At 37.8% G+C, this 72,089-nt stretch overlaps 5 protein-coding genes across 6 annotated transcripts in view; 3 read left to right on the forward strand and 2 right to left on the reverse strand.

The window, feature by feature from the left end:
- The first annotated feature begins 9,577 nt into the window (after nt 1-9,577).
- LOC121863533 lies at nt 9,578-12,338 on the forward strand. The gene is made up of 6 exons (XM_042362226.1): nt 9,578-9,690; nt 10,185-10,350; nt 10,579-10,820; nt 11,016-11,198; nt 11,748-11,978; nt 12,138-12,338. The coding sequence occupies exons 4-6, from the start codon at nt 11,112-11,114 to the stop codon at nt 12,336-12,338; spliced, it is 519 nt and encodes a 172-aa protein (XP_042218160.1). The 5' UTR covers nt 9,578-9,690; nt 10,185-10,350; nt 10,579-10,820; nt 11,016-11,111.
- Nucleotides 12,339-17,276: 4,938 nt separating this feature from the next.
- Nucleotides 17,277-26,197, forward strand: LOC121863765 (HORMA domain-containing protein 1-like). The gene is made up of 6 exons (XM_042362543.1): nt 17,277-17,362; nt 18,268-18,384; nt 19,332-19,460; nt 20,184-20,317; nt 23,523-23,659; nt 25,985-26,197. The coding sequence occupies exons 1-6, from the start codon at nt 17,318-17,320 to the stop codon at nt 26,071-26,073; spliced, it is 651 nt and encodes a 216-aa protein (XP_042218477.1). The 5' UTR covers nt 17,277-17,317; the 3' UTR covers nt 26,074-26,197.
- A 1,261-nt stretch (nt 26,198-27,458) lies between these two features.
- LOC121861792 lies at nt 27,459-45,318 on the forward strand. The gene is made up of 10 exons (XM_042359712.1): nt 27,459-27,553; nt 29,781-29,904; nt 30,029-30,328; nt 31,220-31,359; nt 33,219-33,329; nt 35,172-35,338; nt 35,927-36,041; nt 40,109-40,540; nt 41,991-42,107; nt 43,578-45,318. Exons 2-10 carry the CDS (start codon nt 29,844-29,846, stop codon nt 43,671-43,673), a joined length of 1,539 nt encoding a protein of 512 aa, XP_042215646.1. The 5' UTR covers nt 27,459-27,553; nt 29,781-29,843; the 3' UTR covers nt 43,674-45,318.
- Nucleotides 45,319-49,527: 4,209 nt separating this feature from the next.
- Nucleotides 49,528-63,764, reverse strand: LOC121861798 (syntaxin-16-like). The gene is made up of 6 exons (XM_042359725.1): nt 63,587-63,764; nt 61,557-61,802; nt 60,967-61,126; nt 60,524-60,629; nt 58,750-58,894; nt 49,528-54,313 (listed from the first exon to the last, which is right to left on the reverse strand). Exons 1-6 carry the CDS (start codon nt 63,668-63,670, stop codon nt 54,131-54,133), a joined length of 924 nt encoding a protein of 307 aa, XP_042215659.1. The 5' UTR covers nt 63,671-63,764; the 3' UTR covers nt 49,528-54,130.
- A 2,636-nt stretch (nt 63,765-66,400) lies between these two features.
- LOC121861810 (akirin-2-like) overlaps nt 66,401-72,089 on the reverse strand; it is an 8,244-nt gene continuing 2,555 nt past the window's right edge. For both annotated transcript variants that reach the window (XM_042359730.1, XM_042359729.1), the window contains exons 2-5: nt 72,011-72,089; nt 71,273-71,532; nt 68,588-68,750; nt 66,401-68,105 (exon numbers count right to left, since the gene is read on the reverse strand). The exon at nt 72,011-72,089 is cut by the window's right edge and continues 125 nt beyond it. In XM_042359730.1, the coding sequence (XP_042215664.1) occupies nt 68,095-68,105; nt 68,588-68,750; nt 71,273-71,532; nt 72,011-72,089 (513 nt within the window). In that variant the 3' untranslated portion in view covers nt 66,401-68,094. The remainder of the gene's footprint in view (nt 68,106-68,587; nt 68,751-71,272; nt 71,533-72,010) is intronic.

The raw sequence follows: 72,089 nt of genomic DNA on the forward strand, positions 1-72,089 counted from the left end.
GGCCTATAACTGTGTGGCTTAATAATACCCTTGACTGATCACGGCCAAACAAACATTACCGAACCACCAACTGACTGTGAAAAAGACTGTAGGTAAAGCTGGAATCAATACTGCGGTTGTTAGCGTGACGACCATGAAAACAAACTGAATCGATCAATGCGCATACACACTTAATCTGCAAAAATTTCACTCAAGTTCTAAAATAACACTCAAAGTGGATCAATACCTCTCCATGCTTATATCTTACCTTAGTATTAGTATAGTAGTAGTAATGTGTAAGTGTTTAACTCTAAAAATAATCTCAGCCGCGAACGGTGTAGGCTGTCACTCATGAAACGCACCTAAGCTAAAAATTGAAAGCTGAATCATGTATATATGCTCTTTATGTCTACTTCCCCAGTCTCCTCAACGAAAAGAATCACAGTGTCTGTCAAACATATTCCTGGAACTGTGGACAATTCTCAAGACTTAAATAATAATCAATAGCCTCGTCAGGTCCTTAGAGATCAATGAATAGCAGCAGCCAGAGTCCGTCACGACACACTAGGCTACGCTACTGTACTACATCACCACTCATATTTTTCGTTATAATTTTTTTTAAAGTTATTCCGTATAGTTATTTTACACTATGACACACACTTCTCTGACCTATATACACAATTAACCAACATTTATAAAATCCAATACCTACTTGAACTGTCTGATTTCGTCACCACACTCAGAACGACAGAAGATTATTATTAGTAAGAAGGTAAACATACAACACCTGATCAATAAAAGGCAAGAACCACAACACAAACAACCTTGGCCACAGATGAAATAAAACACAACTAACATAGGTAATAGGAATGAAACCGGTACCCCTTGATGAAAAGGAAAGTGCACCAACGACTGATGATGCTTAACTACATAATTACTAGACACGCTTCGTGACGTAACGTAGTAAACAAATAAAATACCACATAGCTAACACTTTGCATCTTCTTTCCGCTTAATTCATCTCTCTTAAGCCGTTTGCTTAGGCTTGAGCGGTTAAGCGACCCCCCCCCTCCTCATGTTCTTAGCTCCGTCCATTTGTGCTTAAAAGTAAACAGAAGGATCACCTGAAATTACGTACCAATTAATATCACCTTAAGATCAACCTCCCTAACCACTTAAGTTGCAATAGGGTGGTTAATCTTCCCGTGTACTTCCAGGCGATAGATATAGGTCAGGTCAGTTCACAAATTATCTACAAGTGACAGATGAGACACAAATGCCATGATAATTGCTAAGCCAAGTCACTAAAATGAGTTACAATATATCTCAAACGACCGCATCGACGTAAGGCAGACAGTTCATATCTGCGTTCCTAGTTTAAGATAAATGGTGAAGAAGAAACACGTAGTCCCAACGGCAAATACACCAGTTTTGGGGGCGTCGCGGGAAAGGTCAGCTGCAAAGGCGATGGCAGAAGGTCAATGGAAACAATGATTAATCGAGGAAAAGGTCACCCGAATCTGCCATAAGGTCAAGGAAAAGGTCAGACTAAGAAATACCATTAATACAAATATATTCGTGCACATTATAAACACACATCATGTATATGCCGTATATACATAGAATACGAATAAGCCAGTCATCGGTCATACACCTCAGTCAGACATCATTGGGAAGAATAAAGACATTTTTCCCACGGGGCTACTAATTGTGTTTCACGACTGTGGTCACAACGCTTAAGAAATTCACAGAGGCGTCAAGAATGTAATTGGCGGAGGTGCGTGGCGCTCCCTGATATGCACTTTGCCAGGGAATCTTTCACCGCAATCAAGTTGAAGGTTGAGGGAACGCGCTTGGTTTTGGAACGGTTGGGGAGGGGGGGAGTGGTTGTGACGTGGGCGGGATGGTGAGAGAGGACGGGAGGAAGGGAGGGAGGAAGGAAAGGGAGAAAGGAAGGAAGGGAAGGATAATAAAACTGGTGGAACGGACAACGGTTAAGAGCTGAAAAGAGGAATGGGGAGGGAAGGACGAAACATTTGAACTCGTGTAATTTAACAAAAGATTGGGGGGAATGCAGCACGATGGAAGGTAAATGGAACCAATAACAAAAACGAGAGCACGAAAGACGAAAGGGAGAGAGAGAGAGGAACAGGTTTGAATGAGGCAAATAAAGACTGAGAAACGATTATACGTGAAAGGCTGGGAAGATTAGCATATCATCAACAAAAGACTAGGAATAAATTAATAGTAAGAAGGCCACAACGCAGAAGTGGAAGCAGAACCACCTAAAGGAGACAAAATTTACCATAAAAACCCAAGCTACTGAACTGAGAGGGTTGTACAGTAGCACAATGACGAAAGTACATTACATCGACTTTAGAAACAACTGCCTCTACAATGACCAAATTTATCCTGAAAAAAAAAAAAAAATACTGTATACTAGGTTAGGATGAAATACTGTCAAGGCCTAATAAATGGCATTATCAAAATATAATTCGTTGTCGGTTTGGTTTCGTTTTAAGATATATTATACCTAAGCGATATAGTACTCATCACCTCACATAACTAGATCCAGCCAAGGTAAATAATCCCTACTACGTGATGATGATGATGGTTCTGTTAAGGCTATTTCAACAAGGGAATATTTCTCGAACTGTTGTGAGGTTGAAGCACGTCAAATTCTACGGGAACTTCACTTTCGATCCATTCCCTCTTGCGTGTTAGTGTCCCTGCAACAAGTCACTGTCAACATTAAATTCTAACAAAATTCAACCTGAACGAATCTAATATTGTTAATGAAACTTAAGGAAACCCGAGATGATGTGACTTTAGCCATTTTTTTTTTGAGTATTCCGTCCACTTTATCAAACCTTGGCGATGGATTTTGTCCGGTGTGTAGGGAAACTGCTGGGGTGAATCTTATCCGTACATCCAGCCCCTCAAGTCACACTAACCTCCAATACCAATAAGCCAAACAAGCGACATGACATCAACCTCCTGTTACCACGTATGGTCGTCACAACACTGGCGCTCAAACTATAAACAACAGTCCCTCTCATCTCACACTACACCAAAACGATCACCTTCCTACTACAGTACTAAAAATACCTGTAGTGTGAAGAGCTGTGGTCATTACCGTTTATCTAACAGCAGGCCGGCTTCTTATACGCTGACCACCTGTAGTCTGTTGCACATTACCGGCGAGAGTATTATATTTTCCGTCACTGGATCAGTTAAACTACAAGTACTGCATAATCAAGTAACAAATGTTCTATAATAAAACCGTCTGCTGTAAATAATTAACCTTAAATTAACTTAACTTGCACAGTTACTTATGGTAGATCTGATTTGGTTTCTGTACAGCAATCTTTGTTTTTCCTTCACAAGTTCTGGTTAGGTAGTCACCCAAAAAAGTCCTGTCGCGAACCAAGATTCAAACTCGTGAACCCGAAGCAGTAGACACTGATGCATTATTCTGTCCATAAATGCTTCGGATTCAAGAGTCTGAATCTCGGGGTTCATGGTTCGCGACAAGAGTTTTGGGGTGACTGTACATTCACTACCGGCTAACTGCTGCTACTGTACTGTTGTGTCAGCTCTGGTCAATATGAGACAGGGACACGCAAGATGTTTCGAGTGACATCCATGTGTGTTTGATAATGTAAAAAATAAAGATTTATAAAATGCCTCAGTTGGTATTTTAAGGAAGAATTATAGTATAAACGAACCATCCTTACGGTCACTAATTGTCTAAGGGTTGTCAACAAGACCATTGTGTTGACATCGTGGCTACTTGAATGAATCAAACAAAGACCAGAAAACACTGAACCGTTTCAGATTTCAACCTCACAAGACTCGGTTTTCTCTTCACTCAACATATTTGTAAAATGTTCTTTATTCTAAATACAGGACTATAATGTAGTGAACGTTGGGAGGGAGTAACAGGCATAAGGCAGTAACCAGAACACATGCAACAAGCCAGGCAGAGCACATGTAGGTTGCGCCTGTCAACAAACAGCTGATCAAGGGAGTGACGGATCAATATGCTCAATGCTAGGGAGAGGCTAGGTTGTGGCAGCGTCGTGGGTACCAGCAACGTTCTACACGAGGGTACAGTAGGCCTACCTTGGTTGCCAGTGGGCATGAAGGTGTCCTCGTGAACGAATCCATCCTTGTGCAGAATAACATGTTTTAGGCTGGTAGAAAGGCTCACTTTTAATCTATCCTCGTCTCTAAGGCCGAAAAAACACTGAATGGATGTGTAACACAGAGCCCATGCTTGTTCCTCCGATACTGGGGCACCAAAGGCAAACAGAATATTTTCAAGACTTATGCACTTCGCGAGGGTCGAGCGCACATCCAGTGGACGAGCGCTGCGACATCCTCTTCACTCACGAACACACAGAGCACTGACTACCTCGCGCATATTACACCATTGTGCGCACCAGCCCACCTTTATAGAAAACGTTACCCTTTGTGGAGTAACCCTGGTAAATTACTCTTCTTTTCAACCGTGAAGAAACTGTTTGTGAATATTGAATCTGTATTGTTTATATAAGTTTGAGTCTCTTAATTTAGGTCTAATTTAGGCCATTTTATTAAACCCAAAACAATAACATGTATAGATACGTGAATATAACAGGGTAGGCCTAAACCGCAATTTGATACAGGTAGATAATCAGTACAAGAAGACTGGTATCATCCAGATACCAGTCCACAACCAATCCCTAGGAATATGTAAGGATTTATGACATCATCTTATACATATAGAAGAAGTATTATTTCAACAAAACATTTTTATGAATTTGATATGACTGATTTGATAGTGTGGATTACAATGAATAGAATTATACGTAAAATCTGTAAATTGTAGCGATTTTGATATAATCTGAATCAACCATTAATAACGCATATTTAATAAAAATATTAAATAAAACTGTTTAAATTCATTCACAGTAAGAAAATGCAATAAGCACTTGTAAGAAATATACAAAAAAATCGATTTTCATCCTAACAGTGATACTACTATACCCAGGGAATAGGTCACCTTCTTGAACTTTATATTTACCGAGACTAAACCTATGATCAGAATAATGTTGATCTTCACACAGCTAGCCTAAAACAGGAGACAAGAAATGAGTCAAATTACGTATAAGGATCTATAACTCCAGGCCCTCCAAGCTGAAGTAAATGTATGTAATTCTTATAATCAAGCTGGGGACCCTTGATATATATAGCCTTCCATGTACTGTTATTTATATAAGAAATGTAAGTAAGCTTTATAGAACAGTTTTGATGGGAAATATATTTACATTGACGATTAATGTAAAAACTCGTACGTCTTATGGTAACTCTAAGGGAAGAATTAGCTAGACTTACTATAAAATTATCACAGTGAGTAATTTATATCATAGTACTTTGGGGTCCGTATCTCAGGCAGTTCACTACGTTTAAGGGAATTCAAAACTGAAATTAAATCTTTATATTACTGTACTCACATATTATTTTTAATAATTATTGTACAGTTGCTGCTCTAGATGCTTTATTCAGAGTACAGTTTACGGAATACAACTAAAATTATACCACTAAAGGAATAGATTCATGTGATGCGCTCAACAAACCGCTGCACACTGTAAACCACTGAACGGAACAAATCTATCACAGTAATGAGTAAGACGCGGCAGATTCAGAACATTTGAATCGTTTGCCCTCCTGCTAATGGCATCTAAATATTCCCTTCCTCCTTCAATCACTTCATTAACCCCTTGCAAGTCTTTTCCTGTTATTGTATCGAGGCCGGAACTCAGGAGGTGAAAAACGGATCCTCATTCCATTCCTTGTCACTATTAAACTCACAGCCATAACAGATGTGTTCCTCTGTGGTGCTCTCCTTCACATACATTAACAACAACAAGACCACGGTGCGATATCTCTCTCTGGTTTATACTTGTCGCTTTCACACTAACTCTTCATACCTTGCGAATTGCCATGTCATTCCTCACACTACATACTGTTTACAAGTTAGAGAAGCGTGCTTGTCATATGTCCTTATACAGATAGCGTATCAAATGTTTTATTCTCATACTTTCACTTCCTGTTTATCGTCATTATCGTCTTTTTCTTTTATTCTTTATTATTCCTTCAATCTTTCATCCTCCGTCTGTTTAAATTTTTCGTTGTACTTGTTTCTTCACTGTTCGTCAACCCAGACAATAAACCACAACTACGGCTCAGAATTTCGAATGTTCTTACGATATATTTCCCTCTCTAACTGGATATATTAGAACTTATTATACTAGGTCCCATAAACCACGGCATGGAAATATATTTATTGATGTTTCTACGCTAAATTCACTTCGGCTACGACATAGGTAATTCTCTAAAGTTCGTATGTTAAAACCTGACTCTTTAAACCATCATCCAAAAGGGTTAAACCATCGTCTTCAAAAACTAAATAATCTTTTTACCAGAATGTCTTTATGCAAATTCGACACAGTATCTTCCTTCATATCTTAGTTATCAGGTTAAGTCAGCGTGTCAGATATATTCTCACGTCTTGGAGTGAATTCAACGTACACGGGTCTGAGAATTCATCTTTGCTGTGTAATTTAAATGAGCCTCCACTTATATACATTCACAAATCTGTTAGGGAGAAATTTAATCCACGAATTTTTATGAAGATTTGGTAGTGATAAAATCTCTTAACGTTTTCTATGGAGGAGTTCAATTTAATAAGATCAAAAGTCAATGATATTTTTGTTCTTAGGTATACACTACGCTGTACTTAAAATCGTTTGAAATAGCGTAAATATAAACTAAATAGAGCAAACTAATACGGTATATATAATCTTTGTCTCATAATCGCGACTGTTTATTGACTTCCTTGACGAGCGGATACTGAGCCAGAGCGCACGTATCCCCTTGAAAATTTAACCTTATACCGAAGAATCAAGAGGATAAAACATAACAAGTTTGATGCTCTCTTTTTTTTTATCTATATAGAAGATCGGAACATCATTCAGTCTTCTATTGATGCTAGTAAACATCATATGGCTCTCGGGGTTCTTATTGTATAGAATGTAGGAACAGCTGAAGATTAAGCATCCCAGCATAATATTTCACCTGATGATTGGAACACTTTAAAGCTAATTCCTATAGGAGTTAGGTTTGGTTAGGAAAGGTTAGCAGATACAAACAAACAAGCAGAAAAGACACAAACACGCAAACGGAAAAACACAGAGGAGACACAAACATGCAAATAGAAGATACAAGCAAGTAGAGAAGACAAATAAACAAACGGAGAAGATACAAAAACAAACAAATAGAACAACCACAAGCAGACGGAGAAAACAAATAATCCAAGCACAAACAAAACAAACGGAATAGAAACAAACAGACGGACACAAAGAAAGCTACCCCCTTGCGCGTCATAATCAAGCCTTTCCTCCTCCTCCTCGCCGTCTCTTCCGTCGTCATATCACAGTAAGACGAATACATTTATACGGCAACTCGCTCCTGGCATAGTTGATGACCCCAGGTGTGTGTGTGTGTGTGTGTGATATGTGCGGGTGTGTAAGGTGTGTGTGTGTGTGTGTGTATGTGCGTGTGTGTATGCTTGTACCTCATGTACCGCCTCTCACACTACACACCTGAAAACTTGTAAATATTGCCTGATTACCACAAGTAAATAATACGAAGAGAGGAGGAGGGAGATGCCGCGTGCTGCTGGTGATGGAGGGTGGTGGGGAGGGAGGTGACCAGTCCTTGCAGGTGTTCAGGGAGCTAGTGCGGTGTTCTCTCTCTCTCTCTCTGACTAATACTTAAAACCAGCCCTAACAAGCGACCTACACACACTCCTCTGACAAGTGTGATTCAGACAACACCCACACACACTCCGATTACAATACCCTCTCCTCGGTTGTTTCTCCACATCGCCACCAGGATGCGTATCTCGCCTTCGGTCGTTGTCATGGTAACGGTCTTCGTCGGTCAGTTAGTCATGGCGGTCGCTCAGGTGATCTCCGTGGGCGAGGATAACCAGATGAAGGGCGTGGGCGTGGTGGTAAGGGAGGTAGTGGAGCTGTACCTGTCTGCGTGTTACCTGGTGGTGGTAGACGCCTCTAATGGTTCCAGCACCTACAGCGATATTCTCAGGTGTTTGTGTGTTGTGTGTGTGTGTTATCTGTGTGTGTGTGTGTGTGTGTGTGTGTGTGTGTGTGTGTGTGTGTGTGTGTGTGTGTGTGTGTGTGTAAATATTCTACAAGCATCAAGTTATTTTCTCTCTAGTCCTGCTCCTTGATAGACCTTTAAATGTTCTCGAAGTGTTTTTTGTATTTGACAAAACAAAAACTAAAGAAACTTCCCTCAGATAATATTGAAAGAAAGAATAACAAAACAAAGTGAAAGAGGGTGAGTGATGGATGTGAATGAGTAGTGTGTTGTAAGATACTAACATCTCATCACCCTTCGTCAGGTCCCTGGCAGGAGTATACAAAGGTATTCTGGTAATGGACACTGGGACACATACCTTCTCCTCTTCCTCATCCCCTCCTGCTGTAGATTCCTTCTCACCTCTCCTGGAGTTTCTGAAGGAGGGAGACGCTAAGTTATCGTGCCGTGCCCTCATCTTCGACTTAACCTCCGCCACCAGCCCCCACCAGGCTCTTGAGTAAGTACTGTAGTAGTAATCATGTTTCAAGGATCAGCCGGTAAGTGACGTGCATTTGTAATACAAAAAAGAAGAAAAAACTACAAAATAATGTTTCCTCCATAGTGGGATAATTATAACACTAAAACAATGCAGACGTTAACAGCTGTCGTATTTGAGTAAGAATTCTAAACTTCAATCGGGGTTCGAACCAGCGTCACGGGGTATCAAAAGTTAAGAAACTTCGCCAGGGTGTTGTTGCGCTTGCCGGCACCTCACATAAAAACAACTGATGGTAGAAAGCGGGAGAGCGTTTGTGTGAAGGTGTGTCATTGTACGGTGTGGAGGGGGACGTCAAGTGTGTTGGTTGGCTCTTGCTAGTAAAGAACGACTGTGAACGATCATGTGACATTTCCATTAACGCCAGGCGCTTTTGATTGCTTGTGCTGGCGCTGTTTATTGTAAGAGATATTTCGTAATAACCAATATGGTGGCACAGGTTGGTGACGGCGACGCAGCTGGAGGAGTGGCCAGAGAACATGGTGGTGGGGGTAGGGTCCAACACATTAGCCAAGACCTTCCTGGAGCACCCCGCCCTACGCAACACAGTCCACACACTCTACCTCGCCCCCCACCACCCTCCCCGAACCACCACTACTGCAGGGACGAAGGGTTGTCTTGTGTTAAATCATAATTCTAACACCAATATGTTAACTCTCATAAATAACGGGACATATATTTATAAATTTAATAACGGGAAAATAATATATATATAATTTTAATGAGATATTTAACTTATCAACTAAACTTTATCCACAATACTTATAAAACTAAGTAAGTAAGTAAATAAGTAAGTAGGTAAATAAATAAGTAAGTAAGTAAGTAAATAAGTAAGTAGGTAAGTAAATAAGTAATACATTTCTACTGTACCCCGACAGACGCGAGGCTAGAGGTGGCGGTACACACACGTTGTCACTTCTGCCACCAGGGGAACTCCAAGACCCTCGAGCTGGACCGCTGGAGCCCCCACACTGGCTTTCACGCCCACGCCCATCTCTTCCCTGGTGAGTCTCTATCCTGGTGAGTCTGCTAGTGATGAGTCTCTTCTGGTGAGTCTCTACCCTGGTGAGTTTCTACCCTGGTGAGTTTCTACCCTGGTGAGTTTCTACCCTGGTGAGTTTCTACCTGGTGAGTTTCTACCTGGTGAGTTTCTCCTGGTGATTCTCTTCTGGTGAGTCTCTTCTGGTGAGTCTCTTCCCTGGTGAGTCTCCCTTCACTCAAACTCTCCTACGTTAAATTATTTTCCCGTTTACTGGGTATAAGAAAATTTATTTTTTGTCGTATCTTTGGTTAAGTTCAAACTAATTTAGGATTTAACAAGAATTTTGGGCTTTACATGTACCGTTGTTATGTATGTATGTAGATGGAATAGATGGACAGACAGACAGACAGACACACACACATTATTTAAAACATCTTCTAATTCGTAACACCATCAAGCATATCTAAAAAATAAAATAAACTAATAAATACATCATATCCCCTTCTCCCCCAACAGATCAGTTCCGGGATTGCATGGGCCACAAGTTCCAGGTTGTGTCAATGGACTGGTTCCCCTTCCTTAAGTTCCATCGAGATAGTGACGCCCCGGCCACTACAGTCACTCCTGTCGACTCACTCGACCTCAGGATGCTCCAAGCCCTCGCCCGGGTCTTAAATTTTACGTGAGTTTAGGTTAGGTTAGATTAGGTTAGGTTAGGTCTTGTTTAGTCAGGTTTGATTAGGTTAGGTAAGGTTAGATTGGGTTAGGTTGGGTTAGATTAGATTGAGTTAGATTAGATTAGGTCCGGTTGGGTTAGATTAAGTTATGATAGGTTAGGTTATAGACGCTCTGAACATAGAACAGTGACTGATGTTCATGGTGCTGCGCCCTCCTCCCTCCCCTCCGCCAGGTATGAGATCCGTGTGCCGTGGGACAACCAGTGGGGGATGAGACAGGAGGGCGGCAACTGGACAGGGACAGTGGGGACCCTCCAGCACCATCAGGCAGACTTCTCCATGCTCCTCAACTGGTCCCAGGAGAGGCGTCTCGTCATCGACTTTTCCAGGATCTACGCCGCCGAGCCCCTCGTTATGGTCACCTCCAAGCCCCGGCCTCTACCTCGCTATCTGTCCATCGTCAGTCCTTTCACAGGTACCCGGATCCCCCCGTCTCTCCCTCTCAGTCCCAGGGTAACCAGATCCCACGGAAAACAAATCGGAACACTTCAATAACAACATGGAGACGTGGTTGTTTAAGCCGTAATTTGCACTGCACTATTTCATGTATACAGCCAGGACAGTATTCATTATCTACGCTATTTACACTTATTTTGTTTATGCCGAACAGGAGAGGTGTGGTGTGGGGTGCTGGTGATGGTTGTGTGTGGCGGCGTGGTGTACTGGGGGCTGCAGAAGGCCAGGAGTCACTTAGGCCGAGAAGAACATGAGCCTCGGGTCCTCCCTCTTCTACACCACCGGGCTGCTGCTACAGGACTCGCCCTTCAAGCTTCCCACCGCTATTACTAACCAGGTGACCACAGTGTCTCTCTCTTCGTTAAAGCTTATGAGACAGTTTACAGTTTAAGTCAGACTGGTGTTCATTTACCATAAATTTAAATCTTTGGTGAATTTTCTACCCAACCGCCAGGAGGGGTTTGGAAACTTTGCTTCATCCCATAAGTGTTCTAATGTTCTCGTGGTATTACACGTTTTACATCATCATCATTTTCATCATCAACGTTTTGCGGCCATTCACCACGCTTGTACTTTCATAACACCTGTTCTCAAAACTTTGTGTACATACAACACTTGTTTACTTCTTGACTGGGTGTTCTTTGGGGTCTCTTGGGTGTATTTAATGATGAGAACGGCAGCCATCATCAGTAAGTTGCAGGGTTTAAGTCTCCGTGATCGTCTACATTAGGTTAAGTTATATTAAGCTATAAGTGAAATCAGTTTCACAGACAGACACAATATTCCTGGCCACTAACATGTAGAATAATGGCGACCTGCAGTAATAGGTCACAACTTGCACACCACAGACTTTTAATTTATATTGGGGGCCTCCGGGTGTGTTCAGATGTTGGTGGGCTGGTGGTGTGTGTTCAGCATCCTGGTGGGGACTATGTATCGCTCCTCCCTGGTGGCGCACCTCTCCCTCCCCACCAAGGGCTCCCCCGTGGAGACCTTCGAGCAGCTTCTGGTGCAGGACGGCTGGTCGTGGGGTCTGGAGCCAACCTATGGTGCTGAGTGGGAGTGGTTCAAGAGTAGCACCACACCCGCCATCAAGGACATCTTCCAGGGCATTGAGGTACTTAATATAAACCCGTGACTTTCTGAGATAAACTTCGGCTCCCTTGGTAACCTTTAACTCCTGAGATAACCTTCTATGCTTTGACCCGAGGATATTACCTTTGACCCTCCGAGATAACCCTTGACTCCTCTACTTGACCCGTGACCTTGTGCACAGATTCTAGACACAGAAGCCCACTTGGAGCGGGTAGTGAGGGGAGGCCACGCCCTCCTCACCTGGAAGTACCACATCCACAACATCGTCGCCTCCCGTTACACAGACACACGAGGCTACACACCCGTACACATCGGCCGCGTTGAATACTTCGTCAGCACCGGCTATGGCTGGGGCTTCAGGTTAGTGACGGATATAACCTAGACAAAATTACGAGCAATACACGGATGCATAACCACTCAGTAAGTACTAGTAACTTATTAACCTAACTTCGCTTACATTTGGCATCCCTATCAACGAACACAGAGTCATAACACCACTCAAACAAACACACACAGTTTACATGAAGGATCTCCACCTCACCTTATTTCACTCCAAGATTAACCACCCTAACACTATTTAAGGAGGAGGGTAGGTTAGGTTAGGTTACACAACACCCACTCAATTATTACGTATTTGAAAATGATGAATTATATGACACTTAGTTATAAAGCACTCAAATCCTAACCTAAGACTAATTTAATCCCCAAAGGTAGATAAGTTGTTTAATTATCAAGTGAAATAAGCAGGGATGTGTAATCTTCACGTAATCTGTAATAATTACTAATAAAACTGAGAGCAGGCGCTTCGACCAAGATGGCGGGCGCTCTAACTTAATATTTACTTCTGGAATCGTGACAGAAAAGGCGCCCCATTCCTTCGGCGCCTGGACAAGACCAAACAGAGGTTGATAGAAACCGGCCTCATTAACTATTGGCTCAATGACCTCATCCAAACCTCCGCTAGAGAGGCCAGGAGAGACAGGATGAAAGAGGAAGAAGTTCGACAGCAGGAAGAGAAAGAGGTACGGTGTTGTTGTTTGTATGGGAGTATAACCGATGGAATTAACTGCACACCACAAAAGGTTCTGACATAAATATAATCAAACATGTTGAATAATATTACACAAGCTTGAGGTGAAATAAGTTAGGGTGTCTAAACTTCAGGAGAAATAAATTAGATCCACTAGGGGTGTCTAAACTAAAGATAAATAAACCAGGGTGTCTAAACTTCACTAGGACGTGGAGGTGCGTGTGGCATTGAGTGTCGATCACCTGCAGGGGGGCTTCTACCTCCTGCTGCTAGGGTATGGCGCCGCCCTTCTCGCTTTGCTGGGGGAGGTCGCATTGCCTACACCCGCCGCCTCCTAACCGAACCTTCCAACCTCATGACCTGACCTCCAAATCTCATGACCTAACTTCCAAACTTTATGACCTGACTTTCAAGCCCTATGACCTGACTTCCAAACCTCGTGAACTGACCTCCTGACCTGACTTCAAAACCTCATGATCTGACCTCCAAACCTCGTGACCAAACACCATGACAAGTCTACTTCTCGACTATCCTACAGACTATATGACCTGCCTAACAATATCCTTGACCTCCTAGACCCAAGCTCTGATAGCGTTAACTGAACTCGTCTTGAGCTCATCACCCGACCTACAGAACATGCTGACTTGACCTCTAACCTATTCTGATCTCTTGGCCTAATGATCTAGCTCACCTGATTATATTACTAATGTCTTTTATCACCTATTGATGACTCTAATACCTGTCAACTACACTAATTAACACCTGATGACGTCACTACACCAACACCAACACCTGATGACGTCACTACACCAACACCAACACCTGATGACGTCACTACACCAACACCAACACCTGATGACGTCACTACACCAACACCAACACCTGATGACGTCACTACACCAACACCTGATGACGTCACTACACCAACACCAACACCTGATAACGTCATTGAGCAACAAACAAGTAGAAGCAATATTGTTTTGAACATGAGTATCAGTTTGTCGTGTTTGGATCTATGTAATTACAGTAAAACATAATAAAGTTCACAATGTTTCTCTTCCCCACCCTGTCTGACGACCTACAGGGTATCTAACGTGGGAAATTACTTCGTATATATTTTGAAACGCAGATTTTTAACCAAACGCAACATTTAACATTTTAACATTTAATTTATACTAAATAGAAATCTTTACATTTAATATACTCTAGAGCAGGAAATCTGGATAGTTTTGAATGGTGTCTCGACAGTTCCCAGTTGTGTTATGTCCATGGAGAGTAAATATTAGTGAACAAGGCGGCTGACTCTAGTGGCACTCTTCGGGGTGTTGGTTCAACCCTCGGGTCGTGTGTGAGAACCGTGTTTCCTGGAGTACACGTCAGTCATATTCTTTGTCTATTTCACTTGAACCTTCACTGTTATTTTTTTATGCTCAGAATGCAAATCCGGAGGACGAGCGAGAAAATATTGTGGTCATCGGATTGAGGTCAACCAGAATGTCATTTAGCAAATCAGTACAGCTGTACAGAAGTAACAAGTCGCTGATGGCGGCAAAGAGGATCCTGGAAGAGACTTTGGTGGACGATACTTACGAACAGTACGGTGTGCGACCGTGCGATACCAAAACAACGTCCACCTCAGTTTAAAGGCAGACTCAGTCGGTTTTTAATAACAAAATATGATCTAGATCCCTTCTAGAATGACTTTACTATACAAGACTCAACCGAGAACAAAACCGACACAACGTGTACTAGGTCTTTACATATGATCTCTGGTTCTACTTTACAAAGTACTGTACAGTACATGCTAACAGTGTATCTATAAATGAATTTTATCTCAGAGAAGATTTATCTACTAACGTAAAATGAAAGGAGTCATTGTGTACTACAACTATTCTCAGGTTCTCAACTGGCTCAGCCGTGTTAATATTGTTATTATTATTCACTCTGTATCTGTGTTTGTCTGGCAAAAATAACTTTCAATTAAATTAAATTCAATATATCCAACTGTTTTTGCTTATTAGTGACAACTCATGTGATAAAAAGTGTAATATTTGTAATAATTGCTCTGAATAATATAATTAGATTGTTTTAAAGATTATTATAGCTAAATAAACTTTATACTCAGTGTCCCTAAGACGAGGCCTCCATTGTTCCCGCGCCTGGTGTGCCCATAGGTCGGTGTACAGGTTAAGACGTTTTCTACCATTTATTTCAGCATTCTGGTAAGTTTGTCATGGTTTAAGTTAATTGTTAAGAGTATGTCTATTATAAAAGCTGAGAGGGTACCTGTAAGGTTTAATTCAGTAAGTTAAAAAGTTGCGTACAGTACAGAGGAAAAGGATCCTCGCTTTGGTTATTTTATTTCCTGTTCTCGAACTTTTCAAGGTGTTTAGTAGGTGTAGGTTGGCAAAGATAGGCTTGATTGGTTCATTTTTAATTTAAATGGTTTCCCGTCTGATAGTCACCACGTGTGTAAAAGCAAAACAATTGACTGTATGGGAAAAATATTTAAGTGGTCTCTCAATGGCCATGAAATAACTCTTAAACACGTGTTCTCTCGGAGTTGGGTTGGGTTAGGTTTCTCTAGAATCGGTCATCACGAGAGACGGTCAACGTGTAAATTAATGGTGCTTTTACAATATATATTTTGTTAATTGTGAGTGACTGTTCTCTTTTGGGAAAGTGTATATTTTTTTATATAATTTATACTATAATACTGCCTACACGGTCAAAGGAACCGCTTAGTTAATACTGACAACATTATATAACCACTCAGGGGAGATTAGGTCAGGGTAGGTTAGGTTAATTTATGTATTTTTTTCTTTTTCCCCAGAAATAAACTAACTCCAATAAAAAAATCAGTAAAATTCATGTAGGATTTTTTGTTTTGTTTTGACAGAATCGCTCACAGCTCTTAGGTAAACGTTTATGTTCTTTTGCTCCTAGAGTACTGTAACTATTATGGTCCACCGTCCACTTTTAAGACAGGTAAACAGACTAAACAAAACCCAAGCTAACGTAAGAAGTAAAAGGTATTCTTAGATGGTTAGAACTATGTAGGCGAGTTACCACATACATTATTAATTACTGAGAAAGTCTGTAATTATTGGCAACCCAACTACAGCAAGAACACTTCCATCTGGTGTTAGCTGATGTAAGATTTCTCCTCAAGAAAAAAAAAGAAAAAGCCAAATATGTAAAATAAAAGTCCCTGGGGAAATATACACTTTTTTTTGGAATACTGTACTTGTAGTTAGTTGGTAAAGGAAGAGTAAAAGGCTAATACCAGAAGTTGTCTGATTTCGTTCATTTTTCATAGATGTTCGTTGAATGACAGTAAGTAATAAAAATAATATGACACTGCACAGAACCTAATGGAACCTGACCTAACCAACTACAAACACTTAACCTTACCTGACTTAACCTCCTAGCCGGGAGGGCTCCTCCCCCTAGACCCCGCAGCATGTTAAACAGAAAGTACTTACTTTGATGTCTGGTACCAATAGAAGCAACTTTCTTGAAGCGGCATGGTGTAATTTTATGTTTTTTTGTGGACATGAGAGTACGCTCGGACTGAGTGGCTCGGTTGCTGCACGGAAACATAGAGTGGGTGACAACAATACGCACCAGTGCAGCAGATTTCTTTTGTGGAATATTAACATTAATTAATTTCTTCGTGTACAAAGTACATAGAGACATCACTATTAGATTTGTAAATTTCTTTGAAAAATGGCAGCATCTGAGGGCTGAGGTGCAAATAATATTGAATAGGGTAAGTACGGTAGGTAGTAGGTACAGTACAGTAGACCCTTGCCATTTGCGAGTTTGCAATTCACCGTAAGCAGATGGTGGCTTGCTTGCAAGCCATTTCACACAGCACAACGAGGTATCCCACGCAGCATCTTGTGTTGTACTCTCAAAACTTTAGTGTTTCTGTGTGAAATGGACCCTAAGAGACTGCTAAGTGTCAGTGCTAGTGATGCGAGTGGAGTGAAATGTGAAAGTGCAGAAGTCAGTGATGACCCTGACAAAGAAAGTTGAATTATTAGACAAGTTAAAAGAGGGGATGAGTGCTGCTGCAGCTGGTCGGTTGTTTGGTATAGGTATACAGTAGTGCACTAAGGTAGTATAAGTTGCTATTCACGGTTTTGCCTATTAGCGCCATTCCTTGGCACCTATCCCTCGCGAATAACAAGGGTTTACTGTCCTGTGTTCACTCCGGTAGTGTCATGAACTAAGAGCTGGTCCTGCGTGATTCCTTTATTTCATAGCATTTTTTCCCCACAGATTTTACAAGGACTGTGGTACTGACTTGTGCCAACAATTTCAAAATGTCAGTTTCCCAAATGGTGAGAGAAGTACAGACTACAACTACGGTAAGCTTAAAAGAAATCAGTATTATTTTAAATCAGTATTTTGAATTCATTATCTACAAGGCAGGGTTTTGGGGTGGATTTTTCACTGCCAGATCTGGAACCAAGTGCATCTGCCAATGTTGAGAAAAGCCATACCAGTCATAAAAATGTTTGCCCTGGTTAGATTTGTAACAACTTAGGACTTTACACCAATTCAGTCCACTTGCTATAGAACTGAATACTGTACTGTTTCAAATAGTTTTTAATGGATTGTATGTTACCATCCATCAGAGTGACAAAAGATATTGTCATGGTTTTTTGTATCCACCCTGTGTTAAAAATCAGTAGTACAGTACTGTTATTGATTTATTATTGGGCATGGAAAATGGGGGTGTGGGAGGTGCAGGTTAATCAAGTACTGTACTGTACACTGTAGTAGCAGCAGTTTAAAACTCTTGTTTCTTGAAACTTTGATGCTCTATAATTATATACTGTCCAGCTCATTTACTCCGATGTGGATTCTAGAGACACTATGTATGTCATTACTTAAAAATCTTAACTACTTTTAAAACTAAGACTACAATATACTGTGCATGAAGAAATAGGTGGGACACTTGTGTTAGTGGATATTAAATAATACCAGGTATCAAGGTTGTACAGTATACTATACTGTATCTGATAATGGTATCTTTGTTGATGAGCAAATTAAGTATTCATGCTGTGGATTTTGAATGCAAGTTAAGGATGTTTGGTGATGCGTACAGTAGAGTGTTTTTGCTTGTTTCAGTCTTATCTTGCTACTTTATGTGCCTTGCAAATATTTTCCTTTAGCTTGAAGTTTCTGTTAACTTTGATCCTCCCAAAGCATGTGGGAGTTGAAGAAAAATTAAATGTAGAATCCTGTACAGTATTTACTTTAATTACAGTGGGGCAAGATCTTCCCAGCAGAACAGAAGACAGAAGCACAGTCTCTTCTTTTTGTGAAGAAATTGTTATCAGTTGGAATCTCAAACATCACTTACTTAAGAACACTGTTTCCAGAGGTGTGTATACTGAAATTTTATTTTATTTATTTTGATTTTTTTAAATTAGTCCTGTGTTACTTGCTTCTTATATACTGTACTGTAATGATATTACTGCATTTATATTTTTTTTCACTAGAAACGTACCAGCAAATAATTTAACACTCAATTGGTGCTGGTAGCAGTAATGCACGTATCTCTCACCAGTATGCCAAGGGCTCAAGTCCTGCTTGGCCTGAACACATGTGAGAAAAAACCCAAAAGTGTGACCCAACCAAACATCACAGGTTTCCCAACTTCCGGTGGTAACTGCAGGCCTGGTAAGAGAGAGAGGAGAGAGAGAGAGAGAGTTTTTATCACCTTAGTTAAATCATGAATCCAAGATGGGGAAAAATTATGTAACTACGTTAGGGTGAGATATGAAGTATTGAAGTTGCACTTAAAAAATAAGACAGGTACTGTACTGCATTGAAGATGCAGAACCTGTACTTGAATTCAAATGTATGCTGTATGCCCTGTACTGTACCTGACTGCTTGTGTGTCAGCATATACAGTACAGGTATACAGGTACTGAACTTCTGGAAAGCATTTTATCAAAAATCCTTTCCTGCAGATATGTTTGAAACAAACACTGTACAGTATAACTATGTTGTATAAATTATTGTTTTTGTTATATTCAAACCCACTAAAAAAGATAGCAAAATGTAATTTTATACTATACAGTACAGTATTTTGTAATCTGACTGTGAACATTTTCATACCTTGTCACAGCTTAGAAAGATTTGCTCTGTTATTATTCTAGTGCTATTATTTGTCACTGTTAACACTATACTGCACTGGAAAATCCCCAGTCTGGTTTTAAGATGTCTTGGATGTGCAGATGTCTGGTAATTTTGACTAACTTCTGTACCTGTGTGATTTGAAATTGTGTTGAAATCGATTGGTAATCACATTTTATTCTGTTATAGAGTTCTTATGATGATCGGAACCTTGATGGACTACAGTTAAAGATGTTACTGGAGAAGTCAGCTTCTTTAAGCTCCAACATGGTTGTCTCTTGGTTGAAGGGATGTTTTGAAGCCATTGAGAAGCAATATGTAAGAATTTTGTTTGTGTTCAGTTAAAACTATTGTGGCTTTGCTGCATGCATTACCAGTAACAGTAGAAGCACCTGGGGTGAGTTTAACCACCAAAACTGAAACTTTATTCTCATCTTATAAAGGTGACCATGATTATACCATTGTGTATATTCCTGTAGATCAGTTCACACACACACACACACACACACACACACACACACACACACACACACACCTCTCTTACCAACAAAAAGTGAATTTAAGGGATAAACAAGTTGTGGTCAAACTCACCCCAGGTTGTGGAATTGCCTGGGATGAATGTAACCTTATTAAATAATGCACAGTGGGGTCACTTTTTTATATAAAGGTGCAGTCTGATGTATAAAACCTGAGAATAACATTAATTTTGGCTGAGAATAACATTATAACAGTAGTTTGGCTGTACTGTACTCACCATTTTGAAGCTCCACGGATGGGAGGTGTGTGGCGTAACATACAGTACAGTACTGTGTTGTCACATCGAGTCATGTTTTCTACTCTTGGAATTTTATCTTCATTGTTCCCATCACATAATTTGATCTCTTTTATAACTTTAATGTCTAATTTAGCTATTCATAACAGTGATAAATGTATCAGTTACAAGTTTATATAAATACAGTACAAGTATATAGCCAGAACAGCATTACTTTTTGTATTGATATTTGTTATGTCTACTGACCCAGAAATTTTGTTTGATTGCAGTTACGACAGTTGACGTTTATAATCTATGCCGACCCAGACAACCCAGAATTGGCTCTAGAGACTTATACATTTAAATTCCAATACACTATGGAAGCAGGACCTATTATAAGTGAATTGGAGGCTAACTCTGAGATGTAAGTGTCCCATCTTTCCCATTTGTTTTTATCATTCCTCAGTTTTCTTGCTCCTCCTCTCATCAGATCTTGCCTGAACTCTAACCATTACACAAGGACTTGCACTTCATTTGCTTCATTGATCAATGACCAATCTTTCATTCATCCCAGTAGGTGGTGGGAGGAGGGGTGGTGTTCCATGCTACATTTACAAAATATGCTTAAAGACATGCCATGATCCATGTCATTCTTTTTTATTACTGTAATGAATGTCTTCTGCATTGGTATTCACCATTATCAACAAGGCCCTAAATATCCATCTTACTTGCCCATTCAGCATCACAAATAAACACCTTTTCATTCCTCAAAAATGACAGAGCATTGTGCTTTCTACTCATTCACACATTTATTTATACGATGTCATGAGTTACTACCCAGCAGTGGTGGACATATACTGGAAAAGTTTCTTGATTAAAAGTACTATTGCTCCGAGAAAAATTTTCTCTAGTAAAAGAAATCCTCTTTCTTCTTATCGCTTAGATTTAAAGTGAAAAGTAACAGATTTATAAAGTACAGTACTGTACTCAGAGTAAAAATACAGTATAGTCTGGTTTTACGCGGTTAATTAAACCCATGGAGGTCCGCGTATAAAGCGAAACGCGTAAATAAAATAACAGAACCTATGGGATTAATTGAAATAGAGACCGGGCCGACCGCCAGGCTCACCTTTTTTTGGCCATCGCCGACACAATACTGTACATTGTAGTAAAAATAACATCTTATTTTTATGATGGTAGTTCAAGGCCTCTTAGGGGTGGTGGGGGTCCAGCGAAAGCCAATTTGTAGAAAGAAAGAAAAGCACCGGTTCCTGGGCACGAGTGAATATACACGGAGACAGTGAGACTGACGCGGTGGCGGGGGTGGCAAGGATGCCTAGACCAATCACTGCGTGGGTGGCAAGGATACGTGGCCCAATCACAGTCTGTGACGTCACCGGCGTGAGTCTGACGTCAGCGCCCAGCACCTCGCCCTGCTGCTTGCCGCATACATGATGGAATTTACCGTGTAAATAATAATTATCTCTTCTGACAGGTGCTGCGTAAATGGCCTTCCGCTTAAACCAGACTATACTGTACTACGTACTGTACTGTTATTTTTTATTTTTTTTTAGTATTCACACATTATAGTAATAAAGTGACAATACTGTAAAGTAAGTCCTCTCTTAACGTTGTCCCAGACAACGTTGCTTCGTTATAATGTTGCTACTCTTTGGATACCCATGATTCTGACGTCCCGACCGATTCGTTATAACGTCATCATCCAACACGGACTACTTTGTATGGCGCATCATCCTCTTTCATCGTGGCGCGCTAAGCTCTCTCGCGGAGCATCCCCAAGCGTCCCCAGTCTCTGTTAGGCTTCCACAGTGTACGTGTGTGCTTAAGTGTTTTTGCTCTAAATACTGTACTGTAACCATTCAAAATGGCTTCCAAGTGCCCATCAAGTGTTAGTGATGCTAGTGTTGTGAAGAAGCAATGCAAGCCCATTAACCTTGCTATGAAAATGGAGGTTTTTAAACCTCTGGGTCTCAGTGACTCGCCACCCTTCTGCTCTCCGCTACCCACCACACACTCGCTCCACCTCTGCCCATCAATGAGTACATACAATACAAAATGATTTAGTTTATTTATCTTTTTGCATGTATAATATATATTTTCTATAAACATTCCTTTAAATTGATGTACAGTATATGTAATGTATTTTATGGGGCAAAGGGAGGCTGGGGAACGTAACTCGCGTATTTTATCTATTTCTTATGGGGAAAATTGATTCCATTAATGTTGTGTTTTCAAGAACGTAACCACGACGTTAAACCAGGAATTACTGTACTCGACAAACTAGATAATTCTGATTCATCAGGCTGCTGCCCTTAGCTTTTAGGATACTATATTGTAGCCTGGGAATATATCACATACTGCTGAGATGCCCAGAATATAGTAACGAGTTAACAAGAAGCCTCAAAAATTAGGTAATGAAGTAACAGTACTGACAATAGTCTGAAATGTTAATCAAGTAAAAGTACTGACCAAAAATGGCTTTTGAGTACGTACATGTGTTTATTTATAAAAGTCATTTAAGCATACTAATGTATACCACTGCTACCCAATTTATTTTGTGTTCTGTAATTGGTAAATTAATAAATAGCCACTGGTGTGGAAACTGGTGAACTAAACATAGAGTAACATATGTAAATAGGTTCTCCGAGAAAAGAACAGAGAATCTTAACAAATGAGGTAAAGATGGGGATGCATGTACAAGGAAATCTCTGAACTGACATTATAGTATTTGTGTGAAGTATGGTTGATGCAAGAGGAAGGAACAGATTAGAATTCATAGAATTTATGTGTTTTAGAATGCAATTAGGGGAACAATGCAGATACTAATACTAAGTACAGAAATATGGGGGAGATGTGGAAGTGACAGACTGAGACTTCATCAGATACAGTACTGGTCTAATGGACCATAAGACCAGTACTGTACCTGGTATGGGCATTGTGAGGGGATGGTAAGTGAAAGGTTGGCCATAAGACTTTATAATTCAGTACAGTAGTTGTTGGTAAAATGGAGAGGACAAGACCAAGAAGCAGAGAGAAAGATGGCATAAAGGACACAGTAGAAGGGAATGTATCTCGGAGAAAGCCTTGTGTGTGCCTACTTGTGATAAGGAGGACCCTCATTTAGCATGCTGGCATCTATAGCTACATTTGAGGTTGAAGGGAAAACAAGAAGTTTTTGCTCTTTAATGCATTTACACGATTATATACTCATAACAGAGTGCCTCTAAAATGTGCAACAAGTATCTCTACAATGCCTACCTGGTAATACCAGGAAAATAAAAACATTTACAGTAGTTTAGATACATAATTGGAAGTCTTAAGTTAGGTTGATGGTAATTAAAATTTTGCCCCGAACATACAGTAACCCCACCCTATTTACTTTATAATTATTTTGTGAGAAAAAAAGTGATCTGCTTGTTATTATTTTGTTTAAAGTCAGTAACATTTTCCATGAATGCATCTATCCCAATAAACAGAGACCTCTTTATGTTAACGTAAGTCCAAATATTATGATACACACCTTACCTGTATAAGTAGAAGAGAGCTTGTTCACCCATGTAGCATATACAGGTCTGAAAAATGTGTCTCATGATATAATGTTTTTGTAGGTGCAAGAAAGAACGGAAATTTGCTGTGAAGAAGTCAACAGAGAAAATGTTGCGTACCATACTGTTGCTGACGCAAACACTGAAACCACTGCCAAGGAAGGTCCACCTGGCAATGAAGCTTGGATATTATGACAATGGTAAAGTTTTTGTCATTTTTATTATTAATGTACTGTCACATTTGCCTGGGTAAGGTAACCGTATAGAACATTAAACACGAAAATCATAATTGTAGAAATTATCGTACTTGCAGAGTTCATCTCAATCATATGTCTTTTAAACTGTTAGTGAATTATCTTTTTAAAGTTGATTGTTTGGCCATACTGTACTTACTTACATCAATAACTTATTTGATGAAAAGTTTAAGATATTAAATCCTGCCTGTTGTTATTTTGTAGGATGATGCAAAGTTAATTAGGGAAATTAAGAACCAAACAGGCTGTGGAGAGCTTCAGAAAGATCTCTGTTAGCTTCAGGAGTGGTCAAAGGAATGGCTGTTAATATTCATTGTCACGAAATGCAAAAGGAAGCACCTAGGTCATAAGAAGGCATATCACATGTCCTATTGGGATGAAGAAACAGCATTAACAAAGACCAAATGTGAAAAGAAGGTGAATCCAGCAACTAAACTAGTGAGTCTTACAAGAGGAGCATTCAGGTACTGGCCCCTGATGGTCTGTCCCTCGTAAAGCTCTCCAAAAGTGAGGTGCTTCCCAATTAGGAATAGTACCACCCTGGCTGGTTCCCAAGATATGCTAGAGATAGTCGGTTGATTGAAAACGTCCAAAGGAGGGCCACCAGACTGGTGCCTGTACTATGTCACCTTAGGTACCCAGAGAGATTAGAACGCCTGAAATTGCCTATACAGTGGGTATTATACATGTACTATAGAAGGGCAAGGGGTGACTTAATAAAAGTTTTCAAACACCTCAGAGGAAAATTATTCGGTCGAGCATTCATACCTGGAGCTGACAGGGTGCCCAACCCACTAGAGATCACAGTTTATGGTTGAAGAAACCAAAAGTTCAGAAAATTGTCAGGACAATTTTTTCCAGAGTGAGAGTTGTTCACCTTTGGAACAAAATGCCAGAGAGTGTTGTGATGGCACCGAGTCTGAGCTCATTCAAGACCAGACTTGACCAATGCTAGTGCAGGTACAGATACATTCTGGAGCAGCGAGTACTTGCTGAAGTGGCTAACAGGTCGATCAGTGGCGAAGTTATGGATTAGGCAAATTGATTACAACTTTATCTATTTGCCCATCTGTCTGACCATTAGTATATAATTTTGTTCTCCCTAAATTTGTTGTAAGAAGTATAGTAAAATACTTAAGTGTAGAGAGACAGTTTTATCACCTTTGGAAGGTAATAAGCAGAATGCAGATATTATGAACTGGCATTTTAAACAATTGAATTGCAAATAACTTGTGCAAGGAAAAAAAAATATTAGGACCATTATCTCAACATACAGGCTCCCCTTTTTTAATGGAAGGATTTCCCTTAAAGTTTTTCTTCCTAAGTGAAAATGTTATATAAGGGTCAACATATCTGATAAATATGCAATAAAATTTTATGAAAGATGCTTATAACACACAAAATCATAAATGAGAATACTTGTACAGGTAATGTACACTTACTGGAAATTTAAACACAATTTCCCATATTGCACACAATTCAGGGAAGCAACTGAGGCCAATAACTGCTGATCTTGCAATCCTCGCCCAACACTTTCACACTGATATTCTACTTAACATCCATGGACTCTTTAGTTAGGTCTCTATTGAGGACTATCTAATAACCATTTTAAGCCGGTAACTATTATCTGCCCCTTGATATTTGTGCTACATTTCTCACTCTTTTTCTTCTTTTATATTTTTATCCTCTTCGCCACCGATTGGCTCGTTAGCCGCTTGGGTCATCAGTCACATCTCTGATACGCACTGTTGGCAGAAACTGGGCATGCAGTGGCTCCTGGATATATTGGAACCTGCTCCAGTACTAGTCAAGTCTGGCTCGATCACAGCTAATACTCTTGCCTTTTTATAAGGATGTTAAGGTCTTTCTGGAGGTAGGAGTTCCATGTTTGTATACAGTAATCCAGACTGGGACATACTGTACATGAGATTTATAAAGTTAAAGGAGCGTTCTCCTATATTTGTATTCGAAGGTACGTTTTACACTTCCCGAATCTCGGTTTTCTTTTTTCACTGCTTTCCCCACTTGTGCCACCCTCACAACACCGAGATCTTTTTTATTGTCAAAATTATCCAGGAAACTGTTATTTACAGAATAATTTTGATAAGGATTGTATTCTACATGCAGAGTCTTACATTTCATAATGTTAAAGAACATGTATCTGGGTTACCCAGGAAAGCAACCCTGTATAAAATTGGTGGCTTCTTTAAGTGATTTAAAAACCTAATTTTAGTAACATTGCTCTCCTTCATCTTTGTCATGTCTTTTCAGTGACCCCACCAGACTATGAACCTCCTGGCTTCATGGAAGGTGGTCGAGGAACCCTGTTTGACAGTATTCCAGTCCATATAAAGGTTTGATATTTCCGACATACATTACATTATTAGGAGAAATGAACTGGTTTAGTTAAGGACTTTAGTATTACTCTCCATCCATCCTTCCTTGTCTGGCTGAACTTTGAGGACAAAGGTGATTATGCACATAAACTTGAGCCAAATTTTCTTTTGACAAGGTTAATGTAAATTAGAAATATTTAATTAAATTTTTCTCTGTTTTATGAACATTGTTGTGCAGTACTTTTACTCGTTTATTTTTCATTCATCTGTGTATGATAAAATTAAATTTTGCTCAATAACGACTCAACAACAAGGAGACATGTGCCTACTAGAGAGAGAGACAATTTTGAAATGTGTATTAAGACTGCACCTTGGTGGCAATACATTTACAGTACAATAATATTTCACTCTTAAAAGCAAGCTAGATGAGATGATGGAGTGTCTTGAGTGAGTGAAACAGTGTCTCTACTTACCCCCCAACCTAGATCCCACTATTTTGTCCAGCCTATGACTCCCACCTTGACCTGGGAGCACGGCAATGCCCGGAGGGAGTGGGAGTCGAATAAGAATTTTCTTATTATTTAATGTGCTACCTCCAGGCTATTCATTCCAACCCTGCTCAAAAACTACAGTTAACCCTCACTTTACGCGGTCCCACATTCCGCGTTTCCACGTTTACGCGGTGCCCTGCCGGAACCCAGGATGCTCACATTCCGCGGTGTGTGTACCCCTTTACGCGGAGAGCGGCTGGCGAGCCGCGCCATTTTTGGATCCAAACCTCCCGCCATCCGCCATGTTGTGTAAGCTGCGCGAACATGGTGCGCACAAGGTCGCCCAGTCATCAAAACATTACCAGTTCTTCACCCGCCACCCACCACAGCCGGCCCAAGTCAGTGATAGTGATAATTATGGTGAGGATATGGACTTATATGGACTTTGGGGAGTTTGACAAAGAGGCCCTGCAAGCCTCTGTGGTGGATAGTGATACAATTGATACAAGTGACACAGGTGAGGGCCAATAATCTGCCCTCTGCCTCGGAACCAACCGCCCATCCCCGTGTGCCCAGCCATTTTTTCTACTAATGTAAGTGTTAAAAAACCTAATATTATTGATATTTCTCTTAATTATTAATTGTGTGTGCATACCATCATAAAGTTAAGATAATATTTTTACTACAACATAGTTGTGTGTCGTCAAAAAGTGGAGTTTGGGATCGGCCCGGACTCCATTTCAATTAATCCCATATGTTATGTTATTCACTTTACGCGTTTCTCACTTTACGCGGGACCCTCCGGGTTACATTAACCGCGTAAAGTGAGGGTTAACTGTATATGTTTTAGTTTTTAATAGTATGTAGAACAGAAACAGCCGTACACAACACTACAGCAAATTTACTATCACCAGGTTGGGGACGTAAGTACTCGTTTCCACACAGTGAAGCTTCGAGTGAGTGTGGATAAAAGCTCATACTCAAATGATGAGCTCTCGGCAAGCAACACTCAGGTAATTTATTTTTGTCTTATTTGGCCACTCATCATCATCCTCATAATTATTATTATTATTATTATTATTATTATTATTATTATCATTGTCTCACTCCCATTTTCCATGCCTGTGGGTTAGCCACAGTTAACTGTTGGCAGTTCTCTATGCTGCTTGTCTTTTGCAGTGGTCTCTCTTGTCAGAATCTTAACTCTAATGGGAGTTAAAGAGGAGATATACAGGCTGGAGCAAACTCAAATGAGAATGGTGAGGTGGATTAGTACTGTGATATTGAGAGATAGGAAACCTTGTTCAGAGCTAACATGGGTGTTTGACATTAAGAGTTCGGGTGAAATTTTGTATAGAGGTATGCTGAAATAGTTTGGGTAGACATTAGAGGAGACAATTTGGGTCAAGAGGTGCACAAGTCTAAATGTGGAAGGGAGGAAAGCCAGGAGTAGGTTGAGAATGAAATGGGGAGAGGTCATAAGAACCTGATGAGAGGCTGCAACAGACAACGTGGTATGAAGAGCTATCATCAGGTACTGTATATACTTGTTTAGAAACTGATCTCATAGTTCAACCCTTGATTTTGGGTAAAAAGTCTAGCTTGTGAGAAATGCTAGGTATAATCTTAGACATATTATGTATGGGTAGAAAGACACCAAATACACACCAATGCATCTTGGCAGTGACCACTACGGTACCACAACAGCTGACACTGAAGTGTTACCAACTCTAGAAATGAACTCTACTGTAAACAGCAATTAAGAAAGCACCAAAACGTTTAAGTTAGTGTACATATTATGAAGACTCAGCTCACCATAGCAACACAGCCCCCAGTTGGAATGCTGCCTCCCCTCAGTGCTCAGTGCCATGGGAGGTGTGTAGTCTGATAATTTAGTGTACGTACTTTATCTTCTTCGTCACTGATTGCCTCGTTAGCCACTTGGGCAGTTGGTTATGTCTCTGTTACGCACTGTTGGCATGTACTGGTGGGATATGCCTTCATAACACTCCACAAATGATTTTTAATTTCTAAGGATATTATTGTACAGTATTAATAAACTTTAATGAAGGTAATAAAATTAAAATATTTTTATTACCAGTACATGCTGTGCTGTGATGATTCACATTACGGTACTTATCAAAATGTTTAAAGAATAAAGTACAGTGGGCTCACAGAATATCCTTGTCCATAGTACATGACCCTGCTTATACAGGGGTCCCCGACTTCCGAACACCTGCCAATACGAACAGGGTTAAAATTGAATTTTTTTAGTATTTTATTTACCTGATGACTTATTTTTTACTTTCATTTTCTGTATTTTGTCATTCTAAATCTTATTTTGTCTTAAATTAAGTGATTTTAGAAGTATTTAAGGACTTAGACTATGATATAGTGGGATTTTAAACATTGTTCTGTAAGTACCGTTTGCACATAGCGTGTGTTCTGACTTACGTACAAATCCGACTTAAGAACGTCCTCAGGAACAGAACCCGTTCGTATCCCGGGGACCCCCTGTAAGCACGTCTGACCCCTTGAACTGCTCTTACCCTTGAGTCTTGCTCTCACGAGCCAACCCACCCAACATCGCTCGCTAGTTCAGCGTTTTTATCCCATGTCCATGCTTGTTGAGAATAAAAAATTATATTACTTTAGTGTGGTTTACAAATAAAGAAAATATAACATAAAACTACGGTATAGAATAAGATAAATGAAGAGCATGAGTGTGTACCTGTATACTGTATATATGTGTGGAGGCAGTAGGCTGTATTAAACTGCATCACAGAACTTGCTGGTTTTTGTAAATTTAAAGTGTCATGTATATACAACATTATAGTGACTGAGGTTCTGTTCTTCATGTAACAACATAAGAAAATCTAAGGGGTATTGTAGGTAAGCCCAGATTAGGTTAGGTTAGCCTTTTGTGTTCATGTACCGGGTAGCTTTCGTGCACTGTAAATGACCCACGGAAATGTAGTGCTCACATAGTTTGACCCTGTACTCGAGTATGTACAGGTATTTGACTTTTATCCTCTTCACCTCTGATCGGCTCGTTAGCCGCTTGGGCGATCAGTCACATCTCTGTTACTCACTGTTGGCAAGTACTGGGCATGTTAATCACAGCTAACCCTCACAAACATTGAAAAGGGGTGTAAAATGGTAATGATGACTTTGTATGATTGGTATTATGTATTTTGCTTGTGATATAGTTATCTTAATATGTGTTTAATATTGATCTAGGATGAGAGGCAGAAATCCATTTTGGATGACACTGTGCAGTCCTCAGAGTGTACTGATTCTTTGATGCGAAGTTTCTCCGGGCGTTCAGTAGCTCACGTTTCTCCCACAAAACCAATGTCACCAGGTTTGTTGTGATGAGTGTATTTTTAAATGTCATATGTTGTCTTGCAGTATTTTTCTGAATTATGTTTCATATTATAATGTTACGGTGAAGATAGTATTTAAACTACCGTAATTACTGTTTGTAGTTCACAGCTCAAAAAGAAATCACATTGAAGTATTTGGTGGTAATAACCATGAAAGTGGACTTATGCAGACCCCTAAAACAAATGGAGACCAAGTAATGAAAAGAGAGCTCAAGCCCAGTCTTACACCAAACAACAATGACAAGTCATGGATTACCAGAGAATTTGGTTCACAGCTTGAAGATTGGCTAGTACCTCAGGCTTCACAAACACTTTCTTCAGGGTCACAGCAGTGTGCGAGGCCTGTACAAAGTTCCAACGTGAGGACACCCTGTCTTTCTGACCGGACAGCGATAACACCTGGTGTGTAACTCAAACTTTTCTTAAATATTGAGTAACTGATTATCTCTAGTTAAGCTCTTGTGCTTCCACCCATCCTCCTATGTATACTGTATACTCGTATCCATTACACTTTCTTGTGTAGTCCATAATTTTTTACACTGTTCAAGGAATTTGAATGAAACTTTAAATACACCTGTATCATCAGTTAAGATCCCCGGTATGCTACCTTAATCCTTTAATCTAAGTGAAATGACATTCAAACAAACCACTTGGCTAAATACTTTCTTGAAACTCATATGAGCTGCTGCTGCTTTCTGTATGTCTATCCCCATCACTTTAGGCCTTCCTTCATCCCAGCATTTTTCTATTTTGTCTACCCCTCAGTATTTGTAAAGTGTATAACAGTATATGACCTGTTGAGATTAGAGTTGGCTGAGACCCTTCTTGCCAGGTAAGGCACGACCAAATGTTTACCGAGATAATGGTGCCCCTACCAAAATCTTTATACAACCATGTGCTGATCCTTACCCAACCCTCACACAGCCAACCTACACCTTTATTTGTCTTTTCAGATTTAAAGCCATGACTGTCTCTATCATTGGACCCCACATTTTTGCCCTTAAGCATTAAGTCTGTGACAGGGATGTGTTTAATGACTTGCTTTCTTTCTACAGTATTGTAATTTGGGTGTCTATCTGCTGTGTTGGTCTTAAGTTAAAAAACGAAAAGATGTATTTACCATTCAAGTCTTACCTTCAGTATTAGTAACAATTCATGGTTCAATGTTCATCTTTATACACCCGCAAAATATGCTCATGTTGTGGTACTGTATTATCAATCATTAATTTGTTTCAGTGTGCTGAACCTAATTTTCTTCCAATAGTACAATAATTTCATGTGTTCTTCCTGTAGGAAGTGCCCACAGCACCACCAATGCAGAATCACAAATCTTCTCAGGAGAAACAGAGTTTACAGTGCGTTGTCCTTGTGGTGTAAACCAGGATGATGGCCTTATGATTCTTTGTGACTTTTGCGACAAGTGGCAACATGCAGTAAGTTCAGTTCCTTTCTCATGAGCATTAGAAAGGTTTTTACACTCCTCTATACAGTACAACTCGAAAATTTGGATTACTGTATAAGGTGAAAAGGGGTGTCCTGATGAGCCAATTGACTGGATTATCAGTGGAGAAATACCCATTAACCCTTTCACTATGGAGATGCTACTTTTAGTATAGTAATTTATTGGGCTAACATCAGATGATTTTATTCAGCTCTAAAGGGAGCCCATACACGAGGGGTTAATAAAAATGGATGAAATATTTTCTCATTATTGTTCTAATCATTCTTATAGGGCATCATATAGTAATATATTCCAGTATAATGTTTTTAAAAACTTCATTATAATGCAGAAAGTTTTATAACATTTTCCTTAATGAATTTATTTTCCCATTAGTTTCCATTATGAAACATAAGGTAGGTTATGAGTACAGTACTACTAAGAATACTGTACTAAAAATCACTCAGTAATGGTATGGATTCAGTCGTGTGTTTTCATTCATAAATGGGGATCTTTTCAATTTCGTGAACTGCAAAATTGTTTAATAAAAACACATTAATTTTATGTAGTTTTGCATTCTGATTTCAAATATGTATTTTTGAGAAAATAATAGGAAGTAATGAAAATGATACAAAACTAAATATTGGCTGAAGAGAGGTATGAGTCTGTTAAACGTAAACAAACGTCGAACAGTAGTTATAAATTTTAGCTAACCTAACCTATACAATATTTTTTAGTTCAAATAATCATTTTGGTACTTTATACTATTTTCTCCAAGAAAATATATCCAGTATATTTTTTAAATCGGAATGTAAACTACTACATGAAATTAATGTTTTTATTATAAAAAAGAGATTGCGGTTCATCAAACCTAAAAGACCTTAAATAGGGAAACGATACCAAAAAACAGATAAATTACTTAAAGCGTTGAGGTGAGTTATGTTAAGGGGTTATGAGGGATCAGTCAATGTTGTCTCAGAAGTGTGGTGATAGCACTCAATAGCGACTAAAATATGTTAAACATCACTCAGCAATAGTACATATACTGTAGATACTGTAATTTCATTCATAAGTAAGGAAAATGATACAGAAATTATGAAAATTGTATCATTGTCTGTAATGGATAGTACAGCACACAGTAGTAATGTACAATGTGTCACTGTGAAAGAGAGCTGTTGTAATTAGGAAAAGTTGTTAAAAAAAATTGCTTTCATGCCCTACAATAAAAAATGCATTTCTGTATAAACTTCCATTTAGTGAATGAACGATTTCTAAATGTTTTGTCGAAGGCTCTTGGCTGTCTGTGGTGTCTGAATTGCAACCTATGTTAGCCACCATGTTTTAGAATTTTTTGTTTTGTTTATTTTACATGGATATTTATGAGAAAATTATAAACAAAATTTATTTCTTGAAACTACTTCCTTTAAAAAGCAAATAAAAAACAATAATAATAATTAAAAAAATCTTGCCAGATTAATAGTATGGTATACAGCAGTGAGGAGATGCAGTGTGTGGGGGATGCAGTCTTTCAGAACCGCACCATATCTGCAATGGCAGTTCTGATGTTACACAGCTGATATTTAAAATACTTCCCAGGTTGAATGGTGAAGTCTGTGCTGGCGATATAACCTTTACTACACATAGGACTTGAAGGAGGACAAGGCTTGAAGAAACTATAAATTTTCAACTATGGATTGTTTCATTTGCTTGTGAATAACAATTTGTTGAAGTCAACAACAATTTGAAGGCAGTATACGTATACAGTACAGTAGATATACACAGTTCAGAATTACAAATGATGATTTCTATTCATTTTATCATTCTTGAAATTTACATCTGTGCCTGGTTTTTCAGCTCTGTTTCAACGTGTTAAAGGAAAGTGAGGCACCAGCTCATCATATATGTGAAGCTTGTGGCACTTCTTCAACACCCTCAACTGACCCCACTCTCAAAGATCATCCTGAGGTGCTACTTGGTGTTCTGCTTTACAGTAGTTATTTAGTTGACAATATTTGGTTTATTTCTATATTTACATAAAATTGTACTGGACTGGAACTATTTTGGTAGGTTTATAAGTTAAAAATGTCTAAATGGATGTAACAAGATATCAAAAAACAAGGTTTCTCTGTAATGTTATACTCCTAATATATAACAGATTGGTTTGGGGGATCATAAAATACCTCATTTACCTATTGTTGGTTACGTGTAGTAATGACAACCACAAACAGGAAACATAATGGTGATTCATAGAGTAGAGCTTTGTGAAAACATCAGAGCTGCTGCCATCACAGACCAAAGTATACAAGGAGCATCCCATTGTATTTAGGAATAACATCCAAATAAGGGCTACCATCACCCATAAAGTGTAATACTTTCACAGTCATTATGCCTAAGTCTTGTTCTGTAACTACTTAACTTTGCGAGTCAGGCTCCCCAAATTTTTAAAAATCTTTTATTGTAAGAAATATCAGATGCTCCCCATATATAGAGCATTAGTGATGGGTATGCCAGGAAAAGTTGATCAATGCCTAGTTTGTTGATCCTTTGTTGTAGGAAAGATGAAGCTAGGGGGAGATGAATGAGTAGGCACAATTAACTTTAGTACCACAGTAAAATATTAAGACTACCATACTGTATTAAGATCTCAAATTTAAGTTATTTCTAAATACTGTACAGTAGACCCTCCTCAAATTTGCAAATGTTTGGGATAAACTGTTTGGTATACAAAAGAGTAGCTTATAGAGTAACTTGAATACAATGGACCTTGGGACCATGAACCCAAAATATCCGGTATGTTTGGACCAAAGACAACGAACACAAATTATCACAGGAATAAAAAGTGCAACTGACCCTAACAGCTGAAATTAAACATATTACAAATGCAGTACACTACTGTAAATATATAAATTAATACTGTATTTGTAAAGGCCATTCATACAGATTTTTTATGAATAAAAAAATAATTCTAAGAAAGTATTTTATCTATAAACTTTCAAGAAGTGAAATGTGGATTTAAAATAATAAACAGAATTAAAAAAAAAATCTGTACAGTGTATGCATTTACGTTTCTACAAGTATCACTAATTGAGCATAGTGGCAGCTAGCAGCCATGCAATGTAACTCCTTGACCAGTACAGTAATTCATTTCGTCAAGAAATACATATAGTAAACCATCTACAGTACATTAAAGAGGGTTAAGTTCCTGGAAAACCTTGCAAAGAGAGAATTTGTGAGTCAAGAAACCTTGGTTCAGTGGCTAAACATAGGAAAAGCACATAGCAAGCCTGTAGGTACAGATGCCCTCTAATGTGCCACCATAATAAGGTTCAGCCAAGGATTTCAAGCATGGGTGAGAAACTTGAAGACTTTCCAGTCAGTTCATGAGATAAGCACTAAAGTTAGTATTTCATATGAAAGTGTTGTGACCATCATCTGTGAATATATGGGTTCTGGAAGATGGGTTTCTCAGTCAAGCCCCATGAATGTATGAAGCCAATCCAGTCAACTTCGTTTCCACTCTGGTTATTGGAGATAAAACCTAGATTCATCATTGAGAACCTGAGTCAAAGATGAAAGCCGTGTTTTGGAAGCATTTGAATACCCCCAAGAAATGGCTGCCAATGGTACATATGGGTGGATGATGTGCATTTGCCACAAAGGTTCCAATTCTGTGCAACTGTATCCATTCCAACAGAATGGACAATGAAGTATTTAATTTTGAGAGAGCTTGTGTATGTGTGTGTGTGTGCTTGTTTTAATAAACTTCATAAAGTTAGTAATTGTAATTCCCTGCCATGTCCCATACAGCTTGAAATGATTTGCCTTTACCGTCGTACTCTGGTATTTCTTCGTGACAACAACTGCCGCATTACTGCACCTATGCTTGGCCAGCGCTTAGGAGTGAATATTACTATTGCAAGGGAACTTATGAAGTGGCTCCAGAAGGACAAACTTTTAAAAAAAAAGGGGAAATTGTAAGTTTTTTGGTCATATTTGTGGTTATTTTATCATTACTTTTAAGTCTCCTCCAAAGGGACAGAAACATATATACCTATCAACAGTACACAAACCAGCTACTAAGCTGATAAATGGTGTAGAGCATAAACAAGTACACTATGTCCACTTTGAATCTTACAATTAACTGAGTAGAGCTTGTGTACTTAAATACAATCATTCCTTTATACTTATGTACATTCATGAGCAATTTCACTCCTCGGTCAACAAACCAGACCTGCCATAATTCACCCTGTTGTTACTTTAACATTTTCACTTCATCCTCCTATTGCAGTACAGGTATATCCACATTACACAGTTCAGACAATAAACCTTTATCTTTTGTCCATCATCCACACTTCTCTTGTTCCACCTTCATAGTTACTCCAATTAAGTTTGTTAGTGGTAGTATTCCATCCACATCTAAGATTTCTGTTCTCTTTTTACAATTCAAGAGTAGGGAGAGGCTTCACCCCATATACTATCACCTTTTACATCATGCAAGTTTTTTTTGTGTTTGTTAATTTGGTAAGGTTTGTCTTGGTAACATTCACTTTTTCAATTTACAGAGGCACTTTTCCAAACTGTTCCAGAGTGATAAACTTTGCATTTCCTCAGTATCTGTATAGAGTAGAAGAAAAGGAAATTACAGGAAGTGACACTGCAGTCAGTGACACTGTTCAGGTAAGCTGGTTTTAATTATGTATTACATATATATATACTGGTATGAGATCATTAACTGGCATGCTTTGGGACCCCAGGGAAGCCGGATAGGGGATTTTTCTGGAATTTGGAGTGCCAGGCCTAAAATGTACAGTAAACCCTTTGTAACTGCCTGTGAAGACTCTTCTGATCACTAGATTCACTCATAAAAGTAGCTTTAACTGTACAATGTCACATTAAAACTTAAAATTATAGACATATGAATATCAATAACAAAAACATATAAAGAGCATTAATGAAAGCAAAGAGTCAAAATTATGCAAGTTAGTGTTCAAACCGGGTTGAATGGTGCTTGCCTTAGCAACAGTGCTCCACATCTGACCTCCACATTTTCACAGTGGAAACCTGTAGATATTTTAATATTATTTTTTGCACGTTTTGTGTGTAGAATTGTGTGTGCATGTAACCGAGTTAAAAAAAAAAATTTAGATTTACCCAATGAGTTGAAAAATACTTAATACCTAATGATAATTACCAGGCCAGGCCAAGGTGCAAATATTACAAGGGAAATTACAAAGGGATGAGGGAAGAAATGAGAGGTATCAACTGGCCTGACTCAGTAAGGTACAAGAACGCAGCCACTACGCTGAATATCATAACCAGTAAAGTGACCCATTTGATCGATAAATATATACCCAAGACCAAACCCAGTGCCTCTAGGAATACAAGGGGATCCCTACACCTGAACCACGCGGCGGTCAACAGAGTTAAGAAGAAAACCCAGAAATTCAAGATGTGGGTTGGGTCAAACGATGAACAGGACAGGAGGATGTCTGCAAGAGCCAGAAACCAAGCAAAGATAGAGTGTAGAAGGGCTGAAAAGGAGTTCCAGAGGCTGGTTGCAAGCGAGGTCGAGTCAAACTCAAAGGCGTTTATCACTGCAAAGTCAAAATTAAAAACGCGAGTAGGAGTATCAGACCTGAGGCTTGAAGATGGTAGTTACCCACATTCTGTCCAGGATAAAGCTGAAGCATTGAACAGCTTCTTTTCTTCAGTGTTCACAGGAGAGGATGCAATTAACTTTCCTGCGTTTGAGGACAGACGGTTCGACACAGCATTGACCCACATTGTGTTCACAGAAGAGGGTATTAGAAATAAACTGTATAGGCTAAAGGTCCATAAGAGTCCCGGCCCTGACATGGTGCATCCTAAAGTGCTAAGAGAGTTGTACAACGAGCTTGCCGAGCCCCTGAAGATCCTGTTTTGTAAATGCATGGATGAACAAAAGGTCCCCAGTGAATGGAAAGTGGCTTATGTGAGTCCTATCTTCAAGAAGGGCGATTGTCACTCCACGAACAACTATAGACCGGTGAGCCTGACCAGCATAATATGTAAATTACTTGAGAGTATTATCAGAGCCGCCACAATGGAACATCTACTACAAAACAACCTTGTAAAGGATTGCCAACATGGTTTTATGCTGGGGCGCTCCTGCTTAACACAATTGCTCAAGGTATTGGATATTTGGACCCATATTCTGGAACGAGGTGGTAATATCGACAATATTTACTTAGATTTTGCCAAGGCTTTTGACAGTGTACCCCACGAAAGGCTGAAAATCAAACTGGAAGGGTACGGAATTTGGGGAAATGTCCTAGCGTGGATAGTAGACTTTCTACATGACCTCAAGCAGTGTGTGGTAATTAATGGCACAAAATTCTCATCCGTACCTGTCACAAGCAGTGTATTGGGCCTGCTGTTGTTTGTTTGTTTCATAAATGACATGCCTGACGTTGTACACTCCTCCATACAAACGTTTGCCGATGACGCCAAGTTATTTCAGGAAATCAAGAACCAAGCGGACTGTGAAGAGCTGCAGAAGGACCTCTGTGGGCTCCTAATGGTTGAAGAAATGGATGCCGAGATTCAATGTCATGAAGTGTAAGAGGATGCACCTGGGGCATACCAACGGTAAGGAGGCGTATCATATGTCCTAACGGGATGAAGAAACCGCACTATTTGAGACTGATTGTGAGAAGGACCTAGGTGTGTATGTTGACAATGAGCTGAAGTTCTCAGGCCATTGCGAGAAGAAGGTAAATCAGGCAAATAAATTATTGGGTCTTAAAAGAAGGTCGTTCAGATATCTAGACGGTCCGTACCTCGTTACGATCGTCAAGAGTGAAGTGCTTCCCCATCTGGAGTATTGTCACCCCGTCTGGTCCCCGAGATATGCTAGGGACTGTCAGTTGGTTGAAAATGTTCAAAGGAGGGCCACCAGACTGGTGCCTGCACTACGGCACCTCAGCTACCCTGGGAGATTGGAGCGCCTGAACTTGCCTAGCTTATATTACAGACGAGCAAGGAGTGACCTAATTGAGGTGTATAAGCATCTCAAGGGGCACTACTCAGTCGAGTGTCCGTACTTGGAGCTGGTGGACGCTCGCCCCACAAGGGGTCACAGCTCAAGATTGAAGAAGCCGCAAGTCCAGAAAACTGTGAGGGCAAACTTTTTCGGAGTGAGAGTTATGAACTCTTGGAACAATCTACCAGAAAGTATTGTGATGGCACCGAGCGTGAGCTCTTTCAAGACAAGGCTTGACCAACACTGGAGCAGGTTCAGGTACATTCAGGAGCCTGTGCATGCCCAGTACTTACCAACAGTGCATAACAGAGACGTGACCGATCGCCCAAGCGGCTAACGAGCCGATCAGTGGTGAAGAGTATAAAAGTAAAAAAGTAAAGTGCAATGTATTTCTTTTATTTGTATTATTTTTTATTTCTTTATTTTTCACATTATGTAATATTGAATGTATGTAACAAAATAAAAATAATACAATGTATCTACCCAAAAATACGAGTTAAAAAAATAACCATACTGGGGTAACAAAATACACAGCTCACAGGTAGGGGATGGACAGAAATATCTCTGACCGGAAATTACTCGGTAGACATTTTAAATAATTCGACAACATATGTTGTTTATGGAGCATTCTGGACACCAGGATGCTGGATAAATGGTCTCATACCTGCTTATATTGTATATGGTAAAGATGTATTATAGTACTAGTAGATTGTTTTATTATTTCAACAATTTGTCCCATTTACTAATTACGGGTATTTGTTGCGTTAGATGTTAGGGCTATTGGATCTATTATCCCTGTGATACTGGCCATTCCTCTTCTAAGTTAAATAATAAAGGCAAAAACAGCCATTCATTGATTTGCTTTGATACTTGAAGAATTCTGATTTAATTTATCATTTTATCAATTTTCTGCTTACTGTAACCGTTCAGGTAGTTGATCTTTCCTTTGTTAATTTGTTATGAACTTTATCTTCCAATTCTGGCAAGGTTTTGTAATTAATAGACAGTGGAGACAGCCCAAATAATGCAGCACCTCTAATTGAGGCGTCTAGCGTAGGAGGGACGAACTCGCCAGTCCCCCAAAAATCTGTTTTCTGTGGTTTCGGAATTTTCCAGGCTTTATATTTCTAACTGTGATGACAGGAAGTGGCGAGTTCGTCTCTACTCCCCGTTGTTTTCGTATGGTTCTGTGATTTTACAGTTCTAAAATTTTTTTTGTGTGTTTACTCAAAACTATGATTTGGCGAGTTCGTCCCTCCTACGCTAGACGCCTCAATTAACACCTTTCATATCTAGTTAATGATGGATAATTACGATATAATGTGGTTGAAAGCTGCCGCCCGCAGTAGTTCGTTCGTACTATGACAGGTAACTTGAACCACTGTCGCTCATGAGCCCTTCACTTCAAGTCAGATCTGTTTTTTTTTTTCACTTTAGCCTTGCTTTAACTCACCTGTAGTGTCTAATATATACTTTTTGGGGTAGAATTAAATCATTTAGCCCTTTTTAATGTGTATTTTACTATTTTTATGACAATCAGACACATTGGTACATTTGACATGTCATCCTATGTCTCACTTTAATGCATCTATGAAGTAATACGGGTCCTGGCAGTTCCTAGCTCTTATTATTGGCCGACTCCACTGTATAAAGGAATGTATAATTGGCTTGATTTGCTGTTATAGTATATTTGGATAATTAACATTACACGCCACCTTTACAGACTCCTCATAGCATAAAGTTAAGTGCAGATATTGATACTGATGCAACCCCAGATCTTCCCATATCTTCTCTTCGAGCATCCATGGAGGCTTCAACAGCTGAGGAGGACATGGAACAGTTGAAATTCACTCCTGGAATGAAATCAGATATTCCCAATGATTCACAGGTTCTTTCAGTAGGCTCACAGAGGGTGGTCAGTATTGACAATGGCTTACAGTCAACACTGGAGACTGCTGCTGACACAGTGGCAACTGCTGGTGACACTATGGCCACATTTGGCACCCAGCTTACCAGTGGAGAGAACTCCATCTTTTGGGCCTCACTTCCTACACAATGTCTTGTGAAGTCTGAGTTTGATGGAGACTGTCTTGTGAAGTCTGAGTTTGATGGAGACTGTCTTGTGAAGTCTGAGTTTGATGGAAACAATATGGAGGTGAGTTTACATGGGCTCTATTCTTTGGGTTTTTGTATTATATTTTTGTAATTAATACTTTATATTTGCTATTTTGAAGTTTTCTATGGATTAATGGTATTGGGTATTTGCTAACCCACACAATTATGGAAAATGGCAGCAAAACATTGATGATGGTAGTAATTATTGCCATGGGAGTCTGTAATAGTTTGTGTGTAAATATTTTATGCTAACTCATCAACATTTTATGGCCATTTTTCATGGGTCAGTTTCAATTACCTGACATGCTGTTCGATTTCTTACAGTCTCTCTTTTCAGGTTCCTGACTAATTTCATTTCTTACCACCTCTACCCATGTCAATCTTGGCTAGGTTAGGCTAACCTAACCTAACCTCTCCTCTCCTCTTCTCCACATTTAGGCTCATGCACCTCTTGACTCAGTTGGCTTTATCCATTCTCTTTTCACATGCCCAAACCATTTGAGCCTGCCTCTACAGTATGTAGAACTTTGCTGATTTTCTCAATATCCAGCTGTCCTCTTAGCTCTGAACAGGGCCTCCTGTCTTTTAATGTCACATTACATATCCACCTCGCCATTCTCAATTTAGTTTACTCAAGACAATTGTTCATTGTGAAGAAACATCAGGAATAAAGCTCCATCTCTTTCTCGTGTTCCTTCACTACCACTAGTTCACTCAAGTCTACTTATGTCATTCTCATTAACTGTGATACATCATCACACTATTCACACCTGCAACAACTAAACTGGCTACAGCATCCCCACAGGCACTGATCATCTCACTCAGGTAACAGAACTCATCAACACAGTCCAGGGACATATCCCCAATGTTGAGTTTCTGTGGGCACTTCTACCTGCACTTAAAGTTGGCAACATCCTGCAATCTGCCATTTACTTCACTGCACCTCTTATGTACCAATCTTCCATAACCATAACACATTATTGAGTTACTGCCAACACCTTTCTTACAGACAGGACATAGAGGATATTTTTGAAGCTTCACACTTTTTCTTAATAGGATCTACAGAAAACTATCACATGTGACACAGATCTGTCACAAAGAAAGTCTAATTATGACTTAAAATCCCTTTAATCTGTCTTATCATACATTCCTTCCAACTTAAGGGATGTTAGAACCAAGTCACCACTGATGGCCACTATCTGACAAGATATGGTGCCACAGTAGCAATGAGCAGTCTGGTTCTCACTTAATGCATTGTTCCATCTTTCCCAACCCTCTACCCATTGCACCTGGTACTTTGCCTTTGTACATCCTCTTTTTTTTATCCACTCCTCTTACATCCTTCAGACATCTCCTGACCAGTTATCATTGTCTTATTTCCCACATCCACATTACCACCCACCATAATTATTCAAAGATTAACATTGTATTTCCAATTTCTCTTCTTTTATTCCTTTCCTCAGTTACACCATTATCATTATGTTTTCCAGGTATCTACTGGTGATATAAAGGCTCCAAAAGATCATCCTGCGAGAGGAAAACGCAGAATACTCATTCAAGACGTCCAAATTTCACATGGAAAGAAAACTGTGCCTTCACATTCTATGGTAATTTAGTGTCTTTTAAGATGTTATGATAAATAATTCAGATATACACCAGAATATTAAAGCAATATACCTATGTAGATAAAAAAAAAAGATAATATAAATTGTGCATGGTTAATGATAAAGAATTATGATTAAGTATAGAAAAATTAAGTTTATTTCATGGTTTGTAAGTAAACTTGAGTGTTTGGATTTTAAGTACCATCTTTCCCATTACTGTATATTAGATGCACCCCAAATTTTTGCAGGGAATATATATCTCAGTTTTTCACGCATCAAAGGGTTGTGTTCCCCCCAAAAAGGATCGCGTCACTGAAATTGCATAAACTGAACAACTAGTTGAATGTAAAAACTAAAAATGCATTACACAATTTAAGCTTTACTACCACAGGCCAATTCTACCACTATTTCGTGATGTTCAAACAACTAATATATATATATGACAAGCACAATGATCATATAATAAAATGTAGACAAATTAAATAAAAATTAAGGATGCCCTAAAAGGAGACACTGAGTGTATGTAATGTTCTCTGCCTATTATCTTTTTCACACATTTATTATAAGACAACCTTGTAAAATTATTTTATTCAAGACAAACCATTCTGATATGATATTTAACTACCGGGTATACATTTATAGACAATTGGTAACCAGAATGTTTTGTTCATCTTTGACACTTACTGTACACACCTACACTGGGCTTAAGTGAGATACACACACAAATATTCCCCAAGCACATGGCTGTCACGTGGCAACTTGTGCCATCTTGTGTGTAGGTGGGTTTACCTTCATGATGGACTGATTAATGCCATATAATTTCAAAGATATAGGGGCAATGGGGAATTTTAGCTGCTGATTAAGGGTTAGAACCTTAGACATGTTTAAAATGTTGAACATGTACTCTTCAACTAAATGCAAGTTACTCAGTCAAGGATTCATACTTAGAATTAGCAGATGCCCACCCCACTAGAGGTCACAGCCTCAAGTTAAACAATCTCACTGGTTCAGAAAATTGTTAGGGCAAGCTTTTTTGGTGTGAGAGTTGTGAACTGTTCCAGGGAGTGTTGTGATGGCACTGATTGTGAGCTCAAGCAAGACCAAATGACCAATACTGGCATATGAAATGATTATACCCATTTTTTCCTAATGTCCATACTTTAACATTCTTCCTACATTATTCTAACATGGCAAATTTTTTCTTCACGTACATTATGTGAGTTTTTCTATGAAAATTCTGCTTAATACAGAACATACACACCACTAAGCTGACATAAAAATCCTGAAACACCACACTAACATGTCATGGCTCACTGAGGCAGAGGCTGCACCACTTTAATTAAAGTTTGCTCTAGTGTTGATTTAATCAGAATTTGGGGGGACTTCTGATTAGTGTTTAGTAATTTAAGGTACTGTGTGTATTTTTGTATTCTTTAAACAACTATGACAAGAAATAAAATGGACTATTTTCAGGCCTTGCGTCACTTCGAGACTTGTGACTCCCAGAATTCTGACACACCACAAGAACAGATGGAAAAGATGTCTACTACAACAAATATTTCAGTGTAACTGTTGGATTTAGTGTTATTATTATTATAAAGTTTAATAGCGCTCAATCCTATTCATCATAACCCTAGTGCAATTTTTTCAGTGTGTTTGTACAGAACCTTTATTCCCTTCATATAAATTCATTGTCGATTCTTAACCTTCTCGCGCATTACGTATAAATCATTGGGTAGCACTATTTGCATGGGTGAAGTGGATCTCATTAAACTTTAAAATATCCTCCCCCCCCCAATTTCTTTTTAAAGATATTTTTGTCATATATGAATGCATGATATTGCGAGTGAACCTTCCATAAATTACCAAAACATTGGTGGAGTTTCATTGTCTACCAGTTTCCTCCCATCAGCTGTGCTGGTAGGTTGCACTTCTTTTATTTCTTCTCCCACCCTCCCCATAATTAGTCGTATCAAAATTCCAAAACCATCGTTGGAAAACCCATAAAATACGCTTCTATTATATAATACCTTGGTAGTTTAAGAAAATTTCAGTGATATGATGCTGGGAACACTTATTTTTTATTTCCAAAAGGAAAAGTTATTTATTTATTTTCTAGCATGATTTTTTTCTTTTTTCTAAGAGTGAAAAAGTAGTCCTCCTCCTCCCTCCTTGAGTGAATTATGTTAAAGCCAAAACAATAACAAAGCCAATGGTATGTAAATTATACAAAAAGACACTTTCTTGTGTGTTAAATTGTCTTAGTTATTTTTGTTTAGATTTAATATTAAGACGAGATTACTTGTTCATTTTTTTCCTATCACCTATTGATTCATCAAGGGTAGAATAATTAGCAAGTTATGTAAACATGCTAAATATTGAGACACTACACAGGATTTAATTTGCTTGCTGATATACCCACATAAATTATTACTGCACATGGCTTTTTGTATTTGTAGCCCCAGGGATGTATTTCAGTCCCCTCACTAGGTAGGGTTGGTCAGTGACTTGGCTCTGGTATGTGCTGAACTGGCCACTCATCACATTCATGCCGTAACATAAGATAACCATTTTGGTTTGGCATTTGTCATTCCACAAATATTGGGATATAGCACAAAAGATGTTAGCTTTTCAGAAAGTAACAATAAGTCTTACATGAGAGTTGTTTAAGGACTTAATTACCAGGTACTCAATTGAAGCTATTGTATCCAAAGTGTAGCTGGTGTCTGTAATCATCCAAGCTAAGTTGTTTAAAATAAAATTAAAAGTTGCAGTAACTAGAGAACATTCCAGAATTATAGTGCCTCATATGCTTCCTTTGTCTCAAGTTTTCATGATATTAGGTGTGTGTGTGTGAGTAAATTTCTAAAGCACAATAAAACTGCAACAAAAGACCCCAAATGTAAAATTTTATAATTTTTTTTTCCATCATAAAATGTGTTGTAGAGTACTTGTGTTTAGCTTATAAAATTTGTAGCTCAACAGTTTTCAAGGACATGTGGATACTTAAGTTGTTTTGGTTAATATTTTAAATTAGGCCAGTTTTGTTTATATTGAGTGTTTTATGATTTGGGTTGTTTAACTCATTAAATTTTTGTTTGATTGGCAAGTTTTTTTTTGTCTAAAGCAAAAATAAAGGAGGATCACTAACCCTTAAATGAAGGCCATCATCAGTGGAAGTTTTATATTCTTTATGTTCCATTTTTAGTGTATATGGGGCCGAGGAAGGAAGCCTTAGCCACTGGTTAAGATTATGTAATTTGCCACATCGTTTTACATTTGACTACTGTACTCATATTACACAAATAAATTGGATTACAAACTACAGTAAAGAAACCATAATTCGTACCTCTCTAACTTGAAATCACTCACACAGTAACCCCTTCGTTTAACGAACGCCTCGGTTAACGAACTGCCTTCCATAAGGATCTTCAATTCGGTTAACGAACAAAAATTCGGTTAACGAATTTCTTACGAACCGACCTCAACATGTTTTCGCTTGCACTGACCGGGCAACCAGCTTTAGTATCAGTCCGCCAATACATTAATCGGTTTTAGGGCTTAAATTCCTTACTATTTTAGTAAATATCAAGAAGTTTATACTATTCAATAATTTTAAAAGTTTAATATTCAATTTTTTAGTCATTTTAACAATTATTGAACTTAATTGAAGGTAAAGTGACTAGTTTAATGCGCGGCATCCAGCCTCTTAACACAGCAAACAGGCGTTAGTCTCTCTCTGTTTTCACTGGAGGTAACATCTTGCTTGAGACTCTTCAACTAAACACTTTTTTTCTGTGTTTCCAAGCAAATTATTGGTCATTTTGAAATATGTTTTACATATTGACAATAAATAATGCAGTGCAGTGTTGATTTAAAGAAAATAATCTTGAAATACACCAAGAGAACTAAAATTTTATGGGTGAAATGGTGCCATGGGGTGACTTCTCTTCCACCCCAATGCCTTCTCTTCTTCCTTCTCCTCCACCCCCATTCTAATTCCTATCATCATCATCATCCAGGAGCCTTCTACATACACACCTCAAAGTAAGTGAACTTTTCTACCATTTTTGTTGAATTTAGGAAATTTTCGGTGAACTGGAACCAATTACCCAAAAACCCATTGAAACAATGGTTTCGGTTAACGAACGACCTTCTGGAACGGATTGAGTTCATTAACCAAGGGGTCACTGTAATTTGTAATGTTTTGTCGTTATGAAATACTGTACAGTAAACCCTCAATAACTCGGCATTTGATAACTCGGAATTTCATGTAACCCAGTACGGATATGGTCTAAGAATGTATCACAGTATAACAATGGAAATGTCGAGTAAAAAATTACCTGGGAAAATACTCTCACAAATAATCAGAAGCAAATTTATTAAAAAGGTGACAGTCTACCCTCCATCAGTGCTCTATTAATAAAGCACTGCAATAAAGAATGCATTTGAGGGTAGACTCACATTTTTAATAAATTTCTTTCTGATTATTTGTGAAAGTATTTTCCCATTATTGTTTATTTGTACGGTACATGTTTTGTGTGTGTGTGTCTACACACAGTAGGAGATCCTGTAATCCTACAACTACTGTATGTGAAAAAAAAATCATATGATTCAGGAATGAATATACTGTATAGTACTTCTTTAAAAGTGATTAATCCCCCAACTTATTTGGATGATAAACCAGCCAGGATTATGTTTGAGTAGTCTTTCACTCTTCCTCATAACATAAACATTTCCCCTCACAGTGTAACTACACATGACCCGGCTACTGATGTACTTAACCGAAAAGAAACATTTAAAATAAATTCACTCGTACAGTACAACAAACTGTAACAAAATATTAAATAAAAAAAATATATATTCACACATACAGTACAACAAACTGCATTGGCAGTTAAAAGATCAAAACTGATGTAAAGCAAGCATGAAACTAGAACAAAGGATATATTTAAGTTATTAGTGGTAAAACAAAGCAAAAAAAAATATTGTACTGTACCGGTATTTCTATTAATATATGAGATGAAAACACAGGTGCAAAAGTCTTCAGGAATTTTTAGATAATCATTCCCATGAACTGTAGTTGTTTATATACAGTAATACAGTTTCAGATAACATGATACCAGTACTGTACACACAGTAAAAAAAATAAAGTACCGCACGGATTATGTGCGAAACAATATGACACCACGGACGAGGGATAATGGAATATGCGTGTAAGTTAATTAATGTAATGGTGTTGGATGATGATATACTGGTCCTGTGGGATGTAACTAATATGGCCCTACCATAGGTAGGTGGAAACCTTTGCCATACAGACACTCATACCAACCCTCCCGGCACATCAAGTGATGTATGGTTCATTACGGAAGTCGGCAGACCCCCCTGCGTGATACCTTTTTTACTGTGCGAACAATAACATAACCCTCATGTTACAGTACATGGGCTTCTGTTATTCCATCAGTACTTGTAAATGCTGGGCAGTACCTTTAAAGAAAGCATGATAGATGCCTAACATATTAAAATGTGTTATTGTAACTGAAGTAGTATCCTATCTTGAATTTATACAAGTACAGAACTGTAAAAGTTTATAACTGGAGAATTACTTGCACAGTACAGATAAGGAGGATAGATCTGTTTGAGGAATTCAATATAAAGAGAATGAGGAGGATTCAACAAAACTTTTATCAGGTCAAGTGATGAATACAACACCTCTGATGCTATTTCATTTTAACAAAGGGCATAATACAAATATGTTATAAACAATAAGTATATTTACATAATTATTCTTTTTTCAACTTTTGATATGGTTATTATTATAGTATGGAATGATTAAAACCAGAGGTGAACATTGTAATGTAAAAACAATATTTGTCAGTCCTTACTGCTCTTAGACTACAGGCAGTCTACGAGTTACGAATGGATTAAGTTCCTGGACCATGTCCGCAAGTCAGAACAATGTCAATTCCATAGATTAGATTAAAACACAACCCTGTCCATACAAAACAAGAATAATATCCCATACATAACAAATAATGTATATAAAGTGAAGTTAATATAAAGTAAAGTAAAGATGAAAATTTTAATCCAAGATATTTTTTATGAATATATTGGTATTCCATTCATTAGTTAGGTGTTCAGAATTTAGTACTGCCTTAATTAGATTCCCATACTGGAGATAATTGATCACCCAAGAAAAAATTAATAAATAAATACTGTACAGTACAGTATAGTATATAAAAAAAAAAAAAAAAAAAAAAAAAATTGGATATTACTCTATGGTGTAAAATAAATAGGAAACCTATACAAAACCAGTACCTGTTTGGGTGTATCTAATAATAATAATATACTGTACAGTGGAGTCTGCATTTACGCGGCTTTTGTTTATGCATTTGGTCATTTACTCGGTGCCTTACCAGAATGAAATACTTTAATTACGCAGTAAATTTGGTCATTTAGGCTGGTGAAGTATAATTTGTTTACTGTATTACTAAAGATATTTGTTTTAGCTCATAAAATTCATACAAATTACCCGGCCAGAATATAATTTACATTGCTGGAATTCTTATAAGATTAAAATTATTATAAACATCATAAAATTTGCATTAGACATACAAATTTTAGATCTAATGTAAGAATTTTGATTATAAAGAGCAAAATTTTTTTATCTTGTGCAAAAGATGACATTTATATTCAAAATATTCCTTGTCTTGCAAGGAATCCAGCAATGTCAATTATATTATCCTAACTTTAGTCTGAGATATTATTTATTACTAAAAATATAAGCCTACTGTTTTCACCCAAACATTTCTCTGGTAGGGAGGGAAGGTGGGGGGGTAGGAAGGGAGGGAGGGAGCAGAGGTGGAGTATTTTGATTGACAGATAGTGTCTGGGTGAAGTATAATTTGTTTATTTCGTGAAGATATTTGTTTTAGCTCATAAAATTCTTACAAATTACCCAGCCAGAATATAATTTACATTGCTGGAATTCTTATAAGATTATGATTACTGTATTTTAAATATAAACATCATGAAATCTGCATTAGACAAACAAATTTTAGATCTAATGTAAGAATTTTTGATTAGAAAGAGCAAAAATTTTATCTTGTGCAAAATATATGATGCTTACATTCAAAATATTCCTTGTCTTGCAAGGAATCCAGCAATGTCAATTATATTATCCTAACTTTAGTCTGAGATATTATTTATTACTAAAAATATAAGCCTACTGTTTTCACCCAAACATTTCTCAGAGAGGGAGGAGCCAGCAAGCGTGGGAAGGGGGGGGGGGGATTCAGTCCATTATTTGAATGGACATTGACCGGCGACTGTATTTCTCTTAAATATTAATTGTGTGTGCATACCATCATAATATCAAGATATTTTTACTACAACGTAGGTATTGTATCGGAAAAAGTGGAGTTTGGGGGTCGGCCCAGTCTCTATTTCAATTAATCCCATATGTTCTGTTATTTCATTTACGCGTTTCTCGTTTCACGCGGGCCTCCACGGGTTCAATTGACCGCGTAAATGCAGACTCCACTGTACTTATTTTTCCCCCAACCTTTTCCTGTTTAATTACAGGGGAGATGAAACGCACGCACCCATGCACACATGCATGTTCCATTCAGTTGCTCTGTCATGGTACTCTTCTTCCACAACATGTCCTAAAACTGGTTCACCTTTGTTGCTTCATATAGGCACCATCACCTATCAGCAGCCACTCTTTAACTAGCAGATAATAATAAACTTAAATTTGTTTCTTTTTACCCATCTATGCACCTACTGTAGTACTGTATGAACTTTCCTTCCACACAGTATATTACAAAAGATTTTTATACAAGTATGATTCTTGTATTTGGACTTTGTAGCACCAGCTGATTATATTAACAGATATGATAACAATATCTCTAACTAGTGATGTTTTGTTTGATTAGAACATATTTTTTTTCTCCACATTTCTTTGTGAAATTATAGTTTACAAATTCAAGCGAAGACCAAGAACAGTAGACTTTGTAGTCAGCCGCTGGATACGGCTTATGATTACAAATATTACATTAAGGCAAATTACCAGGAATGCAATGCTCACTGACACCACTAAAATCCACAAAGTCTCTTCTAGAGGCATATTGTCATACAAAATTTCTAAATTCTTATTTTACATAGAAAACACCTAAATTTTCATATAGAAATTTTAATAAATATGACATTCTAAAAAGTTACCTACTTTAGTCTACTAATTTCTTAAGAATTAAAAAATTAAGTTGGTTTTCCTATTCATCATAAGTCTTCTATCTACAATAATAAATGTTTATACTGTATACAGCAATATTGTTCCATGTTTAAATTTTAGCAATCATGAAATGAATAATAGACAATGAATTTAAACTAACAAATTACAGTACCAGTGGAAAACCATGAAAATAATGTTGGTGCGTACACGGATAAATACTGGACATTGATGGTTATTATATCAGGTTAATATTGCAGAACTATCAAAGACTGTTATAAACAGTTACATCTATCTCTTTATTTTTATAAGTCAGAGTCAGATGGGAGAGAAAGCATAAAATAATATACAGTATACCTGTACAACATAATACATTAATAAATGGAAAAAAATATACTGAATACCTGTACTATGTACTGTATATATATATATATATATAAAATACAGGCCCCTATACACAATAATTGTTCATAAATACAAAATGTTTTCTCAAATTGTTGACAGTGCTACTTCTTAAGCTGCACCAAATTCCTTGAAAATAATATGCATCTTTGCCAATCATTTATCCATAATGATTTATCGTTTAATTTTCCTATCACTCACTTTTCCCTAACTACAAAGTGGACAAAATAAATTGCTTCTGTAACAAAGTTTAGTGGCACGATTCTTGTAACTTTAGATTCTGTTGGTATATGCTCATGCAATCTATTTTCTCACGTGATTTATGAACTGCCCTAACATCATAACAGTTCTGTCCAGTACTTAGTTCTGCTCCTGATGCATAGCTATGCCTAAAACTTTACCTCTTATGACTTCGATATTGTTTGTTAAGTTTTTCCACTCATCTTACATAATTTTAAGGTAATTGTAACCTCTGCTTGATATTCTACATATTTTCATAGTTCTACGATATACAGTATTCATCAGTTACCTGGTACCTTGTGATTCATGAACACATTTAGTTGAAACAATATAATCCTCATTCATTTTACTTGCTGTAACTGAACTTGTATGTGCCAAAGAATCCAATTCTGTAAATTGGCATAATTCCACATGTTAATTTGGCAAGGAACAAAATGAAAGAATTATCATTTGCTTAGACTAAGATAAATTTCACTTGTGCCTGTTTTCCCACTATAGCACAGAGTGACTAGAATCACAAGGAACACACAATTTCCCTTTACTTGTTAGCATTATTTCCTAAAGTGCCTTATCAAATATGTTCTACTCCAGTGTCATCCTTCAGCAACACACTCCCAAAGATATCTGTCAGGTTTACCCATCACTCCATACAAGATAAAAAAAATATTTTATGAATCAGTTTCAGCTGGAAATATGACTGACATGATATGTATCTCTTAGCTACTCTTTTAAAAAATTTTAGTCAGACTATGGCACACATGATCACTGCTGACAGTTGTGACCAGTTTCATTTACACTATCAAATTTTAAAGAACCTTTCTGATCTTACTATTAATTAATTTTATCCTCTTCGCCACTGATTAGCTCGTTAGTCGCTTGGATTGCTAGTCGGTCACGTCACTGTTACACCCTGATGGCAAGTACCAGCTCAAGAATGTATCTGTAACTGTGCCAGTGTTGGTCTAATTAAATGCTAAAATTTTATATTATTCACTGAAGGAAATGAGAAATATTAAATTGATTGGCTCTGGTCACTCACAAGAGCCCTACCATAAGAGATGTGTCCTGTTCCCCACTGAACAGTCTTTATTTTGACCAGATTCTAGTACACATTCTTAAATCCCACACATCAACTTTACTCATTTCTAATTTTCAATTATCAGTTAAATAAAATTTCTAACCCTACTTTTTCACTCAATTAATCTTTGTCTTACTTCTACTCTATCCATCCCAGAAAACCTTTTTTCATGGGTAATCATCAGTTCCATCACTACTTTACATGTTCCTTCTCTCATTTCTACTACAAGAAAACCTGCTTAGGAAACCTTTTTGCGTCCTCATAATTTCTTGGTGCAAGTATAGTACTAACACTTTGCAAATATGATGGCTAAACTATTTACTGTACTGTATTAGTAATCTTAAGCAAATGTTTTTAGCATTGTTATTTGCCATCAAACATGACACTTTAGTTCAGTATTAGCACCTGAATATATCAGGCACACTGATATAACTACCCCATTTTTAATAAAGTAATACAAGGTCAAAGCCTCTAATGGGAACTCCTCAACATACAGTAATCCCGTGTTTTTTTATCACAGTTTTGACCATTCGCATTTTTTTACTCAAAAATTATATATATATAAAATATCCTTTAAAAACAAAAATTTTAATTTCGCGCCATTTTTTATATTCCCCTGTGCCTCCCCTGCCTCCTCCGATGTCTCTGAGTGAAGCTCATCGTCTCTACTTATAAAGGCATGTAGTGTAGTGGTAAAACAATCACATAAAGAAACACTGACAAATAGAACAAAACAGACATTAGGCAACAAATAAAACCAAGTCACATAGAAATACAAACAACAAAACAAACATTAAGCGGACATATTAATTAGGCTACTTAATCCCGAGCAATAATGTTGTTTCTCAAAGCATGAGAGTTTATGTCTGTTTGGCTCAAGATGTGGTGAAGACTGACAATTCATTTGTGTATTTTGTCAGAATTCAAGTCTTCAAGTGGAGGAGTGTGGGTGGAAGAGGACTGGCTGGCTGGCGTGACTGCGTGAGGGCGGGCAGACGCCAGGACAGCAGGGAGAGGCTGGCAATACGGGTGTTGCTGACCTCAGCGAAATATATATTTTTTTATTTACTTGTAAATAAAATTTTAGTTTATATATAACTGTGTTTACGTTTTTTCATAATTATACTACAATACGATTAGTTTCAAATAATGATGTTAGTAAATGCCGGTACAATGCATCATGTCACACTGGGTCGTGAGTGGAGAGCATAGCGTGGTTAAGTGCATGACCTTCCTGAGCTGTTTGGTGGCCACAGGTACAGTGATTCCTAAAAGAGTATTCGCGATTTGGGCTTTTCGCGGGGGTTTCAGGAACGTAATTCCCGCGAAAAACACGGGATTACTGCACTGCTTCATAATAATTTGATAAAAGATGACCATATAGGTTTTCATGAAACTATTGTTCTCAATCTTTAACTTGCATTGTGAAATACTGATAATATTCAGATCAAATCTAATTGTACTGTACTGAAATGCAATGAGTCACCCGAGATATTAACACTCTGGTATGCATCATGTAAACAAGATATATGAAGAGTATTTGTTCTAACATTATAATCAAACACAATATAAAAAATTTATTATTTGTCAACGTTTAGATTAAAATGAAAAGTGAAGAAATCAGTGAAATTGTCTCACACTTTGTAGCATGGAAACCTGGATGCTTATCAGTAACACTGTCCCCATAGTAACTAGATCTGCACCCTTGTTAGTCTTAAATGACACTTCAATACGATGGTAATAGCATTTACAATTTAGAAGTATCATTCATTGTGAGATAAAAGAAATATATTTATTTATACAGTATACATAAAAAGTAATAGAACATTCTACACCTCACTTAGTAGACAAACGTCTAAGAGTGATTTTCCTTATGCTAGGAACACAAACAAGGTGAATAAAGATACATTGTGTTTGTGGGGTAAACTTGTGTCATTGCCCTCACAGCATAAAGTTTAATTTAATGAGCAAAGTAAAGCAAGACCTATCCTATCCTATTGGTGTTGGCCTACCTACAATTCTTAAGAAAAATAAATAAACTATACTGTATATCTATAACTAAAGTACATATTAGTGTTAGGATTTAACAATTATGAGGAGAATAATAAGGAATACAATACTGCCCCCTAGACCAAGTATGCATTTCATGTTACGGTTCTTGTGCTGGTAGTGTTCCGCTTTCTTCAGTTGCTTTGCTCCATCTTCAACTTTAATAGCTGCATGTTCTACATTAAAATCTATTCGATCCAAGATTGTTCCCTGTGAAAAACACACAATAAATAACATACCCAGTGCTGTATATACTGTCAGAAAAAAAAGCCAGTACAGTGTCTCTTATTTATTTTACATTAAAAACTAGGGTGGTGGATCTGGAGTGTGTGATGTCATCTTGATTACTTTTTGCTAAGATGATCATGTAAAATGTGAAATAAAGATGAGAATAGGAAATGGGAGTGGAAGTGAAGTATGGTGACAAAGTGAAAGTTGTCAAATTTACTATAGTATGCAGATAATGCTTGTGATGTTATGCAGATCTTGTGTGGGAGTTAGGCAGCATGATTTAATATATATTCATGGATGATGTGAGAGAATAAGGCCAATGGTTAATGCTAGGAAAAGTGAAGTTATGGCATTTAAAAACCGGAAAGAAAAGCCTGAATGCATTATCAATAGGACTGGAGAAGAGTTGATGGTTAAGAATGAATTGAGGCATTTCCATAGTAATATTCAACAGGAATGAAAATGGAAAAACTGAAGGTAACAATAAAATAATGCAAAAAACATATGGATTTTGAGTTTTCTGTTTACAGTAGTATTATATGTAGAAGGACACTATATGAAGGAGTGGTTGTTCCAAATCTTCTGTATGGATGTGAAATTAGTGTCTCTGAATGGTGTTAGATAAAAAATGGACAGAGTACAAGAGGGTGTTCAGAGAGGAATGGAGATGCAAGAAGAATGTGCAGGACCAATAAGTCCTTGTGGAGAGCAGAATGTATGACAGTAAATAAGGCGGTACAGTACAGAAACATACTGTAGAGCACATGAGAGGTGAGAGATTGGTTGGAAAGATTCATAGATGAAGACTACAGAATAATGAGAAAATTAAGAGAGTCAAACAGCTGAATTAGCAAGATGTAGATGTCCCCTAGATCAGCGCTTCTCAAACTATCTGATGTGGCGGACCGGCATGGTTTTTTTCAATGTGCCACGGACCGGCGAGCGAAGCGAGCCAATCCTGGGGCCTATAGGCCCCCCCCCCCAGGAAAATCTTTTGAGATACCGTATGTCCTATTTCAGGGGCATTTTGAGACTATCTGTACTAAACATGAAGACATGATGTCTTATTCATTCTAAGGCCAATCATCATTGACGTAACAAGTCTTCCCAGTGTGCCAGGGACCAGTACCATATTTGTGCCATACAATTAATTGTTTACGATCAGAGAAAATATTACTTGAACATTCGTAGTAATATTATTTTATACAGGAAAAATATAATGAATATAAAAGTGGGTTGGGATAGGGTCCCAAATGACAAACGCGCAGATACCCGTATGATGCTCTCTGTTCCACTTCTTGATGGTAACTAACCACTGACCTGTGACCTGACATCACAGACTGCTGATCCACACGTGTGGAATAGCAGGGTTGCCAGCTGTGTGACACCCTTCACGGCTGGCACGCATAGTAAAAAATCGGCCATTTCTTTTAATGGGATGCATACATTTATTTTATCCGAAATTAAATAACTACCATACTTAAAATAAAAAGATTTATGTTTTGGGTGGATATGGCGTAACTGGTGGCCGAGAAACGTGGCAATTCTGGCAACACAAGGTGATGCGCCCTATTGATATCCCCAGGTGTGGTTCCCACAGAGTCAAACGCCACATCATCATGAAGGTGTTGTTATACGTATTTCAGTTCGCTGTTTTGCTGTTCATTATATCGCATTCGTTAGTTGCATAGCAATGACTTTTAACATGAGTGAGTAAATGAAAAATATAGCCATAATAAATATAAAAACTACAATGAAAATGTAAAAAAAAAAAAGGCCGAGTCAGATGTCCCGGCAGTGTCACGTGGTGTGGAACATGACTATCGTTTCTTTCTTTTCTGAAAACTCTCCGCGTACCGGCAGACGATGGCTCACGGACCGGCACCGGTCCGCGGACCACACTTTGAGTAGCACTGCCCTAGATGAACTAAACAACTCAGTATGGACAGTTAATATAGAGCATCATAAATCAAAGAAGTGGCTAAGGATTCACAATGTAAAGTTAATTTGCAAGTTGAGGGTGTGTTTCTACTTATTTCAGCCATTACTGTACATCACTGTCTACACTTGTCTTACACTGCTCTCTCCTGCCATTCCCTCTATCTTGAGGTTTAATCTTTTGATCAATCCCACACAAAACTGAGATCAGGAGAGATAATAAACAAGTACTATGCAGTTTTACTTAAAAAGCATCATTTTCTTTTACTAACAAATGACAGAAACTGTAAAATACTGTACAGTACTTGGAAGCTACAAATTATGACAACCTATTCCAATAATACACATAGTAAGTGATAATGTGATTTTACAGGTTTAAACTTCTATAAATTGTTAACATAAGTACTGTACAGTATAATAAAATACCAGTTTTAAGGAATAAAAGTGACTGGAAGGTAAAATTTGACTTTGGCATCCTGTGGTTTCAAAACTGGCCACTACATACAAAACTGTAAACATGATTTTACTGAAATACGGAATTCTTCAATACTTTAGGTTTTGGTAATGTTCTGTTTGATCTACTGACTGTACTGTACTGTCATAGCACTGTACAGTATAAAACACAGAGTAAAATTCTCTCTCACTGACACTGCTGCTTCTTGTCACATAAAACTGTTGCTGGTTTGGTTAGGTTTATATATACCAGTACTTTACGACACTTTTTCAGGAAACATTGTTTTGTCTGGGTATTTCCTGGAAAACCAAATAACTTTGTGCAATGATTTACATTGTGCATATACTAGTACTTTGTATAATTTTTATGCATTATGTATACCGGTACGTACAAATATTTTTTTTTATTAAATAATCATCATATATACACTGCACCATATTTATTAAAGAAGAAATATTTTCCAAGATACCTCATCTTTTTGTGTAAAGTACTGTATTTCACCATAATCCTATAGGTACACTACCCAATACACTATTGTACCAGCTTTCGGGAATATCTTTTATAAAAAATGAATTAAGTCCCAAGCCACTTCATGAAAATTATATTTTACTATACAGGTATTATAAATTAGTTTTCAAACACAACCTAACAATGGATGAATACAGTACTACTGATCATTATGATAATGATACAGTTGTGTATATTTCACTTGTGCTATACAGTATCAGGGGTCCCATCATCCACTATGCAAGACACAGACAACAACACATATTATAACAAACTTGAGTAAATGTTTAAGAGTCAGTACCACCGCTTTCCAGGGTGTTGTGAGTACAGTTTAACATTCAACACAGTAAAGTCAAGAGGATTTGATCTTTCACCTAGTGCTCTTAATATTGTTTGTAAATTTTGAAAAAAATATATGTACAGCATGCCCTTAAAATTGGCGGGGTTTAGGTTCTCAAAATGGCCGCGAATAACATTTGCCGGGGGAAGGGGGGTACATTTTTACTCGTGTGCAAAGAAATGTATATTCCCTTTATGTGTTTGCCTTTAGGACAATTATTTCTTTTACATTTACATATTGTATATACAGTGTGTGTGTGTGTGTGTGTGTGTGTGTGTGTGTAGAGTGTAGACACACACAAACACATACATACTGTATATACAGTACTGTACAATACTCTGTACAATACAGGTAAAAGAAATTACGGTTTCTAGAACAAATGGCTCCCTGTCCCGGCCACAAAAATGCCAGCAACTTTAAAACTACCTTAAGACATTCTTGCGTACATCCAGGCGTGTCATCCGCGAATAATCAAGGTCTGCGAATTAAAAATCCGCGAGTTGTCAGGGCATGCTGTACCGAGTTTGGTTAAGATCCATTTCCTTTGATGGACAGACAGATGGAAGGATAGATAAAAGATATGGATAGACAGATTGATGAAAGAATCAATGGCAAGACAGATGGAAGGAAAGACAGACAGACAAGTTACATGGACAAACAAGGCAAACACTATTGTATATGCCATAGCAAGCACATATTGGAATGACAAAAATGTTAAGTCACATAAATTAGAGAATTTACAGCAAGTCACAAAGCACAAAAACCTTCACGATCTTGAGACCCAAACCTTCACCCCTAGTTTAAACTCCCAATGCCTCAGCCTTGACCACCTCCACATCCTCAAAGGTTACTGAAGGCTCTGCAGGTTACTTCTGAGATATTTTTGGAGAATTCTAGAGTAAGGTTTAGCTAATGGTGAAAAAGCTCTCCACTTTCTTACACCAATGAAAAGTATTTAATGAGAGGGTGAGGACATTCACCTGTTTAAAGCTACTGAGCTAAATTCAGAAACATAACCAGAGGAAGATGAAGTTAATATGGTTGATGGTAACTTCACACCAATAATAGGATTGTGACACCAGATCTTCATACTCCTTAAAAACACGAAGTAAATAAAAGAATAAATCTACTTTAAATAGACATGTTTTTTTTTCAATGAATGTTATTTGCACATACCTGTTCAGACACAAGGTGCGCCACATCCCGGAACAGCTGGTTGAGCTGGACCGTGGACTGTAGGATGTGTTGGACAGCTCGGTCTCTTTCTTGCACCTGTGTTGTGTTGTCAGCTAAAAACATCAGCTGGTCCTGTGTCCACGCTCTGCCAATTATGAAACAGTGTTGTATATAAAATCTGCTCTTTACCAACACATGGATACAGTACACTCATGATAATGCACACAGTACATATTTCCTTCAGTTTAAATTCCTGAACCACTGCAATAAATGGTATTCCAGGAGTAACTAAATAATATTCAGCCTCATCCCTATTGTACTAAAAGATGCATAATATTTCTTCATCTACAAATTTATAATATTGACTTCTTTCTCATTTTCGTAATACTATAGATGGATGAATGGGTACAGAAACCTCAAAGAATTGGACGAATAACCACAATAGTGCAATACAAATGTAGAAAGTGATAGGAAAGTGCTAAATTAACAAGTAGAAATACAATAACCACTTGTGATGTTTGTGAAAACTGTACACATTATGACTAGCCAGGACAGTGGCCAGAGTTGCCTCAAATATCTACATGTAAAACCATGCATTACTGTGGGAAAGGTACTGTAGGCACCATAAAACAGCTGACCGAGCAGGTTTTAACTACTGTACTGGCATAACTACCAGATTGATAGTTAACTTGTATACTAAATCCTTTGTTAATTAAGTGACCCACTCCTTTATGTCACCATATGTCACATTTATCATCACGGTCCATTGTTCATTTTCGGGGTCATTGACTGCTTGCTATGTTCTTCCAGTAAACAGTTAATTATTATTATTATCATCATTCATTTATTATCCCATCAAAGTCGATTTTATCATTTCGTTATGTACAGTACAGTACAGTACGTACTACCAAAACCAAGACATCATTTCGGAGAGACAATATAAACTAATCTTGTTCACATTTCTAATAAATAGTGGCAATTCATAACCCGGTAATCTACTTATTCATACGGAATGTCATTGATATCATCACCCTCACTTTCTAACACTACAACTACAGGACATGTGTCTTTTGTTAGGACAAGTTTAGGCCTTAACCATCTTTTTACTACCAATTCCTAAAGAGGAGATTGAGTATTAAATTACGATTCTAAGACGATCTATGTTATATCATAGTACTGTACACCACTATTGATATCCCTCAAAAGAACTGATTTAAAACACAATACTACCAATAGTTGTTTTAAGAAGGGTTGTGAAAATAAAATGCCACCAGTAGTGCAGAAATAAACCAAATATATGTCCATTCCAACCATGGTTTTGCCAACTGCAGGAAAATTCTAAAACATAATGCCGGTGGCTGGCAAAGGAGTATTGTATGTAGACTGTACATGACTGAATGGAATGGTGTAAATCTAGTTGCCTCCTGCTTACTCTGTAGGGACCACAATTACTAAAACTTACTCACATTGTTTTTTTGAGTTCTAATCGTTTTTACAGAAACATGGTGAGCACAAACTCACATTGACTTGTCAAGTAAGCTCCAACAACTTATGGTGTCCTTAGCATGTCACAAATTGTAATAGTTAATTGATTACTAGTTGCTTGTTAAGTCACTCTGCCACTCACACAGCAACCAATCAAGTACATACCTGTACTACAAAATACAGCAGTTACCAAAAATGGGCACAGCTAAAAAGACAGATCAATTTTCTAAAGGAGGTAACACCAAAAACAACATTCCTTGCCCATACTGTGTTTATGAATCATACTCACTGATTCTGATTAGCACCAGAGCCACCTTCAAATGTTCCATAATCACTGTCATAGTCGCCCCCTCCTTCATGAACAAATGAACTTGTTTTTTTTATGTTGTTCATAGCTGGGGGAAAAAACATTCTTATGACTGGAAATACATACACTGATGGACATTAATAAGATGACTCCTTTTTCATGCAATAACAATTAATAAGTCTGAGATACATATACTGTATACAGAACTGTATTCATTAAATTATTTTTTCTTCCCAAAGAATTTATAAGTTGTCCATTCCAATACAGTACATACCGGTAACATTTTCATTTTAAATTCCTCCTCAAATAATAAAATTAATACAGGAGATGACAATATTCTTATGCAACAGAAAGATTAGTTTGTTTGTTTTTTCCATAAAATCTAAGGATTCTAAAATATAGATTAGCTATGAAATAAGACTTACAATTGGTAAATGCAGAACATGTTGTTATAAATTCATTTTTCACCTCTTGTAAGGCAAACCCTAAGGAGCGAACAACATTCTTGTTGAGTGTTTCTTCTCGTCCTTGTCCTCCTCCACTGTGTTTGATTTGTATCATCAGCATCTGACATCTCTCCAGGGTCTGGTGGTAGAGAAGTTAAGGTCACAAAGGTCATTCAAGTTTATATACAGGTGTTTGTTTATCGTTCTATATAGGTACTAACTTTACCCTAATCCCAACTTAGCAGCAAAAACAGACTCCTCTTTCACTTTTGCCAACCTGTTCCCACTAAAGGCTTAGGATGGCCCAAATCAAGAGCATCACAGATTTTCCCTCCTTTGATCTCTCTACCTGTCTTACCACATGTGTTCTACTATGGTGTTCTCCCAAACCCATGTTTATGTGACTAAGGCTTTGATAAAGAGGGTTAAAATAACTGTTTAATTAGTGCCAACTATCAATGCCATGAGTTAGCCTAGACTGCAACTTGTACATACTGTATGATGGATACAATACACAAGTCTCCAAGAACCAACACAAGTTCTTAAAGTAGACAACACCCTATACTGACCCGTCTGATTTCATTGTTGTGTGCAGTTAACTGTCGCTCCTCTTCAGTGTTGTCATCCAGCGAGGGACGCCTCACCAAATTACTCTGCAAAGCCGCCACTCGTTTTGTCTTCTCTTTAAGTGTGATAATGTTGTACTGAACCTCCTCCACCATCCCCACCCAGTCAGGAAGATGCCCATCACTTATCCCACTAAGGCCATTCTCCAGCTCTTCACTGTTCACTAGAGAATCTTGATCTGAATAAGCCTGTAAGAATAAAACAATATAATGCTTATAAAATATAATACTAAAGCATATTCAAAGTTACATTTAGCATACAGTACTAATACCGTATCTGAAAATATGTCCCGAGTTAGTTTAATTAGATTACGTATGATTACGATAAACTTCCTTTAAATTCCATACCTAACGCTTCCTTCTAGACATTTAGGCAAATCAATATGCATTTACTGTACAGTATACTGTCATTAGTCAATATATCTACCAGTATTGGCTCACCTTATGTTATGTACCTGTATGTTATTTTCGAGATCTACAGCAAATCAATTTCTGTACCACAACCTTCTTATCTAACTGCTATCTATCTATGTATTACCCTACTTTCCTCCTTTATTATCAGGAATAAATGTTATCTACCATTTAGCAGACATTGGCAGGTACTCTACATAGGTGCTAACTTACAGTGAGGAAGAAACGGGATTGTAGAAATAAGGGTAGGAACATATTTTAACATTGAGGCACCAACAGAAAAATTAGATACTGGTACATATTAAGTTTTACTCCACAGTTTTATTTTGTATTAATATAAATATATGGGACCTTCAACAACATTTGCTTTGAAGGATATTATGAAGATCTGGTATATCTATGACCCTGACCAGATAATCCCGGCTACAGTACATGGATAACAATTCAGGAAGTAGAATATTGTACCTATCCTTGGTCAATGAGATAAAATGTTGACTCAGCAATATTTTACCATTCTTCTGCACCTAAACTATACACTTTAGACTTACCTGAAGAATAAATTGTGTCTACAGAAGGAAATGTAACATATATACTTAATTTTTCCATGTTTTTATTCGAGGTTAATATATAGTTAACTTCCTTTAAAAAGAGTCTTAACAAACATACCAAACCTACCTAACCTTACATAAATTAATTGAAAAGCATCCCAAGATTGACAGTTAAGTCTGGTTGGTTCACATTGTTAATAAATGGCGTAACATTACCATTTGATACACCATTAAATTTTATACAGCTCATATAGAACTTAACATATAGCTCTATTTTGTTTTGTATTGCAGTATATAACGAGGTAATTCACTAACAAAAGAGTAAAACAAAATATTAAATAAAAAGGACAATACATGCTTACAAAATAATGACTTCCCACTTCCATAAGATATTAATAGTGAGACAACATCATGACGACTTGAACAACAAACTTATTACAGTGTGGGTGTTGGACACATGATTTTCTGGGAGAAAACCATGAAAATACTATTTTATGGTAAGTTACAATTTGGGCTATTTTCAATGTATGGAAGAAATTGTTTTTTACATTCCTGTACTCTATAAAATAATGGTTTAGGTGCACAGGATTGGTAGAGTATTATCACCAGGTTGGCTGTCGTAATTCAAGGGTTTAAATTTAGTCAATTTTTATGATCTACATTAAAAGTGACTTTCACATTCATACTTTACTTGTTCCACCATTACACTTCCATTAACTAAACTAAAACAAATGTCTTGGTAAAATTCCCTCAGAAAAGTACAGTATTCACATACTCTGTACCTTACTGTTTTACAGTTTAAAAAAATTTTCTTCATCAAAGCTAATAAACAGAAGTAGCATTGATCACTATATCATTACCACAACATATCATACGAGTATTCCATCAGTCATCCATGTGTCAGTGTAATTATTAGTTGAGTGGATCAGTTAAATGCCACGACAATCTGCCACATCTTCCAAGACTATTGTCTACCACGTACGTCAGTCGGCCACTCCCCCAGTGTTAACTCACCTCCACACGTTTGTACATATTCCTCCTCTGTATGGCTTTATCCCTCATGATCATGAAGATGTGGGTGAGGTTCTTGGAGGCCATGGTTAACAATTAAAGTGGGAGGAGGAGGGGCACTGAAGGATGGTGCTGGACACACTCACTGTTTGTTGTGCCACCTCACTCCCGTCCACGACGACAGGTGCCACCACTGTTGCTCCCTCCCCTCCCCCACACTGCTCCCTCGCATTAATAAACACACAATAAATTATTATTCATCTCACACTAATTTGTTTTAATTATTTACATCCGTACAGAGTAAGCTAACAGAGGTAAATTAGTGGCGATAATATTATACACGGCAACTGATAACTACGCCTGTTTAACTGTTTGCTTCCTCTTCCAAAATATTACCTCAAAAAAACCACCCGAATATTACCTATCTTAAACCGAGCTTAACTAAATTCTTATTAAAATGCAGTATAAAACTATGCACAAATTTATCAGAGATAAGTTAGTAGCGACAATTAAAAATATAAACCGCAACTGATTAACAACAGTTCCATTGTAGTGGATTTCTCCCCTACAAACGCTGTTTGTCGCTGAGTAGCCGACCCCACGAATTCACTAGGGTATGCCTTGTGGTCTGGGTCAACCAGCGCCGCCATACATCACGGAGGTCAACTACTAAGCCATGCCTACCCCCGCTATAAAAGACCTGACCTCGTGGTGACCTCTCTCTTCTTCTAGCTACAGCCGCAGCAAGCTACACCACCTCCTCCGCCGCTGCCTGGCGGCCCTCGCTCCTCCTCCACCTGTTTGGCGGCCCTCGCTCCCGCCGGCGAGCATGGCGACCCACAAGCTGTCCTTCTCTGAGCATCCTCACCATCCAGCTCTCTTTACATCACGCTTGTAACCACGCTGCCACTTCCCAGCACCAAGCTGCATTGTACATCCAATACAACATGTATACAGAGAGCACATTGTGAGTTTTCTTTCTCCATCCCATCCCGAGTGTGAACCCAAACATCCCATACCCCACAATACCACTTTGTGTCAAGACCCGACTGAATTACTCAGAATAGGCAAACTGTACTCCAAGCTTTGTTAAACTAAAAGTAAACTCAGTAAAGAACAAGGCAATTGAAGATGGTGTACATACCTCACCCCCAGCTGTGCTATTGCTATTGAAACTCAACTTGATAACACCGTTCACTTGTATTTTTATTCCATGAATCAATGAAGGGTTCTAACAGATGTTGCCAATTTGAATAGTTTTTATTTAACAGTCTCTGAGATAACCCATGATGATTTTAAAATTTGCATATTTTTTGGCCATTGACCTGTCATTAAATCAAGGTAAAGTTTCTTAATTGGTCCCCAAGGAGTCTCCACAGTTAATTCCTAAAGCAGATTTTATTTCTGATAAATACGGTAATAACAAAGAAAAACAATTGAAACATTGAAAAGCAGAAAGAAAATATGGGGGGGGAGGGAAATTATCAGTGTATAGAATAGAAAATTCCATATATTTTCAGGTTCCTTTTCTAGTACAATACAATACAGTACAGTACTTACTGTAAAGCATTATTATCCCTCGACTGTAGTTTTCTTTTTTTCTGATATCCTTGCTGTTTTGTTGGTATAAACTATAATACTGTTAGACATTGGAGAAAATCCTCGTTTTTAACCTGCTCATCATTCACTTACAGTATTTGTTGCTCTTGTGATAGAACACCGAAAAGCCATGTTATCACAAGCTTTTATCCTACATTGGCTCTGCATGAACTACTTCACCATGCACATACACTATAAAGGTTTTAACAGTCATGATCACAAACACATATTGTATCACCAAACCTGAGGCAATCCTTCAGATTTTTGTTCAATTTTAGTATATTTCCTTAATTTCACCTGCTTGTTACTACCTAGTTCTACTTCACCTTTGTATACAGTACTTGTTATTACAGAAATTACGAGAAAAAAAAGTTTAGATTTTGTATGGTCCCCTCCCAAGAGAAAAAAAATATCCTAGCTATGCTTAATATACTCATACATAATGCATATCACCTGGTGCTAGTCATCTTTGTGTGGTTCTATTTTCAGTACAGTATATAATTTTCCTAAGAATTGTTTCTCATTTTTGGGTGGCCCTCTTCAAGCTAAGCCTCCTATTTTTCTGGCTATTCAAAGCATGAATTTGTTAGTGTTGGCATCTTATTTAAAAGCACTGAATCTACTTTATTTCTATCTAGTAAAGAATGAGGAGTGTGTGAATGACCAGAGAACTTGATGTTAAGTGGTTTTGGGGGCATGGATGTGTAGTTGATGGGTGATTTTAGGCTGTGTGAATTGATGAGGTAAACCAGATAGACATCCCAGGCACTATACTGGAAACAAGAGCACCATGGCCAGACACATCTTTTACAGTTGTAAGAACGAATAACAAGTGAATGGCCATCCTGTATCTTAATGAGAATAAAGTACTGTACTTCACTAGGTTCATAAAACTTTTAAATCATTGTTTGCATCCCCTTCAACTCTGCTGAAAGTCTCTTAAGTCTTCTACTTTTAAAAATAAATACAAAGGCTGATGAATACTAACTTTTTACCACACCACAAATGTTTAACTCCCATCATACAAATAAGAAGTGTCTAATGAGCTGAAATTTCACATTACTTCTTTGGGAACTGATAATACAGGACAGTGTGGAAATCACATGCAGGATTGTTCTCAAAATTCAAAGGTTAGGATGCAGATGGTGCCTAAGGAATGCTTCACAAAAAAGACAATTCCTATATAATTCTGGTATGTGAATAAAAATACAAATGCCATACTTTCCCATTAACAAGTATATTTAATAATACAAGTACAGTAAAAAAGTGAGAACAAGAAAATAAATAGTAAACAATTGCTCTTTACTTCAAGAGTTCATGCAACAATATGTTCAGCTAACTTAATAACAAATGTTTGATGGTTATAAAATTAAAAGGAAAGTTGCAGACAAGGAAGCCAAGATTACAGCATGTTAATTTTTGCTGGAAAATGAGAAAATGAACCATTTGCTATCTTCTTAGTAGCTTGGCTTATTTAAAATGAAGAGAAGCTGTTTTATACAATAGCAAATGATGCCTAACTGTATATGACAAATGACACTAGAATGAAGAAGTAGTATAAAACTACCACACAAATGTCAGTCTTCAATGAAAGGAAAAATCAAGGAAATGAAATGCACTAACAACTAAGTGATTCCTTACAAAAACCCAAAATGTCACCAAGTATCATATAAATGCAGACTTACTGCTTTAACAATGCTTGACAATGAATATGCAGCATACAAAGTCCTGCTTTCAAACGTGCACTGTACATACATGATGAGACTAAAAAGCCCCAGTACATTATAAAAAAAACTTATCCTACACTAGTCATAAATTCATACGGTGAAACAATCACGTCAAGATTCATTGCAACTAACACTACTGCCTTTCTCACTTCATACAGGTTCTTCCTGCTACAGCAGAATGTAACCCTTTGAACCTAACACCTTATTATGCCTAGAGTACATATTACCCACATTAGACACAACACCCATAAGTAAATTATCATACAACAGATCTCTAATAAAACAGCATAGGCGAGATATTGATTTGTATGGTGGGTTAATACCGCCCTTCTAATAAGAGGGGCAAGTTATTTAAGGTTCTAATACAGGAAGACATTACCAGGGTATCTCCTTCCTAATATAAATGTATAAGGTTTAGGAACCTACTTTAAGTCACATTTATCAGTAACATACAAGTTTAAGAGAAGCTGGCCAAAAATAATTGTATTAACATAAAACAGGCAATATAGAGCACTACCCTATAGATTACTATTCACATAAAGGCAATGTGACTGCAGCTGTGGCTGTCTTCCTGTACTAGAAGAACTCTCAACAGTCTATCACAACTTTTCTCGCAGACAGGGTTTTAAGTTACCGGTTATACCAAATAGGTACACTACATCTCTTGAGTTTCACTCCACAAAGTACCACTTACAGCAAGAAAAGTGTGAAAGGCAACTGAATGGTTAGAAGGTATATACACACAACTGTTGAGGAATGCCACACAGAATGAGCACCACAAGGTAACTTGCGCTTGTCACTGAAGCTGCCACTTCTGGTTGCCGTGTAAGTCCCTCCTAACTTATATTGTTTGCTGTTCTGTAAGTGACTTGAGTTTGTGTCTTGGCTAACCCAAGACCACTGTACTCATGTACAGCTTTGAATGATATGGATATACTGATTTACACCTTCATACCAAACACATCACTTGGCAATCACTTGTCAAAACTGAAATGAGGTTTATATCCATTTCATCCAGCAACCATTTATTACACTTGTTTCCTGAACACTTGGATTCCTTCCAGAGCTTGAGATACTTCCTATGTACAAAGTTAACACTTCCAGGGAATTACTTTCCTAGACTCCTTTTTTTCATTCTTTGTACCTCCAAAGGCACATAGTCCATATCAAAACAGCAGAGTCTCCTTAAGAAAGATCTGCAAAGTAATAATAAATATATCAGGTTTAAATACATAACTTTCCAGAGAAATTTTTTGGAAGGTGATGTGTAACAAGTGTTGAAAAGTGTCCTATCAATAGTTAAGGCATTAGATGAAACAAAGGTATCTCTTGACAACATTTTATAAGGGAAAAATTTTGCACAAGCTATAAATACAAAATCAGTTAAATTTTATTTTTTCCCACTTAAGCCTCTTCAGCATGGTGCACAATGGTTGGAGGGGTACTCAAGTGCAATTGATAGTGTACAGGTACTCATACTGCAGAGTATACAAGAAGGAAATCCCCCCTCCTCCCCCCTGTCAGTTATCAAACCCATGACCATTTGCTTGTGAAGAGAATGCTTTATCTCATGAGCTATGAAACAAATATATACTGCTTGTAATAAAATATCCAGGAAGATTTTAAAATACCTGTACTACTATAATTATGTAACCATAAAAGCTACTACTGTACTTACAGCTGGGAAGGGCTGCTTGAGAGAGCCTCTGTTGTATCTGATCTGTGGTAAATCGTACAAAGCAGTCATACTGCTCGGCAAGTTTGGATGCCAAAACTTTATCATATTCTTCACGGATATTCACCTCACGTTCGCGCAGTAACTGCTCACAGATCAGATTCACCTGCAATAGTGGATTTACCAGCATATATAATGGAAGCTCCTCGAGATCGAGGATGACCGACCCAAGGGCCTCCTAGGCGTGAATTTGGGCATAGAAGCTGTCGCCAACACAACAACCGCACCCTAAGTTAACGAGCTGCATGACCCAGTGTCAAGGAATAGTCCGAAAAGACTGGACAACTTGCCAAAAGAACTACAGATATTGTGCTGCAGTTACTAAGTATATTTAAAATTATAAGACCCAATATTGCATATCTTTAATTATTTTTCTTACACTCATAAAGTTGTTCACAAACAATGTACAGTAGTACCGTATTTTTCAGCTTGGAAGACGCACCCTGATTTTGGAAATGAAATTCTAGGAAAAAAACCTTTTTATACTTACTAGCCAACACCAGTGAAACCGTTGCTTGATACACAGCCCTTTTGGCACAAGTACACACACCTCTTTGAATATCTTCACTTAGAACTGCTGATCAGTCGTCATTTTCAACAAGCACTCATTTCATACACCTGGTCACCTCCTCGTCTAGCGGGCTGTAGTGTTTACATTCTTTCTCTTGTTTTTGTCGGTATGACAACGACGGGAAATATTTTCCAACAGTAGAAGGTAAGCAAAAGTAAACATGTACTGTATATCAACGTCTAAATAAAACAAAAAATCTTCATTTACAGAATAAATAAATAAAAAAAAGTAAAAAACAACTCGGTAAAAATCAGTTGAAATAAAAATTTTGGTAAGCAAACAATAAAAATAAAAGTAAATTTTTAAATATCATGTCCAGTAAAACAGTCAAAAGCATTTTATTCATCTTCAAATCCTGAGAACTCGCCACTGTTGGATTCATCACCAGGCTCGTACAACAAGTTGTCTTCAGTGCCATCCATAGCATTACTGATACCACATTTTTTTATAGACTTAACGATAACTTTAGTTTTAATATCACACCATGACTTCAGAATCCATTCACACACTTCAGATATACTGTAGATGGACGTTTCATCCTTCCAGTCGGCGTCATATCATGATTCCCGTCATCCATTTATTCCATTGCTCCCTCATGTTATTCTTAAATGGCTTATTAATGCTGACATCTAGCAGCTATAACTGGGAAGTCAGGCCACCAGGAATTACTGCCAGCTGTGTGTTGAGCCCCTTTGCTAGCCTTTTGGTGTTTTCAGTCCTGTGAGCACTGAACTGATCCCATACTAGCAGTTAATTCTTTCGTAGCAGGCCACCAGGATGCTTGGACCACACTTTATCCAACCATACCTTGACACCTTCTTCATCCATCCATCCATCCATCCATTTGGCAGTTTTTCCTTCGGTAATGTTTATCTCCTGAAAATTAACAGAGGCGGTAGTTTGGTCCCGTCAGCACAGCAAGCTAAAACTACCGTGTAGCGAGTCTTTTCGTGTCCAGTGGTTTTAACAATCACCGATTTAATTCCTTTTACATTTACACTTTTATTAGATGGCACATCTGTTTTCTAACATTAATAATAAATTTACGGAAATCTAATATTTTCTCTTCATATTCTGCAGGCATTTTCTGAGCTAACTTTGTTCGTGTTCGCAAACTTAAGCCATTTCGTTTCACGAAGCAAAAACACCAACAAGCAGTTCCTTTGAAGTCATCTGCCCCTGTGTTTGCTGCAAACCTTGCCTCCATAAGATCACCTTCGTCGTCACCGCCAAACCCAAGTTTCTTTGGTCTAATATCTATGTTTTCAAGTTTTCTTCAAAGCAAAGCCATTTGGCTGGTACTGTACGAAGATTATGCTTCTGTTTATTCGCTTTTTTTTAATACTTTCTCCTGCTTCCTCCACTGGCGAATCATCTTCTCAGTAGGTGGTGGAGCGAATTTTGTCTCTTGCCGTTTCCACGTTCTTTGGCATATCGCACTACTTCAAGTTTAAATGCGATATTATATTTATGTCTCCTTGATACAGCTGCCATAGATGAGAGAGATAATTTGCAGGAATGAAAATGGCTTGACACCAGTGAAGGCCTAGTAGTGAATAAACAAAGTTCTAGACATTCAAGTATGAAGAAACAAACATTCCTGCACTTTGAGACCAACCGACAACCTTTAGCAATTCCTCAACAGATGGCACTGCCGCACCACTGCCATTAGTAAACAAACCGCACAGCAGCAAAGGTTGTGTAGCTGCAGCCGTTTAATTTTTACCTACTGAGTAAGTAAATAATCGTATTTTTTGCAGTATATCAACAATATCAGTTAAATCAGTTGTTTTATAGAACTGTATAGAGAATACTTGTAATTGCTAAGTACTGTAATGAGGTAACAGTCTTTGTAAGGGGCTGATTTCAGTTGACCCTAAGAAAATCTCTGCTACAACTCATCAACTAGCGAAGATGCATTGTAATTTTCAAGGTATATTTTTGTAATAAAAGGTGTTTCTTCCAAGCAGAAAAATACAGTATATATACAGCACATCAGTAAATATAGACATTTATTTATTAAAAAAAAAACAACAGCTTTCATAGTAGTACAGTACCTGTCTGAATGTGAAAAGAGGTTTATCCTTCCCAAGAGATGACTGATGATGGTGATGGTGTTGAAGAGAGGAAACTCCTGCAGTGGATGATGGAGCAGGTGATGGTGAAGGCGAGGTAGGGCAGGCAGGGGATGGCGGAGAAGGAGGGGAAGCCGGAGATTCATAACCACCCTCACATTCCATACTACGCTCACCGCACTGTAGGATCTTGCGGCGCTTCAGCCTACGGATCTCCTCCCGAACATTTTGTGCAATTTGTTCTGTAAAGAATATATCTTAAGTGCTCATAATTAGAAATCAATATAAAACCTACAAATCTTAAGTACTCTGGGCTTAATAAATTAGCATTCAAGAGCATTCAGTAGTTTCAAGATGAATGCTTAAGAAAAATAAGTTTAGTTACAGCAATAATAAGTAAACATAACTGCGCACATTTAACAATCGCGCAAGTCAACATTGTTATGTATACTGTAAATACATAAAAAAAAATGGATCAAAACAAGTAAAAATAAAAACTGCTGTATATAAGTTAAGAAGTGCTGTACCTCTCTGCTGTATCATTACCAGAACATTTTGGGAAGTAGTCCAAACATGTAACACACACTTATCTTTATTAACTACCCAATACATATCAAATCTGCTGTTGCATGTCATCAAAAGTAAAAAAAATAAAAAAATAAAAAAAATAAAAAAAAATAAAACATGAATTTGAGCAAAAACCATCCCAAATGTATTTACCTGGGGTAAGAGTAGGTGTAACCTCAGAAAATGGTGACTGTGACTCAGTGTGACGTGCAGTTGCTGCAGCAGCACTCTG

The sequence above is a fragment of the Homarus americanus genome, unplaced genomic scaffold, assembly GCF_018991925.1.
Source record: "Homarus americanus isolate GMGI-L3 unplaced genomic scaffold, GMGI_Hamer_2.0 scaffold40248, whole genome shotgun sequence".
In the NCBI taxonomy this organism is placed as follows: Eukaryota; Metazoa; Arthropoda; class Malacostraca; order Decapoda; family Nephropidae; genus Homarus; species Homarus americanus.

Bases quoted from the DNA above. Each gene is read 5' to 3' on its own strand.
- LOC121861792 (XM_042359712.1), top strand. From the start codon at position 29,844: ATGCGAAGTTTCTCCGGGCGTTCAGTAGCTCACGTTTCTCCCACAAAA. The intron at 30,329-31,219 runs GTGTGTAACTCA...TTCTTCCTGTAG, and splicing joins CCGGACAGCGATAACACCTG to GAAGTGCCCACAGCACCACC. The intron at 42,108-43,577 runs GTAATTTAGTGT...GACTATTTTCAG, and splicing joins CTGTGCCTTCACATTCTATG to GCCTTGCGTCACTTCGAGAC.
- LOC121861798 (XM_042359725.1), bottom strand. From the start codon at position 63,670: ATGGCCTCCAAGAACCTCACCCACATCTTCATGATCATGAGGGATAAA. The intron at 60,630-60,966 runs GTAAGTCTTATT...TTTTTCCCCCAG, and splicing joins ATGTTCTGCATTTACCAATT to CTATGAACAACATAAAAAAA. The intron at 58,895-60,523 runs GTGAGTATGATT...CATAATTGGCAG, and splicing joins TCTGGTGCTAATCAGAATCA to AGCGTGGACACAGGACCAGC.
- LOC121863765 (XM_042362543.1), top strand. From the start codon at position 17,318: ATGTCAGTTTCCCAAATGGTGAGAGAAGTACAGACTACAACTACG. The intron at 17,363-18,267 runs GTAAGCTTAAAA...CTTTAATTACAG, and splicing joins AAGTACAGACTACAACTACG to TGGGGCAAGATCTTCCCAGC. The intron at 23,660-25,984 runs GTAAAGTTTTTG...ATGTCTTTTCAG, and splicing joins GCTTGGATATTATGACAATG to TGACCCCACCAGACTATGAA.
- LOC121863533 (XM_042362226.1), top strand. From the start codon at position 11,112: ATGAGCCTCGGGTCCTCCCTCTTCTACACCACCGGGCTGCTGCTACAG. The intron at 11,199-11,747 runs GTGACCACAGTG...GGGTGTGTTCAG, and splicing joins CCACCGCTATTACTAACCAG to ATGTTGGTGGGCTGGTGGTG. The intron at 11,979-12,137 runs GTACTTAATATA...CCTTGTGCACAG, and splicing joins ACATCTTCCAGGGCATTGAG to ATTCTAGACACAGAAGCCCA.